The sequence below is a fragment of the Rhinatrema bivittatum genome, chromosome 6, assembly GCF_901001135.1.
Source record: "Rhinatrema bivittatum chromosome 6, aRhiBiv1.1, whole genome shotgun sequence".
Classification (NCBI taxonomy): Eukaryota; Metazoa; Chordata; class Amphibia; order Gymnophiona; family Rhinatrematidae; genus Rhinatrema; species Rhinatrema bivittatum.
Window position 1 is genome coordinate 237,097,714 of NC_042620.1, and position 71,694 is coordinate 237,169,407.

At 44.8% G+C, this 71,694-nt stretch overlaps 1 protein-coding gene across 1 annotated transcript; it reads left to right on the top strand.

The window, feature by feature from the left end:
- The first annotated feature begins 6,861 nt into the window (after positions 1 to 6,861).
- MMGT1 (membrane magnesium transporter 1) lies at positions 6,862 to 29,878 on the top strand. The gene is made up of 4 exons (XM_029606645.1): positions 6,862 to 7,015; positions 11,559 to 11,611; positions 24,978 to 25,081; positions 26,129 to 29,878. Exons 1-4 carry the CDS (start codon positions 6,937 to 6,939, stop codon positions 26,289 to 26,291), a joined length of 399 nt encoding a protein of 132 aa, XP_029462505.1. The 5' UTR covers positions 6,862 to 6,936; the 3' UTR covers positions 26,292 to 29,878.
- The last annotated feature ends 41,816 nt before the right edge of the window (positions 29,879 to 71,694 follow it).

Genomic DNA, 71,694 nt, shown 5'->3' on the forward strand with positions numbered 1-71,694 from the left:
TCTGGGTAAACAAATAAAGTATGGGTGTGGCTTGCTTGTTGTGGCGGTTACTACCCCTAACTAATCAAGCTTGATATTTCACTTGGATGCAGCTCCATCACTACTCTCTGCATTAATGGTGGGGGTGAAAGGGAAATAGAACCAAGGGTTGCTAAGAGCCAAGAGAAACAGATAAGTATGAAAGGAAAGAAGTGTGAAGCTTGCTGGGCAGACTGGATGGGCCGATTGGTCTTCTTCTGCCGTCATTTCTATGTTTCTATGTTAGCAATGCCCCTGCCATATTTCAGAAAATGATGAATGAAATCTTCAGAGACCTCCTCTATATCTGTGTCATCATATATCTCGATGAAATTCTCATCTTCTGTAAGGACCTCAACTCTCACCGCCAGGATGTTCGTCTAGTCCTCCAGAGACTGCGAGATTGCAAACTGTACGCAAAGTTGGAGAAGTGTCTTTTCGAAAAAGAAAGCCTTCCTTTCCTAGGATATATGGTATCCAGCAAGAGCTTCCACATGGATGCAAATAAGGTCAAGTGTATTTATAACTGGCTGGAACCCTCTAGTCTACGCACCCTGCAAAAATTTCTAGGCTTTGCCAACTATTACCGGCATTTCATTTCTAACTACTCCCACTTGGCAGCCTCGATCACAGCACTTACACGAAAAGGGGCCAACACTAAAGTCTGGTCCTCGGAAGCTGTCATTGTCTTCCAGGAACTGAAGGATGCATTTCTTCAAAAGCTCTGCCTCCGTCACCCTTGATCCCATAAGCCCCTTTATTCTTGAATTAAATGCTTCCACACTGGGGGTAGGAGCAGTTCCTGACTCTCCACTCCAATACAGGAGTTCTTCATCCATGCTCCTCTTTTTCATGAAAATTCTCCCCCACAGAGCGCAACTATGGGATCGTTGACAGGGAACTGCTGGCCATCAAGCTTGCATTTGAGGAATGGCACCACTGGCTCGAAGGTGTTCAAAATCGCATTACCATTTACACCAATCATAAAAACTTAGAACATCTTCATCATGCTCAAAGGCTGAACACCCGCCAGGCCCATTGGTCTCTGTTCTTTTCACATTTTGACTTTGAGCTAAGGTACCGACCAGCCATCAAGAACATAAGAGCTGATGTCCTCTCCCAGACCTTCCTGGCAGAGGACACTCTGGAACCCCCAAGGCATATTATTGATCCAGCCCAGATCCTCCTAGCCTCTACCTTGATCATCCCACCAGGGAAGATGGTTGTTCCAAGCAAACTCAACAAAAAGTGTAAAATGATCCCACCACTCCTGTGTCACAGGCCACTCTGGACAAGCCTGAACCTTAGCGATGCTCCAGCAGTACTACTGGTGGCCTCAAAGGCAGAGAGATGTTTGGGCCTACGTGGACGCCTATCCCACCTGTGCACAGCAGAAACCTTTGGTGGGATGAACCTGGACTTGTTGCCAGCCCCCAGGGAACCCTGGACCTACTTGTCCATCGACTTTGTGGTGGACCTCTCTCTCTCGAATGGCTGCACTATCATTTGGGTTATAGTCAACCGTTTCTCAAAAATGGCCCATTTCATTCCACTTCCTACAATACCCACAGCCCTGGAGCTGGCCTGACTATTCAGGCACCACATCTTTCGCTTGCACGGCCTGCCCAAGCATATAGTCTCCGACTGTGAGACCCAGTTTACAGCCAAATACTGGCGATCCCTATGCAAAAATGTTAATATTTCTATGGACTACACAACAGCATACCACCCTCAGGCAAATGGCCAGTCAGAATGGACCAACCGCACCCTGAAAAGCTTCCTCAGAGCTTATACAAATGACTATCAGGATGACTAGGCTTCTCTCCTCCTGTGGGTGGATTTTTCCCATAACTCCCACACCAGCACCGCTACAGGGTCATCACTCTTCCAGATCATATGGAAGACAGCAGTTACATCCACTACCTATCCCATTGATCGTCCCCTCACCCACAGCCCAACTGACAACTAAGGAGCTTCAAGAACTGTGGGTATGCACCACAGAGATGCTTCACAAAGCGGCTGAGAGGGCCAGGAAAACTGCCAACATGCACCGGAAGCCTGCACCACAATTTAAGCCAGGCAACAAAGTCTGGCTCAGCACCCATCACATTCGGCTCCATGCCCTCCATGCGACTGGCCCCCCAATACATCAGGCTATTCCCAATCCTAAGTCAGTTGGATCCAGTAACTTATCAGCTACAGTTACCTGCCTCTCTTGGAATCCACAATGTGTTTCATGTTTCCCTCTTGAAGCCTTTAATCCTCTCATGGCCCTCCAAGAGGCTCCCAGAACCTCAAGAAGTTTCCTCGGAACAGGGCATAACCTATCAGATAAGAGAGATTCTGAATATCAGACAACACGGCAAGAGATGGGAATATGTTAGCTCTTGGGAGGGATATGAGCTGGAGGAGAACATGTGAGAATCTGTCTCCAATATACTGGATGAGAGCTTCCTGAGAGAATTCCATTCCTCACACCCCAAGAAACCTAAACCCTCTGGGGGGGGGGTTAGAGGAGGGGGTACTGTTGCTATCGGTGACCTGTGGCTTCATCCCATGGACCACCACTCTTACCTCCAGCCCCGGGTCCGACACGATGCTTCCCTAGGCGGGGGAGGTCCCTGCTCCAGGGCACTGCAGCCCATTGGGCACCACAGACTTTTTGTCCACCCCTGCTTATGCCGACAGATCCAGAAGATGCAGGCAGTAGGCTTCACACACAGCCTTCCTCTGCTACTGCTCCCCGGGCCTCCCATAAGCATTCGTGCCTGACTAAGCTCCTCTTAAAGAGCCCACAGCAGGAAAAGCCGTGATGACATCACAGGAGAGGGATTACTTAAGGATACTTCTCTTTCTTCTCCTTGCCTCAGTAATAGGTAACTCCTTTGGAGAAGTGCTTTGTCTCTGCGCTCCTGGTTCCTGATCCTTGCTTCCTGGTTCCCGATTCCACTGTGTGTTGTTCTGGAGTTCCTGTGTCCAGTTCCTGGCTGTCTGGTTTGTCTTCTGAGTTCATGTCTTCATGGTCAGTTTTCCCTTCATCTCCCTTCAGCGTATCTCTTGCTCCTGTGGTCTCTCGTCCTCCTTTTCATTCCTTGTCTCATCAGATTGTACTTCTTGCATTAACCTTGGACCGGACTCCTGGCTTGACTTTGGATTGGACTTCTGGTTTGATCTCAGACTGGATCTTGACACTGCTTGACTTCCCACTGCCTCTGACCACTGCTTGTCACCGTTACTGACTGAAGTCTGCCTGCTCTGTCTGCTTTGAGATATCCCACCAAATATCACCAAATAAAATAGGAATACTTAGCCCAAGGAAAAGGATCTCTTATGCCATCAAGCTAGATTATTCAAAACTGCTCTCAGACATCTGAGACGCTGTAGCGCCATGTTTGAATCCTTTTAGAGACTGGTATTGCTGTCCGGGATTGGTGAATATTTTGCCTATATGAACTTAGAAAAATTCCCCTGAAGAAGACTGATGTTCAGTTGAAACATGAATCATATTGGGAGCAGTTTTGAATAATCTAGCTTGATGGCATAAGAGATCTATTTCCTTGGGCTAAGTATTCCTATTTTATTTGGTGATATTTGGTGGGATATCTTAAGTGAAGATGCGTTTACAAATATAGGTTAGAATTGTGGATAGAATAAAGCATATTTCGTTAAGTAAATAAAAACAAGTGACAATAAATGATTAGATGAAAAATGCTCTAAAGGCTGAATACGGCCTGCAGCCCATTGCGTGGCAAGAGGCTGCAGATTAAAGATTTGTAGAGCTTTTACTTATGATATTGTCATTTGTTTAAATATAAAAATTGTTTCTTTTAACTATCTGTGGATATTTGGATTAGATCCTATTTCCCTCTCGTTTCGTGCTTATTGAGTGAGTAATTTGAGAGGTGGTTGCTTCTAGTTTTTGTGATTATTTATCAAGTTAAATGTAAGACATTGATAAGACAGGCTAAGAGAGAATTTGAAAAGAAGTTGGCCGTAGAGGCAAAAACTCACAGTAAAAACTTTTAAAAATATATCAGAAGCAGAAAGCCTGTGAGGGAGTCAGTTGGATCGTTAGATGATCGAAGGGTTAAAAGGGCAATTAGAGAAGATAAGGCAATCGCGGAAAGATTAAATTATTTTTTTGCTTCAGTGTTTACTGAAGAGGATGTTGGGGAGATACCCATATCAGAGAAGGTTTTCATGGTTGATGATTCAGATGGACTAAACCAAATCACAGTGAACCTAGAAGATGTGGTAGGCCTGATTGACAAACTGAAGAGTAGTAAATCACCTGGACCGGATGGTATACACCCCAGGGTTCTGATGGAACTAAAAAATGAAATTTCAGACCTATTAGTAAAAATTTGTAACCTATCATTAAAATCATCAATTGTACCTGAAGACTGGAGGGTGGCTAATGTAACCCCAATATTTAAAAAGGGCTCCAGGGGTGATCCGGGAAACTAAAGACCAGTTAGCCTGACTTTAGTGCCAGGAAAAATAGTGGAAAGTGTTCTAAATATCAAAATCACAGAACATATAGAAAGACATGGTTTAATGGAACAAAGTCAGCATGGCTTTACTCAAGGCAGGTCTTGCCTCACAAATCTGCTTCACTTTTTTGAAGGAGTTAATAAACATGTAGATAAAGGTGAACTGGTAGATGTAGTATATTTGGATTTTCAGAAGGCGTTTGACAAAGTTCCTCATGAGAGGCTTCTAGGAAAAGTAAAAAAGCATGGGATAGGTGGTGATGTCCTTTCGTGGATTACAAACTGACTAAAAGTCAGGAAACAAGAGTAGGATTAAATGGACAATTTTCTCAGTGGAAGGGAGTGGGCAGTGGAGTGCCTCAGGGATCTGTATTGGGACCCGTACTTTTCAATATATTTATAAATGATCTGGAAAGAAATACAACGAGTGAGGTAATCAAATTTGCAAATAATACAAAATTGTTCAGAGTAGTTAAATCACAAGCAGATTGTGATAAATTGCAGGAAGACCTTCTGAGACTGGAAAATTGGGCATCCAAATGGCAGATGAAATTTAATGTGGATAAGTGCAAGGTGATGCATATAGGGAAAAATAACCCATGCTATAGTTACACAATGTTAGGTTCCATATTAGGAGCTACCACCCAAGAAAGAGATCTAGGCGTCATAGTGGATAACACATTGAAATCGTCAGTTCAGTGTGCTGCGGCAGTCAAAAAACCAAACAGAATGTTGGGAATTATTAGAAAAGGAATGGTGAATAAAACGGAAAATGCCATAATGCCTCTGTATCACTCCATGGTGAGACTGCCCCTTGAATACTGTGTACAATTCTGGTCGCCGCATCTCTAAACAGATATAGTTGCGATGGAGAAGGTACAGAGAAGGGCTACCAAAATGAAAAAGGGAATGGAACAGCTCCCCTATAAGGAAAGACTAAAAAGGTTAGGACTGTTCAGCTTGGAGAAGAGACAGCTGAGGGGGGATATGATAGAGGTGTTTAAAATCATGAGAGGTCTAGAACGGGTTAATGTGAATCAGTTATTTACTCTTTTGGATAACAGAAAGACTAGGGGCATCCTTGAAGTTAGCATGTGTCACATTTAAAACTAATCGGAGAAAATTCTTTTTTACTCAACGCACAATTAAACTCTAGAACTTGTTGCCAGAGGATGTGGTTAGTGCAGTTAGTGTAGCTCTGTTTAAAAAAGGATTGGATAAGTTCTTGGAGAAGTCCATTACCTGTTATTAAGTTGACTTAGAGAATAGCCACTGCTATTATTAGCAACAGTAGCATGGGATAGACTTACGGGCCGATACAGTAAAAGTCGTGGGAGAGCGGGCAAGCGCCCACTAACACGTCCCTAGCGCCTCTTTTTTGACAGGAGCTGCAGCTGTCAGCGCGTTTGACAGCCGACGCTCAATTTTGCCGGCGTCAGTTCTCAAACCCACTGACAGCCACGGGTTCGGAAACTGGACGCTGGCAAAACTGAGCTTCCGATTTTCAACCTGCGAGCCGCGAGCTGATTTTAAATTTTATTTTAAATTATTTTTTACTTTTGGGACCTCTGACTTAATATCGCCTACCCTTTGGGTAGGCGATAATTTCTGAAAGTAAAATGTGCGGCTTGGCTGCACATTTTACTTACTGAATCGCGCGGGAATAACTAATAGGGCCATCAACATGCATTTGCATGTTGCGGGCACTATTAGTTTCGGGGGGGTTGGCCGCGCGTTTTTGACGCGCTATTACCCCTTACTGAATAAGGGGTAAAGCTAGCATGTCCAAACGCGGGTTAACAGTGTGCTCCGCCAGAGCGCACTGTATTGTATCGACCCGTTAGCTTTTGGGTACTTGCCAGGTTCTTATGGCCTGGATTGGCCACTGTTGGAAACAGGATGCTGGGCTTGATGGACCCTTGGTCTGACCCGGTATGGCATGTTCTTATGTTCTTACTACTTATTTCTAAAGCATTACTAGATGTATTTAGAACTGTACAGATGTGCATAAGAGAAAGACCTTGCTCTGTGGAGCTTGCAATGTATTCATGAGAGAAAACATGGTTCAATAGGAATACGCCAGAACGCCTTGGCTGGAAAGATGTGTCATGAATAAAAGATGATGATGCTGGCAATATTATCAGGTCTACCGTCTCGAAGAGCTAGGGTTTAAGATTTAAAAGCAGATTTACAAAGATGCCTAAAAAAATAACTGTTTTACCATTAAAAACTTGTTCGTGGAGTTAGACCCTTCTCTACTGCGAAATTCAATCACAGTAGGGAAGTTTGACGCCCTGGCACCGAACAATTTCCAAGGCAGGCACAGACTCACGTGTCTCTTGAAGGGTACCGCCTCCTCGTCCTCTTTTTGTGACGTCAACGAGGCGCGCCGGCCGCTAATGCAGAAGGGAAGCAGTTCCTAGTTATGGCGTCTTCGGTCTGGAAAGGATTGGTTGGGCTCGGTTTGTTTGCCTTGGCACATGCGGCTTTCTCAGCGGCTCAGCGTGAGTATGAGATGTTCGTGCATTAGCGGGAGGTTCAGAGTCTGCGTCGTGCGCCCTCCTCGGTACGCTGTCAAAAAGAGCCCCCGAAGCCTTCGCCGAGGCCTAGCGTGAGAGACTCGGGACTGAGAGGCCGCAATGTGCGAGAGTTAAACGGCTGCTGGTTGCAACCCCCAAATTATTACACTCTCATGTTTAGGAGAGAGGCGCCCGTAGATGTGGCCAAAATATTTACGTGTGTTGAGTAACGTTTCTGCTTCCCCCCCCCCCCCCCCACTTAAGGTAGAGGAACAGGTTAGGTGCGGTTCGAATCCGGAGCTCTCGGTGAGAAGCTCTATCTCGGTGGCACATGTACAGTGCACTTGGCATCTGGTCCCGTTAACGATGACTATTCATTCTAAAACAGTTATTTTCCGCTTATAACACATCCACTGGACTAAGCGGAGTTTATTCTCCGCACCAAGAATACAATGTTTTTGGGGTAATAGTTAACTTTTAAAAGCTGATGTGTTTTATTTCGGTTATACTTTGAGAGCTAACATTTAGGATACTTCTTAATGTTCATTTTTTTTTTAATGTGATGTTTAGTCCTGATTTGGTTGCCGTCCAGTTCCATGGCCCCAGTGGGGTTGAATGGCATTAGAAGCAAACTTTTACGCAGATTTTGAATCTCAGCCAAAAGTCTCCAATAAGAGACTGTTCATATTCTATGACTTAGATTTTTAAATCTGATCTTAACTAAAAATAAAAAATTAAGCATCATATAAATTTCAGTTCTGCAAAATTTCTGATTCACATAGCTAAATATTTAAGGATGGCCAATGCCATCCATCTGCACATGAAGGGGTAGATTTTCCACTTTGGGCGTGCAATTTTCTACGATGCGTGCGCATGGCGGAAAATCCATGGGCCGCGTGCATATGTGCGGTCGGTACACGCAATGGGGGGGCGTGGGGCCTGTGTGCAATTTCCGTGCAGCAACGCATTCTGACCTTCCCCAGTTCCCTACCTAACCTCCCTTGCCCATCCCTAAACCCTACCTTTTTCTTTTTTTTCTTCTTTGTTACACAACTTACTTCAGCTCCTGAGCTGAAGTAAGTTGCGCATGCTGGCAGCCGGGTCTTCAGGACAGTGAACAATGGTGCGTGGCCGGGCATTTCGCCTAGCATGTGCAAGGCCTGGCCACATGCGTAAACGCTGGGATTTATGCTCGCAGGTGGCGGAAAATCTACCGTATAGTGAAAATCTCCCTACCCTGTAGAAATTTACTCCTTCATAATGTTTTAGCATGCCTCCCAAATTCTGCAAAATTTAGGCCATATGGTTTATGGATTGTTACCTGACTAGGGTTTATTCTTTAAAAGTGAAATTCCTCTGGGTATTTTGTTTGTTAGCATAATTTAATAGTTTGCTGTTTTCTATTAACATAATATTGGAAGTTATGGAGACATATATCTGAGTATAAATACAAAAAAGAGGCATTGGCCTAGATAATATTTAGCTAAAACGTCAGCACTGATCCATAGAAACGACGGCAGAAGAAGACCAAATGGCCCATCCAGTCTGCCCAGCAAGCTTCCCTCATTTCTTCTCCCATACTTATCTGTTTCTCTTAGCTCTTGGTTCTAATTCCCTTCCACCCCCGCCATTAATGTAGAGAGCGGTGATGGAGCTGCATCCAAGTGAAATATCTAGCTTGATTAGTTAGAGGTAGTAGGGGTAGTAACCGCCGCAATAAGCAAGCTACACCCATGCTTATTTGTTTTTACCCAGATTGTTATACAGCCCTTATTGGTTGTTTATCTTCTCCCCTGCCGTTGAAGCAGGGAGCTATGCTGGATATGCGTGAGGTATCAGTTTTTTTCTTCTCCCCTGCCGTTGAAGCAGAGAGCTATGCTGGATATGCATCGAAAGTGAAGTATCAGGCACATTTGGTTTGGGGGTAGTAACCGCCGTAACAAGCCAGCTACTCCCCGCTTTGTGAGTGTGAATCCTTTTTTCTTCTCCCCTGCCGTTGAAGTTATGCTGGATATGCGTGAAGTATCAGTTTTTCTTTTCCCCTGCCGTTGAAGCAGAGAGCTATGCTGGAAATTCGTGATGTATCAGTCTTTCTCCCATGCCGTTGAAGCAGAGAGCCATGCTGGATATGCGTCGAGAGTGAAGTATCAGGTACATTTGGTTTGGGGTAGTAACCGCCGTAACAAGCCAGCTACTCCCCGCTTTGTGAGTGCGAACCCTTTTTTCTTCTCCCCTGCCGTTTAAGCAGAGAGCTCTGCTGGATGTGTGAAGTAACAGCTTTTCTTTTCCCCTGCTGTTGAAGCAGAGAACTATGCTGGATATGCATTGAAAGTGAAGTATAAGAATGGAGTGATCAAGCTAGTTGAAAGGCATCAGGAATAGAGGAAGGTGGAGGTAGTAATTTGGATATTTGGTTTGGGGTAGTAACCGCCGTAACAAGCCAGCTACTCCCGTCTTTGTGAGTGCAAATCCTTTTTTCCACATTTCCTCTTGCTGTTGAAGCTTAGAGTGATGTTGGAGACACAGTAACCATGTGTATGTTTATTGACTAAGGGTATTGTCTCCAGGCAGTAGCCATCATTCTGGCGAGTCACCCACTCTTCATTGGCGGCCTCTTGACTTTATGGATCCACAGTGTTTATCCCACGCCCCTTTGAAGTCCTTAGATTTGAAATCCATTTGATTTCCTTAGAATTTGAAATCCATTAGATTTCCTTAGAATTCTGCATGGTTTGAAAGTCTGGCCATTTTTTTATGTTTTGGGATACACCTATCACAATTTTTTTACAATTTGTTTTCTTTCAACAAAAACTCATCAGGCTCGTTTCTGGCAGCTCTTTATGTGTACATAGTTTTGCTGTGTGTGTGGAGTTAAATCATTTAATTTCCAGCAAAGAAATTAAATTACATTATTTAGCTTTTTTCTACAGATAACATTTCTGCTGATTTGCAGTGAGTGTGTTGTGCCCTTGAAAGTAGTTTGAGCCACTGTATTTTTAAAATAGTCCAGTGTCTCCCCTATTAGGAAAGGATAATACTACCAATAAATGAACCAACTGTAGCAATTTCTCCATATACCTTTCTTATAGTGTCATAATGGATCATGCTTTAACTAGTACTCTGTGCACTAGAAAGCAAAGTTTAAAGATTAAAGTTCTCTCTTAAAAAAAAAAAAAGTACCTCAATACCTGCTACATATAATAATCAAATAAAAACTATGAAACTCCTACCCCACTCCCTCCAATCCTCCATCCAACCCTCTCCCCAGTGCAACTCTTATCCCTCTGCATCTAAACTGAACTCTTTAAGCTCCTATAATCCACAAGATCTCCCACTTTACAGGTTACTCAGAAATTTGCTTTGAGCCAGGTCTTCAGCTTCTTACAAAACATTACATAATTTAATTTTAACTGAATATTCAGTGGAACGGTGTTCCACAATACTGAGAAAAGCATAAAAATGCACATTTCCTCATACATATCAATTGCACCAGTGGGAAATGGGGCGACTGCAGTTTCACTGTGAAAATGTTTAAGGTTTATAGTTTGTGTTAATAGTTAAGTGAAAATTAAGCTGTTTGAACTATTATCTGATTATCTCCTTGCTTTATCTTAAAGTAGCAGTAGCTCCTATAGTCTGAGACACTTCAAAACACTTTTTAAAATGTCTTTCTGTTTATCTTCATCTGCTTATTGTCTTTGAAAGTTCATGCCTCAATAAATTTATTAGTCTATAAGGTGCCACTGGCTTCTTATTCATTTTTCTGCAGCAGACTAACAGCAGAAATGTTCATCCCCAGAAGTTGTCTTTATTTTGTCATCTAATTAAAAAAAAAAGCACAGTTTTCTTTTCCTGGTTGCTTCCACTAAGGTTTGTAGCTGCCATAATTTTCTCTTTCTTGATAGCGCATCTGCAGTATCTCCACGCATCTTTCCCTGTTTTCTCAGTTTAGCCAGCAGTAATTCTCAGTTTATAATGCAGAAGGATGGCTACAAACTGGAAAAAGTGTGGGCTGGAGTCTATATATTTAAATTGATCCTCAAAAATGTTGCTAGTTTATGCATCATGTAATAAGCAAGTTTGGAAGACAGTTTGGAAAACTTGAGCACCAGCCCAGATTTTTAGAACCAAGAATAAAACATGTCTTTAGTTTTTAAATTTTTTCCTTTTTTAATACTACTTATTTGGTTTTGGTGAGGGGTTTTTTTTTTTTGCTTATTTTGATATAGTACCTAAATGTTATCCAGTTTGCAGTTGCTGACCAGTCATGATAGGCGGAATATATAGCAGAAATTAAATTTATTTCCAGCTTTTCTCTTCTACAGTGGCCAGACTGAGACAGTTTCTTTCCTCCCCACCGATGTAACTTTTTGATTGCCTGGGCCTTCTCTCCCAGGTGCAGGCACCTGTAAGTTTTTCAGCCCTGGTACTAAGTGTAATTCCAGATTAATACTGGATGATTTTGCATTAGAAACTCTGTGACCAAATATGTGGTGGTATTTCTTGGTTTTGTTTTTTTTTTTGGTAGATCGTTCTTATATGCGATTAACAGAAAAAGAAGATGAAACATTGCCAATAGATGTAAGTATTGAGTGATTTATGTCTAATTTATGAAAGCTATTCAAAGATTTTTAATAGTTATAAAATTTGCTTCCTGATTTCATGTTCATTATTTTACTATTTTGTTTTTACATATTTTTCCCCCAGTTTTAGCCATGAATATGCTCTTTCAAGATATTTCTCCATTCATTTTCCTCCTGCTAGACCAGTCCATTACACTTGGGATTACCCCATTCCTCAGCTGCTGGAGACAAAGCATGCCCCTTTTTCCATAACCTCACTTTGGCCTTAAAAGGAGAGTGGTCATAGGTCAGACAAGTGCAGATGGACTGTTTGAGTTCTCTCAGAGTCAAGATGCATCCCCGACCTGGTAGAGTCTTCAAGGGCCCTTTGGGTAGCTTTCCCCAGTTCAGCCACTTCCCAGGTGAATTTCTCCTGGTTGCTGGCACTAGGGGTTGATCACTGCTCTTGAGGAACTAAGGAACTCTCCACACCCTAAGGAGTAAAGGATCTGGGTAAACCTGGCCCTGAAAAGGGAAAAAAAGTCTTTATTGCAAGGGCTTGAGATCCTTTTTTTCCTCCCTCCTTCGCTCTCTGTCTCTCTCCAGCCCTTATCTCATGGATGCTGGCACTTGATTAGCAGTTCTGGTGAGTACAGCTTTAAAAAAAAAAAACAAACCAGCACTGGAGAGAGTGCATCCAGAGAGCCATGGCAGTCTGGCAGCCCATATGCTAATTCCCCAGAAGTAGTGAATAGTAAAAAGGGAAACTGGGAGAGAGAGGGAACCACATCGAGAAGGGGCATGGGTACAGCAGCACGCTTCAAAAAAAAAAAAAAAAAAGGTGAGCATTTTAAGGGCAGCGATACTCCCAAGTCCACAGGTGCCCCAGCAAGGGTCAAGAAGGTAGCTTGTGTGGCTGGCTCCTCATGCCTACCTGTGATGGCCTAGGCCTGGCCTCCTCCGAAGGACTCGGCCGGAACCTTTCTTGAGAGGGTGACAGGCCATGGGAGGACCCTAGGTCCTTGGTGGATAATGTTCCCCTTACTCTAGGGAAGGAGAAAGGCCTTCCTCCAGGATACCCAGTCCTGATGGCCTCCTTACTGGAAGGGGGATCCAGGGAAGGCCTGGGGAGTAGGATAATTGGCTCAGATCCTGGTAAGGGCAACCTGATTGGGTTTTCCCCAGATTTTGTACTAATAATACAGCAGGCTTCCTGCATTATGCAGAAGCCTGTCCCATGGTAGATTCGAGATCCCTCGACCTCAGGTCCTTGGAGGGTACAAGCAGGGTCCATAAAAGGTTTATGGGAAACACTAAGATTGAAAGTCTCTCTCACCATAACTTCCACCTCGGACTCCGGGGAACAGGCATAGTTGGAGGACAATTCAGGACCGAGCGCACGCCAGAGCTCATAGGAGGAGGGCAATGTTTGTTGGAGGAGAGTGCCTCAGTGGTTAGGCTGTTTTGAAAAGAGGAGCTTGCAGCCCCCATTGCCAGTGTGCAGGTGGCCTTGAAAATCTCAAACACCAAGGCGGACGACATGGCGAATGGTGACTCCATCTTACACGGTATAATGAAGCAGTTGAAGACCTTTTCTTCGCACAAAGCTTTGAGACATTTGGGAGTCCCCTCAGGGAGGGACTCGGAGGAGGCAGGGTTATGGGGAAGATGTATTCCTCTCTGAAGAGGAAAAGAGTAAGTTAAGATCGTGAAGGTGGATGCAGTGGTATCAGCAATGGCCTGCAGAGAACTACCATCCCTGTAGGGAAGTACAGTATTAAAAGACTCTCAGGACAGGGAGATAGAAGCAGTCCTTCTCTGCAGGGGCCACAACGATCCAGGTCTCAATCTGCAGGGGGGTGTTGCTTGGGCAGCTTTATATTGGATTCAGCAGCTGCCTGCGAATCAGGAAACTGACACCTAGAGCCAGCAGTTGCCTTTTTGGCAGACACAATGTATAAGCTGATTAGATTAGTCTCCTCCAGGAGACTGCTTTGGTTTGCATTTGAGCGGCAGACTCTGCATCCAAATCATACAAATGCAAGCTCACTTTTAAGGGGAGGCTCCTGTTCCTGGAAGATTTGGAGAAATTGGTAAGAGACCGGGATTAAACCCAAGCCCCGCAGACTTCCAGAGGAGAAAGGAAGCTGCTTGAATGTTGGGTTGGGGGGTTGGGGGGGGGGCAGCAGCAGCATTTTAGGTATGACTGCAAAAATAATCAGGGTCAGCAGCTGTATACACACAAAGAGGTACTTTTCAGTCCTTTCACTGAGCCAAGAAGCCAGATCCAGCAGGTAGCAGGTGTCCCCCACGGTGATATCCACTAGGCCCTTCCACTGGTAATAGCAGTAAGGAGATGTCTGTCACGGTGTTACGTGGCATGGGCCCAGATAACAGAGGACCAATGGATTCTGGACATAATTTCAAGGGGGTATGCATTAGAGTGCATTGCCCTAATGCCAAGTGTATTTATGATTTCCCGCTGAAGGTTGACTGGGTTATGCTAACCACAGATAGCAGCATGGTCAGGTGGGGGGGACACATTGTCAGGGCCTGTTGGCCCAAGGGAATTGATCAAAGAGAGGAAATTCTCTGGCCAACAAACAGGTTAGAGCTAAGGGCCATCAGTTGTGCATTTCAGGTCTTCCTACCAATAGGTGGAAAAGGCAATAAGAGTCCTCTGGAACAGTGCCACAGCAAGTGAGCACAGGCAGCCTCATGGTGGCGGAGGAAGCAAGCAGGATCCTCTGCAAAGAGAAGCCTGCTCCATTTATCAGCATCTCACATCGCAGGAAGAGAAAAATACATAAGCATCCGGAATAAGCTGGACCTAGGAGAATGGGAGCTCAGCCACGAAGTATGCCAGGGGATAGTGGAGTGATGGAGGTCACCCGCAGTAGACTTAATGATGACACAAGTCAACATCAAGGTGGAAAAATTCTTCACACGATGAAAAGAGGCAGGTTCTAGTAGGATACATGACTTAATCTGGCCTTAGCCGAGAGGCAGGCTACTCTACATATTCCCACTTTGGCCTTTGATGGGTAAGGTTATAGAAAGGATAGACATTAACCCTTTGGGTGATATTGTTAACCCTGGATTGGCCAAGGAGGCTGCTGTATACAGACCTGATAAAGCTCCTAGTGGGGATGCCCTCTGCAGCTCTCCAGGGGCAAAAACCAATGGAAGACATATCTTCATTCTGTCTTACAACCAGGCCCTTGAAAGGGCAAGGCTGCAAAATAGAGGGTACTCCAGGGACTGACCCGTTCGGAAGGAGGTGTTTCCTTGCCGAGGACACTTTTCCCTGCAGAAAAGAGTTAAAAGACCTGACTCATTGATCCCGGGTGGAGGTGGAGGCGTCGTGATGTCACATCCACCCGACATTGGGAACTTGCCTACAAAATCTGGACTGCAGCAGCGCACGGCTTTGACATGAAAAGTTGTCCTGAAAAGGTCGTGTTGAAAAGTTTGAAAGTTTTTCTTCAAAGAAGATATCTTGGTCCCCTTCAGCGCTCAGTCCCCACAAGTGAAGGTAATTTAAGTAATCAAGTAAAGAGGTATAATATCTGTGAAGCTGTTGACGTTACTTCCTGGATTTTTTTTTGTATTGTATATTGCTAAGAACATGCCTCATAAAAGGAAGGGAAAAGTGAGGATTTTTCCTTCTGAATCCTCACTTCCTCCAGATCAACGAGCCATCACAGATTTTGCAATATGTACCCCAGATCCACCGAGATTGGCGGTATAGGTAGAGGAGTACCTTTCTCACCTGAGGATGTCTCACTTACACCGCCTGAACCTAGAACACCACTTTTAAAATTCCCGGAGGATGAATCCTCGACTTGTGAGACAGCTAATAAATATGCTGTCTCATTGATAGAAGGAAGCGTAGCACCAAACCAAGTTGGAATATCTGATGGAAATAGTCCAACGTTAACATCCTTATTGGACAAAGGAGCAGCAGCGAGTATACAGCTCCCATCCCCTTTGGGAGATATTGGTCAACTTTCAGGAACTGTAATACCAGCTGTAGCAATGGTCCCAGATATTCCTAAGATCATGATGAGACCAGCTGTGGTGACATTAGAAACACTCTGGGACTTGTCTGCAGATCTTATGCGAGTTGTCAGACCTATCACAGTGTCTGGAAAAGGTTTCAAATTGGATTTCGTAGTGACTGATCATCAGGAAATCTTAATAGATCATACTCTCACTATGCAAATTATGGGGACAGATATAAAAAAATTACGGGACGCAAATGCTTCAATGATTAGAGAACGTTTTAATACAATTAGAAGAATTGAATCCTTAGAGAATCATTCACGTCGTTTAAATTTAAGAATGACTAATTTTCCTAAAGTAACTGGTGCACCAATATTAGTAATAGTGAGAGAATATTTCTTAGAAAACTTAAAAATTCCTGTTGAGAAAATATCCATTTTAAGTAAAACTGTATTTCTACCAATTCAGAAGAAACACAAGCTACAACTGTGAATCCTATAAGTTCAAAAGAACTTGGAGATCTGACAGCCTTCCTGGAGTCCTCATCAGAAGAGGTTCTAGAGAGGGCCACTCTCCTGATTACTTTTTCCTCTTTTCAAGATCTCAATATGGAATTGAGACACTGTATTTCAAGAACCTAAATACTTCCTTTTATGGTGGACAAGTTCGTGTCTATCATGATTTTAAATCCGCACAGGATCGCCGTAGTCTAAAACTGTGAACGACTTCAAAGGGGCGTGGGATAAACACTGTGGATCCATCAAGTCTAGAGGGCGTGAATAAAGAGGAGGCATTCAAACACTGCACGGAGCGGCAGTAGCCACAGAGGCATTCAAACACTGCACGGAGCGGCAGTAGCCACAGAGGCATTCACGGAGCGGGATGCCAGTGGCCAGTAGTTGGTGTTCCACCTTCACGGAGCGGAAGGATGGAGGGCTGCTATCTCCAAAAAAAAAAAAAAAAAACAAACAAAAAAATAAAAACAGGGGTGGGTAAGAGTATGGGGTAAGGGTGTGGCCTGCTTGTTACAGCGGTTGCTACCCCTAATTGAGCTGGACGTTCACTTGGATGCAGATACGGCGCTGCTCTCTAAATTGGTGGTGGGGTGGAGGGGAATTAGGGCTGGAGGGTACTGGAAGCCAATAGTAACAGGTGGGAGAGAAAAAAAGGGGAAAAAAATGGATAAAGTGCGTAGCTTGCTGGACAGACTAGATGGGCCGTTTGGTCTTCTTCTGCCTTCATTTCTATGTTTCTATGTAAAGCTTTCCTAAATTTGAAAAAAGAGGTATTGGATAGTGGAGCGTCATTCCTATTGAGATATCCATGCAGATGTCTTTATAAAAAAAAAAAGGAAACAATACTTGTGTGTTCTTTAGTCTAGAGCAACTGAATAGTTTTCTGAAAAACTCAGTCTGCAGCTTGAAGATACCCCTTAATAATCTAGGTAATATGTAAATTAGGGTGAGATATACCACTTTTCTTATTTGTTTGATTTGGAAAATATTTTCTGTTTAGAAGCTCCAATATTTACATTCCCTTGTTTTTGGATGTGTAACCAGATTGAGATGGTAGAGTTTATACTCTTGTAAATTTTTCTTGCCTGTTTGTAATTTCCTTGTTTAAAATGATTGCTTGGTGAAGATCTCATTTAATTGCTTTACAAAAGATAAATTCACTTTGTATTTTGTTGAAAAATAATAAAGAAATTAAAATAAGTAGAGGGTACTCCAAAGCAGTGGTGGCAATCAAGCTAAAAGTTTATAAGAACTCCACTTTGTTAAGCTTACATTAGAGTCTGGAGGCTATTCAAAGCTGACTGCTGGGAGAATGGGCTTTGTGCATGGAAGGTGGACATCTCTTGAATACTAGATTTCTTGCAGAAAGGTGTAGACAAGGATTTAACTTTCAGTTCATTGAGAATTCAGGTGGCAGCCATATCCTGCTATAGGGTCCTCATTAAGGGGGTCCAGGCAGTTGCACACTCAGATGTGGTCCCCTTTCTGCAAGGGGTTTAGCGTATTTGACCACCTTTCAGACCAATTCTTCCTCTGTGAGATCTGAATCTTGTTCTTAAAGCATTAGTAAGAGAACCTTGTGAACCCTTGAAGCAAGCTTCCATTAAGAATCTGACATTAAAAACTACCTTCCTGGTAGTGATCTGTTTCGCCAGATGCATTTCAGAGTAGCAGGCGCTCATATTCAGGGAACCCTATTTAGTGATCTTGCCTCACTTAGTCATCTTGAAACCAGTGCCCTCATTCCATCCGAAGGTGGTATCTCTACCAGCATTCAGGAGGAAGGAATGTAGTGGTAAGGACGACAGCCTGAACCTATGGATGTGCGCCGTGTGATTTTAAGATACTAAATAGCGAATCTTCTAGGGTATTTTTGCTGTTCAGGGGCCCACAAAAAGAAGTAGCCACCAAGGCTACAATAGTAAGGTGGATCAAAGAAGCCATCTCTTTGGCATATATAATCAATGACAGACAAGCAGCAGTGCCACTTCAGGCACATTTTGAGAGTGCAGTCGTCTTCCTGAGCAGAAGCATTATCTGGCTCTACAGGAGAAATTTGCAGGGCTACCACATGGTCATCCCTGCACTTGTTTTCCACATGCTGTAGGCCGGAAGTACAGGTAAAGGAAGAAACTGCCTTTAGGCCTAGTCTTCCAACCCAGCCTGGGGGTAGTTTTTGTATCTCACAAGTATAATTAGCTGGTCTAGCAAGATGAAAAGAGGTAAAAATATTTACCTGATAATTTTCTTTCCTTGAATTTCGCTAGACTAGTCCGGACCCCACCCAGGAATGCAGAGGGCCATAAGCAGAGATATCCAAGGGAATGAACTCAAGGATAATTAAAAAAAAAAAAAAAATAATACATGAAATAGAGAGTAAAAAGAAAGGTCCTTGTCAAATTGCTTTGGCAAAGGCCTACATCTACTCCTCTTTATGGCCAAAGCGAGATCATGGAAAAAGGGATGTGCTGTCTCTGGTATCTGAAGAAAAAAGGGGTAATTCCAAGTGTAGTCTAACAGGACTCAAGGAAAGAAAATTATCAAGTAAGAACAATTTCCTGAACATACCCAGATCAGTCCAGACCAGCAGATGGAGGCAGAGAACAAACTTTGAGGCACTGCTACTTAACCGAGAGTGCCACCTGCAGTCCCTCAGTATTTCTCTATCTCCAGCAGATGGTAGAAGTGCATCCCTGCAGTCCTGACTGGTTTGGATTTGGAGATTGGAAAGGGCGCCCCAAGGTGGCAGGTTCCATTCTTCAGGCCATCCCTCAAGTCGAGCCAGGAGAACAGGGGGTTGGATGCCCGTGAGTCCTGAGGCCCCTGATAGCCAAGGGACCTGCTCCCTCTCAGTGCCCTGAGATCCCTTCCTAGCTGCTACTGACTCGCTCAGGAATGTATCCCCCAGGTGGGGCTCTTTCTGTATATCTTTGGGTACTATAAAGTTTCTAAAAAAAAAAAAATGTTTTCTCCCTTTCAGAAGCAATGAGGCTCAGCTGGATAGTCAGCCTGCATGGCAGTGCCACAAGCAGGCGGGCCCAGTGATCCAGAGCCATGTCGGGGGGGGGGGGGGGAACTAGGGAGGCCTGCCGGCGGAAGACAGTGGCTTTTTCCCCCCCGGGGGTGGATAGGCCCATTTTCAACGTGCCGGTTTGAGCTGCTATGTTTGGCGTGAACGTGCGGCCTTTCTCTTCTCTGCCACTTCTTCTGCGTGCCTTCAGATTTCAGCACGACAGCGCCTTCGGCAACCTTCAGACCACGTGGAGCAGCCATTTTGGCCCGGATTCTTCCTGTGGGGCTGTGTGATGGTGGACAAGCCGCTGCTGGCGCCTTGTAAAGCCTGTGGAGTGTGATTGGCCTATCTAAACTCCCTCTCCTTTCGCACTACTTGTGCTTGGGGAGGAGAGAGATCCTCCTCTAGGACTCAGAAGTCCAGGAAAGCTTCTTGATCCTCAGGTGCTGGGGCAGGACCCAAAGTGAGGGCCTCTCTCCCTGAGACCTCTGAAGGGGGCGGTAGACCACAATGCTCCCTCTGAAGGGGCTGCTGCTGATGGGCCCCCCCCCCCCTGCAGTCCAGGGTAGCGAGCAGGGGGATAATGTGGGCTCTAGCTCGGCTTCCGGTGATTGAGGGTGTACCTCTGGGCCCCGGGGGAGGGGGGGGTTCTCGCCTGAATTTGTTCTCTTGTTGCTTGAGGCTTTCTTGGCTAAGAAGGCAGCCAAGCGTAGACCCAGGGAGACAGGCTTGGATTCCTCTAGGTGGTTTAGATGCGCCTCGGGGGGTCTCCTCGAAGAGGCAGGGACCTTGCCCTGGCCATCCAGAGGTGGACAGAGAGGATGGGATGGACTAGAAGGTCCGCAGGGAGAGTGAGACTTCTCTCCGGTAGTGGACTTGGATGAGCCAGACGGGGATCTCCCCCTGGTCTGGATGCCACTAAAGACGATCAGACCCTCCTTGAAGGGGCTGGACCTGATGGAGACGACCCCTGGGTGGTTTGCCTGTTTAAGAGGGAGGAACTGAGACCTCTTATTCCTCAGGTTTTGGAGGAATTGGGAGTGAAACTGGCTCAGGAAGAGTCTGATAGCGAAGGAGTTAATCTGGTCCTGGATGGTCTCAGATGTCCACTGCGCGCTTTCCCTATTCCAAAGAAGATTCAAAAGCTGATTAGCCAGGAGTGGGATACCCTGGAGGTGGGCTTAAAGGTGGGGAGAGAAATGATGAAGCTCTACCCCCTGTTGGAAGAACATTTGGATCTCCTTAAGACTCCTAAGGTGGCTGCAGCAATCTCAGCGATTACCAAGAAGGCCACGATTCCGGTGGCAGGTGCTGCCGCTCTGAAAGATGCGCAGGATCGCAAGATGGAGATTCAACTCAAACAAATGTTAGAGATCTCTGCGTTGGGTCTCCATGCTGCAGTTTGTGCTAATATGATGCAGTGTTCCTCTCTGTTGAATTCAGAAGCCCCAGGAGCCGGCGGCTTCGGGAGTACTCTCTCCTGCTCAAGTGGGCTCGTCTGGAGGCAGGGGTGGCCTATGTGGCAGATGCTTTGTATGATATAGTATGCACAGCAGTTCGCAGTATGAGTTTTGGCGGTGGCTGTACAGCGTCTTTTGTGGCTGCGTAACTGGTCGGCGGACATGTGGTCCAAGTCCCAGCTATGTCACCTGCTTTTTAAGGGGAAGCTCCTCTTCGGAGAGAATCTAGATCTGATGAAGTCCTTGGGAGAGACTAAGGGCAATAGATTGCCAGAAGACAGGAAGAATGTTAAGAGGGCTTTCTCTGGTTGCTCTTGTTTTCGGGAGTCAACGCATTTTTGCTCCAGAAGAGGAGCGGCTTCCTCAGGATCTAAGCAGCTGGCTGGCCGCCAGCAGTCCTTTCGACCCTCCAGATGACCCTCCAGGGGCTGCTCCGGCCAGGGGGCCGGAGGCAGTAACACATCAGAATGAGATCCGGCCCACCCACTCCTCTCCACTAGCGGTCGGGGGGCCGCTTGTCCCGTTTTTACAAAGAGTGGGTGAAGATTATGTCCGATCAGTGGGTGCTCGAGTTGATCAGGGACTGCTACACCTTAGTTTTCTCGTCCGCTCAAAGATGCCTTTCTGGAGTCGTGCTGTTTCCAGCAGCAAGTGGGAAGCCGTGGAAGGAACCCTGCAGAGATTAAGCCTGGAGGCTATTCTCCCGGTGCCAGAAAACAAGCAAGGTCAAGGACGGTACTCCGTCTACTTTGTGGTTCCGAAAAAGGAGGGCACCTTCCATCCCATCTTGGATCTCCAGAAGGTGAACAGGTGCTTGAAGGTTCCATGTTTCCGGATGGAGACGCTTCGCACGGTGATCGTGGCAATCCACAAGGGGGAATTTATGGCATTGTTGGATCTCACCGAGGCCTACTTGCACATCCCCATACATCAGGGTCATCAGAAGTTTCTGCAGTTCAAGGTGCTGGGACAGCACTACCAGTTCCGGGCTCTCCCATTCGGACTCTCCACTGCTCTGCAAACCTTTACCAAGGTATGATGGTGGTGATAGCGGTGGCCTTAAGGAAGGGAGGGGTGCTGGTGCATCCTTACATCGATGATTGGCTCATCTGGGGCAAGACACAGGAGGAGTGTGTTCGAGTAGTGGACCGCGTTCTCCAGACTTTACGCTCTCAGGGGTGGGTGATAAACTTGGCGAAGAGTCAGCTGACACAGTCTAAATCCCTGGAGTACCTGGGAACCCGGTTCGATACCCGGTCTGGCCGGATGTTTCTGACAGCAAACAGGTTGGCCAAGTTGTAGCGGCAGGTCGAATGGCTGCCACATCTACAAGTTCTGAAGGTCTGGGGTTACTTACAGGTCCTAGGCTCCATGGCCTCGATGTTGGAACTGGTCCCGTGGGCCTTTGCCCACATGCGTCCGCTGCAGAGATTCCTATTGTCCCACTGGAATCCAGTGTCTGAGCAATACCATCTCCTGCTGTCACTAGGGAAGTAAGCCAGAGCCAGCCTGTTGTGGTGGCTATCCCGGCCCCATTTGGAGAAGGGAGTGAGTTTTGAGACCCCGGATTGAGTGGCAGTGACCATGAATGCAAGTCTCAGGGGCTGGGGAGCGGTGTGCCTGGATCGTTCGGCTCAGGGACTTTGGTCTCTGGAGGAGAACACATGGACCATCAGCCGACTAGACAAGGGCCATGCACAGAGCCCTGGAAGAATTTCTACCGCAAGTGCAAGGTCACATAGTTCGGGTTTTCTTTGACAATGCAACAAGAATGGCATACATCAACCGTCAAGGCGGCACCAGGAGTCAAGCGGTGGCTCGGGAAGTGCATTTGCTGTTTGCGTGAGCGGAACTACACCTAGAAAGGATTGCAGCATCCCACATTGCTGGAGTAGACAATGTGCAGGTGGATTTCCTCATCCATCAGCAGTTGGATCCGAGGGAGTGGGAGCTGTCCCTGGAAGCCTGGAATCTCATTTGTGCTCTGTGGGGGGTTCCTCAACTGGGACCTCATGGCGACACAACTCAATGCAAAAATGACTCTGTACTTCAGTTGCAGACAGGACATTGGTTCAGTGGGACTAGATGCTCTGGTGTGCCCGTGGCCGAGGGGATCCTCCTTTGTTTTCCCTCCGTGGCCTCTCCTAGGGTGCGTGTTGCAGCGCATAGAGGCTTATCCTGGCTCTGTCGTTCTGGGGCTCCCGAGTGGGCGCGGCGTCCATGGTTCGCGGATCTGGTTCATCTGGCTGTGGACGGCCCCCTTTGACTAACTCATCTGCAGGGGTTATTGTCAGGGCCCCATCTTTTCAGATCGGGAGGATCACTTTTGTCTCACGGCCTGGCTTTTGAGAGGCAACAGTTATGACTGAAGGGTTATTTTTGGGTACTTGCCAGGTTCTTATGGCCTGGATTGGCCACTATTGGAGACAGGATGCTGGGCTTGCTGGACCCTTGGTCTGACCCCAGTATGGCATGTTCTTATTCTGAATCGGTCATTACTACCCTTCTTCAGGCCAGGTGCCCGGCGACCTCCATGGCGTATGTCTGAGTTTGGAAGGTGTTTGAGACCTGGTTTGTTCAACAGGTAGATCCTCTGGTGGCCTCTGTTCCACATATTGTCTCTTCTTCAGCAGGGCTTGTCGAAGGGTTTGGCTTATAGTTCGCTGAGAGTTCGTGTCGTCCCTTGGTTGCCTTAGGGGAAAGGTTCAGGGCAGGCCATTAGCCTTTCATCCCGATGTCGGCCGTTTTCTGAAAGGAGTAAAGCATTTGAAGCCTCCGGTCCGGAAGGTGTGTCCTAACTGGAATCATAATCTGGTATTGTGAGGCCTCCTTTGAGCCTTTTGAATCGTGCCTCTTTAAAGGTTCTTCCCTTAAAGACTGCATTTTTGGTTGCCATTTGCTTGACCAGACGGATTTCCGAATTACAAGCTCTTTCTTGCCACGATCCCTTTCTGCAAATCTCCTCCGACAAGGTTTCTCTGCGGTTGGTACCTTCGTTCCTTCCTAAGGTGGTCTCTGCCTTTCATGTGAATCAGATGATAGAGTTGCTGGGGTTTCTGGACTGGGACAGAGATCCCTCTATGGGTAGAGATCTCCATTTATTGGATGTCTGGCGCTCCCTGTTGCGTTACTTGAAGTTCTATTCTTTCCGATGATTGGATCATCTCTTTGTGGTGTTCGGTGGAGCTAAGAAAGGAGAGAAAGTATCTAAAGCTTCCTTAGCTCACTGGTTGACGGAAACTATTTCCTCAGCCTATGTTTCTAAGGGCCTCGCAGTGCCAGCCGGTATAAATCTCATTCTATGCGTGCACAGGCAGCGGCGTGGGCCGAGTGTCAGTTGGTCTCTCCTCAGGAGATTTATATGGCTGTGGTTTGGTCCTCGCTTCCATACTTTCTCTAAGCATTACCATTTGGATGTGCGTGCGCCAGAGGCGACCTCCTTTGGTGAGAGTATGTTGAGAGCGGGTCTTTCGGGTTCCTGCCCAGTATAGGGGTGTTTGGGTACATTCCACTTGTCTGGACTGATCTGGGTATGTTCAAGAAAGGGAAATTGGTTCTTACCTGCTAATTTCCATTCCTGTAATACCACAGATCAGTCCAGAGGCCTGCCCTGTGTTATTTCCAATAGACTGACTGTCCTAGTGTTCGCTGGAGAGTTTTCCGAAGAGTTCTTTCAATAGAACGTATTTGTCTTTTCGAGCTCAGCAGTTACTAAGAGTTGGTTTTCCGGGGTTTCCAACCCAAGGGTTTTCGTTCGCCCCGTTTTTAGGGGAATGTTGTTTTTTGTTGGTTCAAATCTTGGCTTGGGTACCGGTCAATACTGAGGGGAATGCAGGTGGCACTCTTGGTTAAGTAGCAGTGCCTCAAAGTTTGTTCTCCGCCTCCATCTTCTGGTGGGAATGCATAAACCCACTTGTCTGGACTGCTCTGGTATTACAGGAACAGAAATTAGCAGGTAAGAACCAATTTCCCTTTTACCTTGTGGTACTGTGTTGTGATGGGTTCTGGCCATGTCTGCCAGCTACCAAAGTTGAACTGTACCTCTATTCATAAAATTATGGTTGTCATGCAGTGTGCCTATAGATCGAGAACTGTTATTGACAAAACTTCTTGGCTTGTATAGATAGGTGGAGAAAGTCGTTACAAATTATCTTGGACACTGCTGTATTTCAAGATAATGAATGTAAGCTCCTCTAATGATTTAAGTTTGTGCCAGACGCACACTTATTGTTGTAGCTTTTTTGGATGCCATAGAATAAGTAAGGCAGCTTGGAAACAACTTGTGATGTGGTGGGAGCTGTCACCTAGAGACAGAACTGTAAGAGGGTTTGGTTTACAGTCATTTTCTTGTATTACCTAGTAATCAGTTGCTGTTTTTATTTGCTGTTACAGATAGTTCTTCAAACGCTTTTGGCTTTTGTAATTACCTGTTATGGAATTGTTCATATCGCAGGAGAATTTAAAGACATGGATGCCACTTCGGAACTAAAAAATAAGTACGTGTTCTCTGTTTCTTACAGTTATATAAATATAACGGTGGAAAGTGGTACTGGTGGTGAGGTTTTTTGTTTAAGAGTATCCTTCATGTAACAATACAAAACTCTGTTCACATGACACATGCAGAAGATGTAAAAGAAAGCAGAGGAATGTACAGTTAAATAGTTACTTATTGTATTTTAATCACTATTTATCATTGCTGAGTATTGTGGTCAGAACTGTTTGTTTCAGGTGCCTTAAGTATTGTATTTACAGGCTGAGAAGTACTAAGCATTTTTTTCCATTGTATACACAGCCTATTTTCTAAATCTCTCTCTTTTCCATAATTGATGTGTATCAGGCTCATTTCATCTTTTTGCAGTAAATCAGCTTCTTAGCTGAAGTTTTCTAGATTGAAGCTCCTGAACTAAACGCTCTGCCTCTGAAAAACCTGGCTGCTTATGTCCCTCTTTATTATTTCTCCCACTCCACAATTTACCAAGAACTCAATGGAATATTGGCTTTTCCTATTTAAAGGGCCCATTAAAAGTTCTTCCTGTGTCTTCTGTTAAACACTTGTCAGGATGAAGTGTATAAGAACAATGTGGCGGGTTCATCAGTTGGGTACTGTAAGATTGATGCAGTTTCTGTGCTTTTGTAATTTTTTTTTTTTTTTTTTTTGCAACTTGGAATATTATAAGAATGTGGTATTGTGTCCAATTGAGAAAGTACCACAAGTTTACAATGAAAAAAGCAAGCCTAACTTCAGATAAAAATCTTTTCCCTTGAATACCTGTGCAAATTAGCTCATCACTAAATTGGTATGTTAATGTGCCCACACTATTAAGAACCACAGTCACACAAGTTTTTCTTCTGAGGAGGTGACCTTTTGTCTTCTCTGGCTACATGGTTTGTTCATAACAGAATTTATCAAAGTTTTTTTGTTTTTTTTTTAATGTAGACTTGTGCAGGGGGGAGGGAGTAGTTGATTTGGGTAGAGTAGGGCTCTGCTTTGTGATGGATTTCTTTTTAATTGGTAATTTTACATTTATTTTACTTTTTCAAAGGACATTTGACACCCTAAGGAACCATCCATCGTTTTATGTATTTAATCATCGTGGTAGGGTATTATTCCAGTCCTTAAATACAGAGGATTCCTTGCCAAGCCATGCCACTTCCACATCCAACGCATCTCTGAAGTTAAGAAAACTCGAACCTCTGCGCCGCTAAGATTTTTACAGATGCTAATAGAACAGGACACTGGGATGTAATATTGCAGTTTGAGATGTAAACTTTTTTTATTTTCTGGAGCAGTATTTATATTGATCTTCCAGACTTTCTAAACTAAATATAACTAAGGACATTCTTTGTACACTGTTAAATGAATGAATTGTGAATTAGCAATGCAACGTAACTTATTGCCACAATTATGCTGTGAAAATGTTGGACCTTTCATACATTAAACAATGTTACGGTTGATTTTTTTTTTTTTTTAGTTTAGCAATTTCGCTTAAAAGTACAAACTAGAATGGGTTGTATTGAATCTGGGTTTTTCTTTTTTTTTTTTTTTTTTTTGAGAGCTGAAGGTCACTTTTTTTATTATATTTCCCTTTGCTGGCCTACAGTTCCATCTACTTTGGTACAAGAAGCACTGCATGCATTGGTTCATTCACAGCTACTGGCCAGCATAGCTGAAATAGTTTTTGGACTATGTTAAACTCCATCATAGCTTGTATAACACTGTTCCCAAAGGGATGGAAAATCACATACAGGGTAAATAAATGTCCTGCTATCACTCAGCTGTACCATATTCCAACTACTGAGGGTCTCTTCCAGCTGCGCTTCTAGTAAGGTGCACCCTTTTCACACAGTTATATAACTTAAACCAGAGAAAGGCCTGTCTTCAACAGTTTAGTTTTGAAAAAGGAATTGTGTGTTAGAAAGATGTTTTGTTACTTTCTTAGTTTTCCCCTTTTGCATGAAAGTTGATTTCTCTCCTCTGTTGAATGATTTTAATTGACGATCTGCTTCTCAGCATGGTTTGGGAATCTGTGTAACAGTTTGATTGCTTAGCTGCACATAGGTGGGAGAAGTGAATTCTTAAGATTAAGGCAATCTACCTTATTTAACAGTTGCTTTGGTATTGCATATCTACAGAAACTTGCTTCTAGTGACTAAGTTCTGTTACACATCCTTAAACTGGACAACTAAAGTAATGCCATGTTAGTGCACTTGTGGAGTTGTTTAATGCAGTATTCAGGAAAATAGTGCTGAACCAAAGTAAATTTGTTTAGTAACCGGGGGGGGCTCATCGTTCTGCGATGATGACAGGGGGATGATGACATGCGAAACAAAAAGGGGCGGGGGGGTGAGTGATAATGTGCAGCCGGCCATATCTAAGGCAGGCCACGCCGCACGCTATTGCCCCCATAGTGCCATGGCAAACGGTGGTGTTATTACCCGCGCTACTGCCGGCGCTAGTGTCCAAAACATCGCCCGCAGCAGTGCCTTAACCCGACCCAAACTCCACCCTACCTCCACTTCTTCCCCTAATTTACATTTTACCACGTGCGATAACGCTCTAATGCACACGATAAGCCCACATTACGTTTTCATAAATGACCCCCATAGTGCTCTATTGTATATAGCTAAAGGAGTAAGAGAATGCAATATAATTTCTCATTTCTCCCCTTCCCTGCTTAGTTTGTGCTGTGGTTTCCTCCTCCTTATTTAAGCTTCCAGCATAATGGAAAATAGCCCCTAGTGAGGCAATGTCCTCACAAGCTTTCTGTGGCAGCTGCAGAGGGTGGAATTTATTTTCATTTTGTTGTATCCCCATTTTCTTTACTTTCTACCTTCGACAGTATGTCTCGGTGACTTGGGACCTCTGGCTTGGAGGCTGGTTACCTCTGGAATTACCCTTTTAGTGCTGCTCAGTGGATAGCAGGGTTGTCAGAGTACAAGCAGCTGTCTTTCTTCCCTCCCCAGGCCTTTTTCATAATAGCCACACCCTGGTCACCCTGTTGAACAGCATACATAAAACAAATCTGTGGCAGTTCTATGCCCTATGAACAAGTCTGCTTGCTGGCCTAATAGCATGCACAAACGTTTGTGCCCAATCTCTTATCCATCTTTCCAGTTTTGATTTGGCCATTTAACAAGTGTAGGTGATATCTCCTGTCGATGATATGATATGAGTTTTCAGCAACTCCCAGTCCCTCGGCGTAGCCTTGCATCTGAGAGGGTTACAGTGGGGAGAGGTTTGTGTAGTCCTAGTCTCACTCTAGTCCACATACAATATGTGCTGACTAGTGCACAAGTTGCTACAAGTTCAGTAATGCAGGTTTTACATGGGAGTAGCCACTTTCTAGGTAGTTCATTTGCTCGTACTGTTTGAGCCATGGTGGGGGGGGGGGGAATGGTTGACAAAATAGCAGGGTGTGCCTCTAGGGGTCTATGCAGCTTTGAGATCCTGAGCAGTTTAGCCTGGAGCTAGCTACACCATCCTGGTTGCCTGTGTGTTGCCATGAAGAGACACTGCAGGAGCCTTGGAGTGGGAGGGCACTTAACTTGCAGGGAAGACTTTCTGCCCTCTGCTTCCCTTTATGCCTCACAGCATGCATCCCACTCACCCTATGGCAGTTGTCATCAACAGAAAATTTGTAGGGAAAGATGGAGTTACCTGTTTTCTGAATTATTAAAACAATTACTATTCATTTGTTTTTGTAATTCCTGTCGGTCACTTTTCTTTGGGGCTGTGGCATCTGTAAACCACCTTCTGTTATCTGTTTAATATTTGAACCAGGCACAGTGGCACTTGTAGGATATCACTGTCCCTCTGAGGCCAGGAACATTCCTATACTAAAATGCAACTGGGAGACTTTTATCAGATTTTTCAACCATATGCCTTTCACATTTATATTTACAATGGAAAAGGTTAGTAATGTTCTGAAAGTTATGTTTTATGTTAATAGAATCAGATTTTAAACACAGCAAGTATAGGGATAGGCAAGTCTGATTTTATTTAGGGCAGAAAGACCACATTTGCTTTTCCACCCCACTAACTGTCAAACTTGACAAGGCTGTAAAAAAACCCAGATATTTCACTTCATTCCCAACGCTGACCTGATTCAGCAGACTGGGTGGGATTTTACAAGGGGAACGTGAGCAGCTTCACATGCGACTTACCCATCTCTACTGCAGATGTTGTGGCATCTTTGTGCAGTCCTCTTCCACCTCTGGAGGGCTACATTGCAGGTTCAGATTCATCTTATATGCTAGGTAGAAGAAATTTGAACATCACAATTGTAGGTCTTTGATCTCTATCTCATAACCACTAATCCACTTTGCTTTAATTTTGAGTGAGGATCAGGCTGGCGCACTTAGCCTGTGAGGATACCATGAAAGCACTTTCTTGGCAGAGTATAGTTCAAAGGTCATGAATCAAGAAGCTCTGAGTTTTTTCAGCTGGGGTCAATTCAAGTATAGAGGGAGGTAAAAAGGTTTCCATGTTTCCCACTTATTGACCTGAAAACAATGAACAGTGACCCCCCATAAAATGTAATTTGATTTGCTAAAGAAGCAGGAGGTTCTCTTTTTCTGGATTGTTCAATAGGATACAGTGTCATTGTGCTATGAAACTGTGTCTTTGAAGGTGAATGTTGTGTTGAAATGTTAATGGTTATAATTCAGCAGTTTGCTTTTAAAAAGTTGAGAGTATTGCTCCAGGGCAATAGCTACATCACAAAGCTGAACAAAATTATCTTTTTTATTGAAATTGCTATGACAAATAAAAATAAACTTGATATCCTTCTTTGGCTTTTGGGTATGTTTCTGGTTTTTTTCCCAGCCATATGCTTTGGCTTTTCCACAGCTGCAGTAAAGTTTGCAGGTGACCTCAGCACTGTTATACATTAGAGCTCTTACAGAAGAAGCAGCCTAGTGGTTAGAGCAGCAGGCTATGAGTCGGGGGATCAAATCATGCTGCCACTCATTGGGACTTTGGGCAAGTCTTGTCACCCTCCATTGCTTCAGGTACATGCTTAAGGCTTCCTTTACTAAGATACAGCATGGGAGAAAAGCCTTAGTAAATCAGACCCTGAGATTGTAAGGCCTCTAGGGTCAGGGAAATACTTTTAATACCTGAACATAATTTGCTTTTGAAGTGTTGCAAAAGGAACAATATACATTAAAAAAAAAAAAAAAAGTACTGTACTTGAATGTAATCAGCGTTGCAATGGCTGACCAATTATGAAAGGCAGAGTAAAAATAAAAAATTAAGCACTCTGTACTTGTGTTGGAGAAATGGAGCATGGAAGCAGTAGGGTATATATGAAACTCAAATATAAGGAATGCTTGAAGCTCTTCCGCTGAAGCTCTTACAGGCATCCCTTTTGGCTCGAATTTTATTCTTAAAATTGCATGTTTTTAAAAGTACAGTGTTTCTTCTTTATAGCAAGTAAGCTGATGAAGCATCTTGATGAAGAACTGAAGTATTACAGAGATGTAAGTTACAAGCTATAATGTGGTTGATGTTTTTAGCATGGCTGGTTGTAAATATGAATTTTGGCCTGTTTGGTTTCTGCACTAGGCTGAAGTGTACCTACTCTAATACAGGGGTTGTCAACTCTGGTCCTCAAGAGCCACAAATGGAGAAAGTACTACTTACCTGATAATTTCCTTTTCTTTAGTAAAGGTAGATGGATCCACACCAGTGGATTATGCATCTCTACCAGAAGATGGAAGTGGAGTAAATCTGACATCACGGTATATATATATAAACCTGCACTGACATTAATTTAGCCTGTCTGTATTCTCTGCAAAAGCCAACTGTGGACAAACTAACAAAAACTTTATTATTAACAGACAACCACTCCAGCATTCAGCTAAGAGGAAAACCACTGAACTCAGACAGTGATTGTAATATCACTAGTCTAGGGACTGGATTGACACTAACCAGTAACTCCTGGAACATGCAGCCTTGCAGGAGTACAATAGCACAACCATCAGGCACCCAAGGGCAGGAAGGAAGGAAATTATCAGGTAAGTAGTAATTTCTTCGTTCTTAGCATTCAGATAGGTGGATCCACACCAGTGGGATGTATGAAAGCTACTCCCAAATAGGGTGGGAAGCTGCCTGCGGTCCGATCCAATACTTGAACGTGTAAAGGCTGCATCCTCCTGGGCCCGCACATCCAGGCGGTAATGCCTGGAAATATGTAAGAAGGATTATGTTGCAGCTTGAGAGACAGCAATCTAATCTCTGCCCATGACACTACATGAGCCCTAACCTGACTAGGGAAAGGCTGCTCAGCATCCATATACGCAGCCATGACTACCTCCTTAATCCAGCAGGCTATTGTAGTCCGTGACACTGCCTCACCCTGTTTACTTCCCATTATATGTAAACAGCCAGTCTGTCTTCCTGAGAGGTTCAGAAACCTTTAAATACCTCAAGATGTGCCTCTTGCCATCCAAGGACCTTAACAGGTGATATTCATCCACATCTCTCTCCCTGACCAGAGTCACCAGGGAAACTGATTCAAATGAAAATCCAAGACCACCTTTGGCAAAAAGGACAGAACAGTACACAACTATTGCCCCCAGAGTCACGTGCAGAAATGGTTCCCAGCAAGATAAGGCCTCAAGGAAAGGCTACGCAACAAAGAGTGGGACCCACCAGAAAATCCAAAAACAGATTGACTCCAGAAGGGCATCAGCAACCACAAGGGAGGCCAAAGATGCTTCACCCCTTTTAAGAAATGAACCACATCTGGATGAGCTAACAAGGATACTCCATCCACTTGACATCAGAAACAGGCAAAAGCTGCCACTTGTACCTTCAATGACTTAAGGGCCAACCCTTTACTCAATCCATCCTGCAAAAATTCCAAAATGAGTGGGATCTTAATAGAACAAGAATGAACCCCCTTGATCCTCACACCATGCCTCGAACCCTTGCCAAACCAGCACATAGGCTAAGAAAGTGGAGAACTTTCTTGCCCATAGCAAGGTGGTAATCACCAGAGCCCCCCCTCAAGAGCCATACTATAAGACAAAATCAAGTTGGATCTTCATGAAGAACAGGCCCCTGCCATAGCAAATCCCTGTGAACTGGTAATCTGATAGTCCATTGGGAGCCTTTGCAAATCTGCATACCACAGCCACTTTGGGCCTATCTAGTGTCACCAGAAGCACCATCCCTGTGTGACTTGATCCTCCGAATCATTCTGCCCAATATGGGCCACAGGGGAAAGGCATATAGAGCTTGCCTTCCAGCCACTCCTGCACAAGGGCATTGATGCCTAAGGACTTTCGATGTCTCCTATGACTGAAGAAGCAAGGAACCTTCATGTTGTGAGATTTTGCCACCAGGTTTAGAAAGGGGAGCCCCCAGCTGTCCACTATGAGCTGGAATACCTTGTTTGACAAGTCCCATTCTCCTGGATATAGACTCTGTCTGCTGAGAACGTCCACTCTTATATTCTTTTCCTGCAGTGTAGGAGGCTGAGATCTCCTGAAGATGTACCTCTGTCCATTCCATGAGTTGGGCTATTTCCTGCGACACTTGCTGGCTCTTGGTTCCTCCCTGGCGATTGATGTAAGCCACTGTCATTGCATTGTCTTATATTATCCGGACTGCTAGACCCAGCAATCGGTCAATGAATTGTAAGCATGAAAATCAGACAGCTCGTGCTTCTAGCTGATTGATACTCCAGAGAGACTCTTCTGTTTGCCAGCGGCCTTGGGCTGTCTACTCCTGACCGTTGAAACACCCCCCCCCCCCTCCCCAAATCCTGGAGGCTTTCATCCGTCATGAGTACTCAGCCACTCCAGTGAATGTAAGGAAACCCCCTTCCTTAGATGGTCCACTTGCAACCACCACTGCAGTTATATGCTGATCTTCACCGGTAGGTAAAGCCATATTGAATAGTTTTGAGACTGGACTCCGAGCCACCAGACTGTGCTGAAGAGAGCACATATGTGCCCTTGCCCATGGAACCACCTCTACAGTGGCTGCAATCCTGATCTGTTAAGATTGGCCAGGGCCAACAACTGCGCCTGAAGAAAGGACTGTAGCCCTTGAAAAAATTCCACCAAAGAAAAGGCAGAGGGGTCCAAGCCAAAACCAGGGGTGTCAGCTCTACACCCTCTGAACTATCATCTCCCGCTGCTGAACCAGTTACGGGAGCCCCAAATTCAGTCAAAACAGCTGGCAGCTCTTTTTCTATTCCCGCGTCATGCTGGGAAGGAGTGGGCTTAGTAAAATAAGATGGAGACAATTCTCCCTGAGCCTTGAAACACTGCTGACACAAGTTAGAGAGGATGCCAGGCTGAGATGCCCAAATATGGCAAGCAGCACAAAGGGTAAGGCGCTTAGGCTTCTTTGCTATCAGCGCCATAGAGGTGTCAGTACACTCCAACAGGCATCTGAGAACCGTGCGGCCAGGGAGCTCACAACAGGTGCTTGAAAAAAAAATTAGGCACTCAAAAATTAGGTGCCTAATACATTATTCAAGTAGACGCACAACTGAGTACCCACCATCTGTATGCAACTTTAGTGCCCTTCTAGGTGCCCCTACGCGCCCAACTGGGCGCCCAGCTAGGTGCACAGCTAGACACAACCACGTATGTATGCACTAACCGAAGTACCTGAAGAGAGAAAGCGTGCACACACTGCTATGGCCTGCTATGTGGCAACCAATCTACGGCTGAAAGCATGGCCTTTCCCAGAAGGCTGTTCAAGCTGCCAGAGTCCCCACGATCCCCCGGAGGTGGAAATGGCCATTGAATCAGTGCACAGAGACCAGAGGGGAGAGGAATCCCTAAAATCAACTTCCCCTTACCTTACCTTATTTTATTTATTTATTTTTTTAAATTACTCTTTACCTGAGCACTGACTATCTTGGCAGAGTACAAAATCGGTCTCTGGCTGCAGCGGAGAGGACATAGACCTTCACCGCCGCACTCTGCTTCCTGCACCCATTTGCCTTTCAGCTGTTTTTTATTTATTTATTTATTTAGCGCCAAAATCCACGCTGGCAGAAACCAGCTACCAGACCAAGGTACTCACCTGAGGGAGGAAGCCAAAGATATCACCTCGGGCAACAGGACTGCAGGAGGGACCATAATAAACCTTTCTCCTTCCACACACAACTTTTAACACAATCCCCAGTAGAGAGAGGCACATCCAACATCTGCTACAGACAGAGAATATTGGTGCGCTGATGTCTGTGCAGGGGTATATATACGGTGGTGTCAGCTTTCCTTCATCTGCTGGTAGAGGTGCATAACCCACTAAGAAAGGCCTGGTTTTTAGGATATCTGGAATGCATGGACATGAGAGAGATTTGCATGCACTGTCTCCATTTTATGCAAATCTATTTCAAGTCCTCCCCCCCCCCCCCCCCCCTTCTCCAAACAGCCTGCGTGGGCCAAAGCAGACTTCCATCACCCTCTTGAACCCTTTCCTACCCAGTAGAGAATACTCCATAGGACCAATTCCCCTTTCAAATTCTGAAACGAGAGCATTCTCAAAAAGGAATGGACCTTTCACTGACAGTGGAAGACCAATGGGCAAACAGTGAAAGAATTAAGTGCCTGATGATTCATTCTGTCACTGCCCATTGGTCCTCCATTTTCAGCTGTCAATGATAGGACCAAGCACCTTTTGAGAAGGCTATCCTTTCAGAATTCTGAAAGGGGATTGGTCCTTTCACTTACACTTGACAGTAGAAGGACCAATCAGCTGCTTATAGAAGGTGCTACCCTGCCTGAGGTAGTTAAGTTCTTGGATAAGGATTGCCTGGGGGTGAGGAAATTTGGAGGGTTTATGTGGTTTAGATGGGTAAGGGGATTTGTGAGGGTGGGGGGTGTTCTGTCACAGCCCAGGCTGTTTGGAGTGTTTTCTACTGGGTAGGTGGGAATTTGGTTGGGTGGGGAGAATTTGTCCTGTCTGTTTTTTTTTTTTGGTGGGGGGGAGGACTCACTCTGATGCTGTAGCCCAGCCCAGTGCAACCGAGTGGGGTTTGGGTGACCTTATCTCAGGAAGTTTAACTGCTTCAAACCGTAAAAGAAGGCATGCTACCCCTGCCTCTTTGCAGTGCAGAGTAATAGCTAAGCAAGCTTATTACCCTGCAATTAGCATGAGACGCACCAACCCTGCTGTGGGTTTTAACTCCTGACTTAGCCTGGGTTTTTCCTTCACTAAAACCCCTATTACATACTGGGGTTGGGTCAGGTTAGCACTGAAAACCCCATTCTAAAAGGAGTTAAACCCTGCAGTGGGGTCAGTGTGGCTTACTACATCAGCCCCTCTGTATTGCTCAGCATTCCTCTGATCCTACTCCCTGCTTTTCTTTCAATTCCATGAGTCAATTAGCAGGTATGAAAGTGTAGCAAACCAGTGAGGGGATAATGTGATGCAAAGAGTGGGGAGTGATGCTGCAGATCTCCTCCTCCCCATAACAGCGATGAAATGTTGTTTTTATTTAAGTCCTATCTTTTACCATTACCCATTATTCAAAGTTTTAATTTGTGGAGTTTTTTTTGTTTATGCATTTTAATCTTAACAAAGCAAGTACAAGCGTTGTAGGAAAAAAAAAAATTTAAGGCCAATCTGAGAGTAAACAGAACAAAGCTAAAGCAAAAGAGAACCTCATATAAGATACGTCGTCTTTAAATATGCTTATGTTTAAACAATAAGAAATCTTTTTAGGGAGGCAGAGGGGAATAAAGGGAGTAATAAAGTAAACATAATAGGAAAAGCATTAACAAGAGGCAAAAAAGAGCCTGTTGCAAATACAATTCAGGATTATTACTGAGCCATCATGGGGCTGGAGAAGATGTTACTATTCTCCTTGCTTTTAAAAAAAGATTTGAGCTGCTCTGCAGAAAAGAAAACAAAGAAATCAGAGTGAAATTTAACAAAACATTTATATGGGTATCTTAAGTTAAATGAAGCTCCCAAGTCTAAGGTATCTTTCCTCAGGGCCAGAAACCACCTTCTTGTTTCCTAGGTAACTCTAGAAATGTCAGGAATAATTCTTACAATCTGCCCTTGATAAGAGGAATTCAAATTTTTAAAGTAAGAAGACATCACTAAACTAATGTCAGAGTCAGAAACAAAAGAAGGCAAGAGGGTTGCTCTTTCAACACTTTTTCAGATCCTGAAGTCTCAAGAAATTGTCAAATTGGTTACATCTGGATATAATTGGGTCATCTGCCCAGAGGAGCGAACTGAAGTTGGCAAAAAAGGTGACCTTATTTGATTAAAGGAGACTTTTCAGAAGAAATTTTTAGTATGTCAGAAAAATATCTTCTCAGTCACCCTTGGCCATGCTCCAATAATTTTTGGAAGTTTAATAAATGAAGATTGAGTCTATGTGAAGAATTTTCAAGCGATTCCAATCCTAGAGAAAGTATGGTTCTGTCCTGGAGCAAAGTCGGTTGTACTGTTTGAATCTTAGTTACCTCTTCTTGAAATCTGGCAAGCTGCTTCCCATGCTCCTGAAGCAAGGAATCATGTCTGGATGCCTGAGGGTCCATTCTACCAAGGACAGAATCTAGTTTGGCAACAGTCACAGCCAAAACCTTATTAAAATGTTCCATGCACTCTCCCATGGCATCCAACGTAACCACAGCCGGCTTTACAATACTTCCTGGCAATTCACCCAAACCAGCTGCAGTAGATGAGTCCATCCCAAGAACCAGCCCAGAAACAGCACCGGCTTGGGACTCTGATGGTAAAGGACTCATCTCTCTTCAAATGACAATTGCGCCGGGAGATGCAGCTTCCTCCTTTGCCTCCCCCCCCCCTGCCCAAATCGAAGCAGGAATGAAGTCATCAACTTGCACCAATTGCGCATTATAGGGAGAGCCAGGCCTCTGCGGCAGTGGAAAATCTTGTGCACAGGGTCTGAGGGAAACCTCCATAGACAGGGTTGCTGCTCCCTCAGCAAACCCAGTAATGGGGACCTATGACCCCAACTCTGGAGACATGAAGGACCAGATGATCTGCTGACTGGGTAAGAAAATAGGCTCCACGGGGAAAACCCATATCTTTTCCTGCCTCTTAGGTAGCATTATAGTTTCAAGGAAAATAAATCCAAAGGGAGGTATGAGGTCTGCATCCTCCGTCTATACTCTTGTGGCCATCTTGCTCCACCCACCCCCCACTAATTTGTGATGTTTTATGAATGTACTAGTGTAAATCATTTAGTAATGTTGATAAGCAGCCTAGACATTTTTAAATAAATAAAATGGCTTTGCTACCTAAAAATCATCTGACACTATGGACCCTATGTCTGCCTTAATAGTCTGTGCGCAGCAGTGTCCATCATGTACAGTTTCTTTGGCTTTCTACACCTCAAATGCATAATTTTACACCAAATCTTAACTGCCAAATATTTGACCACTCTTTAAATCATTTCTCATCCTGCCAATGTAAAGCAGTTCCATTTGTATAGTCATATTGCATATCCTGAAAACCAGACCTGGCTCTTAAGGGCAGAGATTGACCACTCATGATAAATTTTATCTTGTCAAACATATGGCTTTCGTTTGACTGGTATAATAAACGTATCTCCCCAATGCCACTACTTGAGCTTTACCCTTTCATTAGAAGGCAGGGTCTTGCTTCACAGAAACTAAGACACAAAGCTTGTTGGGAATTCTATATTTCAGTCCATCTTTCTCATGTTACTTTCATCAAAATTACCAGCTTTTCTATAGCCTACAATCATAATCCGCCCCTGTAGTGGTGTTACTCCAATACAACTATTGGAAATTGAAAGACATGACATCCTTGGCAAGGAGGTGCACTAATTATAAGCTTGAAGCAAATATTAAGCAGTTACTTTGCTAGAAGATTGCAGAACACTTTATAACTTGCTAGAGGCACGAGGCAACCAAGTGCAAGTTGTGTCACGATGCCTGCTGGGAGTGCACATTTTACATTTTCATTCAATTAGACACATTTTATGCAGAGCAGTTGAAATGCCAACTTTAGTTTGAAAAAGTTGTGAAATTATGGGGATATTCAACATTTAATGTACATGTTGCTGCTCCCCATCCCTAATTTGTACCAAAATAATTTCTTTAAACTGCAGTGTAATCTTGCTGCAATGGCATTTTTGCACTGATTTATATGAGAATATATAAAATGCAACACCTATGTACTCAAATGGTTGGTTTGTACCTTGTAATTTGATGGGGAGTCTATCCCAGAATGCTTTGTCTAGGGTCCAATCATTTTCTAAGTATTTGCTATTTTATTTTGGTACTTTTTATTTCTTCATTTATGAAGAAATCCTGATCTGCAAGGAGCTACAATCAAGTTCCTTACATTTAGAACTTTACAAACAGAATGCACATTGCAAATTAAAAATGCACAGGTGTAAAACCAGAAGGAACATTTCTGTGACCAACATGGAACATAGAGTGCATTGTATCTTTAAAAGGTTTCCACTCTGTCATCCATCCAATGGCGGTAAAAACAAGTGGAGAGAGTTCACTGTTTAAGGATCATTCTGAAACACCATGGTTATCTTTTTAATAATCTTGCAACTGTTTGAAGCCAATTTAATTGACATTCTAAGAGCAAGTGCCACTATCATTCCTCAATATCTGTGGTTCATAAAACATCTGAAAGATTTAGTGCCCCTTAGTTAGTATGCTGGCTGTTGACTTATTTGAGCTATGAGTTGCAGTACTTTGGATTTCATTAGATTTAGTGAACTCTATTGGAGTGATGTTTGATAAAGTAAAAGTCCCCTCTCATTGTATTCAGTAAAATGCTTTATTATTGTGAAAAATAATTGAGCCATCTTGATTATATAGGAGCAGATGTAATAAGGTGTGCTAAAGCTGCCGCAGGTTTGTGCATACCTCTACGCACATTTTCCTGCACAGAGACCTAAATGGGTATGTAAAGGGTATTGTGCACAGGAAAAAAGCACATAAAACGCGCTTACAGACCTGCGGTTTTTCTGCGCAAATGCATGCTAATGGCATGCAAAGGAGGCGATTATTCATGGGCAATGCATGGAGCTGTGCTAGCAGGAAGATCGGGTTAGGGCCTGAGTCAGGGCAGGAGGTGAGTGAAAGCACCCAGGTGGAGATCTGGGTTTTTTTGATGCTTTTGCAGGTCAGCCAAGCAGCGGATGGTACAGGTAGAGAGAAGGCAGCTTCTTGATGAGGTAGAATCGCTGATCTGCATTTCACACTCTTGCGGGTAGTCAGACTCCGATCAGGAAGGGGTTAGATATTGCTCTACCCACCTTCTCATCACCTTCTAGACCACTAATTTATTAATTTTTTTTGAAAAAGTCTTTCGCCCTGAAAATCAATCTTAAGTGTTCACATGCCAGTGGGTGTCCACACGGGTTTCTGCGTGAATGTCTGTGCCTTTTACTACATAAGGCCATTAGCACGCATTACTGTATGCATTATGGCATGTATGTTTGTGTGTGGATTTTATGCACATATCTAATTAGCATATGCAGCCATTAATACATCCTGCGCTGCCACTGGCCTTTGCCATGTGCGCCAAAAATCCGCACAGAAAAATCAGCATGGGTCTTATTGCATCAGCCCCATAGCTTGTATCTTTTGTCAGCCTAATACACAGTCTTATTACAGTTGTTTGTTCGGAGAAAGCTGTAGAGCTAGGGATCATGATAAAGGAGTAGACTTAGGAACAATACCAGGAAATATTTCTTCAGGGAAAGGGTGGTGGATGCATCAAATGAATCCTGCCAGAGGTGGTGAAGACAAGAACAGTAATGGAATTCAAAAGGATGCGAGATAAACACAAGAGGATCCCTAATGGCTAGAGAATAAAAATATAAGTAGGCCTGTGCCTGGAGCCCACTATGTAACAGCACAACATGCATGGTGGCCCGGTTGCGTCTGGCCAGTAGGACTCCAGCGTTATGGCGAGCCGAGCCGCGGCTTCCCTTCTTCCTCAGCCCGGCTCGACTTTGACGCGGCTGGGTAAGGGGATGGGGGAGGAGCGGTTGCAGGCTGAAGTTGCGGCCCGTTTAAAGGGCTGCGACCGAGGTGTATCCGGCCTCTTTGCTCCCAGCCAGCATTTTTGTCGGGGGAGGGCTTTCTGGATAACTGAAGGAAAGCGGCTGCGTGGCGCCCATGAAACGCGGCTCACTTGGAGACCGGCGGTGGGTTCGCAGCGCAGTAGGATCGGGCAAGGAGATTAATCGGTCAGCTGTTTGAGAGGTTAGCACAAGAAGGGGAGTCCGGACTGGCAGTAAGCAGGGGGGGGAGAACACATGGCCAGGTCACAGCCGTGGAAAGGGAGGACAGAACTCGCATGCAGCAGAGGACATGGCATTGGGGTTATCTCGGTGGCAGGTTCAAACTCCATGAGGCAAAAAAATATATATAAAATAATTTTTAAAACATTGTGGCTGTTGCCATTTGAGGTGCCGGAGACCATGTAGGAGTCGACCTTGAGCTCGGCCACCGACCTGAGGAGTGGACAATCTATGGTGCCAAGTGCAGCCAAAGTTGTGTGTGGGGGGGGGGGGGGACGCAACTGGGGTCACACGGCTGAAACAACTCGTGGGAACTCGGAGAGCATTGGGCATTGGCCACCACCCACCCTGGCAGGAGCGGTCATGGCGGAGCCCATGCAGTAGCACAATTTGCGTTCAGGGGCTACCTACGAAACAGCTCCCGTTGCAGTGGAGCTGGGTGGCTGCCAGGGAGGCCATGCTTCTCCATTTTGAAGGGGAGAGGACCTTTTGGTTTTTTCTGGGAGATGTTTGGGTTTTGGCCCCTTCCAGGATGGGTTTCTGCTTCTCATGGTCTGGTGGTCTTTTTGCAGTGGCCTGTAACACCTGCAGATTGTGGGTAGGTTCATTTTGCTTTGCTGTGCTGATGGCATGTGGGAATGCGTGTTTTCATTTTGGGTTGCCGGGAGCGTTTGATTGCTGCAGCATGTGAATGTTCAGATGTGGTTGTGAGGCCTGCGGTGGGGTGGGGGGATCTCACAGACCTTTGCTGGTTTGTCGATAAGACCCTCCCGGCCAGCTTTGTTTGGCCGAGACCAGCAGCGGAGGACCTTATTGCGCGGTGCTCCACCTCCCCTCCTTCCACAGCTGGCATATGAACTGGCTCAGGAGCTTGCTTGCTGCAAGCAGGGTTGGGGGCACGGCTCTGGGCCTTCCTTGATCATGAGCACCAGGGAGAAGGGGGTGGCGCATCCCTCCTTGCACAGCTGGCAGATGAACTGGCCCAGGAGAGCTTGTGGTTGCTGCTGTCACCGATGGAAGGAGGCTGGGGTTTGGGTGGATCCACAGAGCCCCCTTTATATTGAGCCCTGGGGGGGTTTGTGCTGCTTGCTCTCGGAATCTCTTGCAGGGGTTCCTGAGGACAGTGTCGGCTTGGAACTGGGCTAGGCCACCGGCACAGCTGTTGGCAGCGAGATATTGCTGGTTGTGGCTGTTGCCGTTTGAGGTCCCGGAGGCCGTGTAGGAGTCTACCTTGAGCTCGGCCACCGACGTGAGGAGTGGACAATCGATGGTGCCAAGTGCAGCCAAAGGGGAGGGGGGGGGGGGGGGGGGCGCAACTGACATGGGCATGCCCAGGGTTGAGGCTTCGACTGTTGAGCAGCTTCTAGTCATGCTCTCCGCTGGACAGCCTGGTGGGGTTGTTTAGCACCAGGTGAACCGACTTCAGTTTGCCAAACTGGATCAGGGACCGGGTATCATGCAGCTGACGGAGCTGGAGAGTCCCATGACCAGTCGCCCTACCCACAATCCGAGTTGGCGGAGGCAGGGAGAGGCCAGACCGCTGGCCACTAGTCCTCATCCTCCACACAGAGAACTTTCATTCCTTTTCACCGGAGACTCCCTGGGCTCGTACGGCCAGGGAGGGGTCAGTTCAGGGGAAGAGAGCATGTAGCAGATTCTCTTTAATGGCAGGGTTCATGATGGGGCTGGGGGGGGGGACACAGAGGAAATGCATCTTCGCTGTTCAGCATGACTTCTCAAGAGTGCTGAGATGGCTGTGCAGTCTGGGAGGGAGTGGCCAGCCTTGGTCCTCCAGGCTGGCCTGAGGTGGATGGAGGGCCCATGGATGTGGGGGTTCTGGGCAGGGAGCTGGGGCTGTCTGCTGCTTGAGCCAGGGGGTGCCACATGGGTGGATGTTGGTTGATGCTCCTCCAGTATCCATGGTCTGTAGTGGACAGTTATTCACAGAGACTGGTAGTGTCTCAGCTGTGATCGGAGTGAGGTATACATTGTTCTGCCATACATGGTTTGGCAGGGGGCCCTTTGGTTTCATACCAAATATTCAATGTAATATTTCTTTGTTCAATTTCTCCCCCTTTCCAGATCCTAGTTAATTTTCCCTGTTTTATTGTAACTTTCTCACTTCCATATTATTGTTTTACTGTATTTGAAGTTTGAATTGGGAATATTGTTTACTATGTTACTCTCTGCCTTACACACATTGTTAATTGTAAACCGGGTTGATGTGATGCTAGTCATGAAACTCGGTATAACAAAAATAAATAAATAAAGCCTGATTTTGCAGTGCTTTCCCCATTAGTATTGTATTTGGAGTTGATCCACGGCTGGCAGGGAAGATGTAGTAGAGTCATTCAAATACCTAGAGGATGGTAGTGATGCACAATAAATGAACCGTTCGAATGAAGGTAAAGTTCTGGAACTGGAGGATGAGATGTGATTCAGGAATATTATCAGAAAATATTTTTTCAAGGAAAAAGGTGTTGCATTTATGAAATGCTCTCCTGGAGCAAGTGGTAAAGGCTAAAACAGCAACTGACCTCAAGAGGACATAAGATAAACACAAAATATTCTTAGTTGTAATAAAGTGGAGATACACGAGAAGTCAGGTTGGCATCAAGCAAGGCTGCCAGGAGAGTATATGATCACCCTTAAAGACCACACTTAGGATTGGCACCTCATGGACTGGTCATTACATGGATGGGCAAGCCAGGTATGGGTTGGGACCATTTCTTGCCCCTTCTTCGGTGCTTGAGGGAGTCGATGGCAGCTCCATATGCCATCATAATATATTTAGGGGACAACGACCTTGGTGAATTATCAAGCAAGTCGAGTTATCTGCTGATTCCCGCATTCAATACTCTGAAGGAGGGACGCAAGAAGGTCAACCGTCAGATCGGTGTATGAACCTGCAAGCTGGGTGGCCACCAGGTAAGGCACGAAATGGCATATGTCCAATGTCAATGTTTGTTTAGGTCAGACATTATCTATGATATATTCAATAAAGCCCTGCAGGAGGCTCTGGAGGGATAGTTGCTGGGGATTGATGTCGGCCACAACTAGATGCTGATAGGGGGCATGAGGCAAGTGCACGCCCTACCTCCTACCTATGGTGGTTACTCAGGCCAGTAAGGACATTTCAGATGTGGTGCAGGTAGGCATCACTGTCCAGGTCAGCAGTGGACTGGTGCTTTGGGCAGGGTGGGGCATTCCATACACCACAAGTTGAGGGGGCCCCTTGCTTGGTAACAAGGTGGGGGGTCCAGGTTCAATGCTGCCTTGCTTGGTTATTACAGCAGACAGCAGCAGTGATGGTGGTGGAGCCTGGTCTTTGGCAACTGCCTTTCCCTGCACAGGTACCAGTTTGTCTATATAGAAAAAGCTGCAGCCTTTTTATCCATGATCTGTTTGTTGTTATTAATTTGTATTAAAGAATAGGGTAATGGGGGCAGTAGGAGATTGGGAGTGGGAGGAACGTAGACAGGATGAGATTAGTCACAGCTCCTAGAGTTAAAAGAATTTGGAGACCCTGTCTTAACTTTAGATAGAACTTTTCTGCATGGCACTTACCTGCTGAAGCAGCAATTACTACCCTTAACAGAAGACCTGAAGGTAACCAACATAGAGTGGCAGTTACTACTCTAAACAGCTTGCTGAGCAGACTGGAGGGCCCATTTGAGTCTTTATCTGCTTTCTTTTACTTTGTTACTATGATTTTGTATTACTTCAGCAGCCCCACACTTGGCCTTTGTGTATGAAAAATGGGTGAATGTACCACTTCCAGCAAATAGACATAGAGTAGAAACAGAGCTGTGAAATCACATGGCTCAAATTCACCCAAAACATTTTTTTTGGCCTTTGGAGGCTAAATAACGAGGGAAAAAACTTAACCAAAATATTCTTCAAACAAACGAGAAAGAGCTGGCGTCATAAGAACAGAAGAAGTGCCATACTGCGTCACACCATAATCCATCAAGCCCAAAACCTGACAGTAGCCATTTCAGGTCACAAATAGTATCCCAAACAGTTGATCTATTCACCCCCAGCTTTCCCAGTGTACCTGGCTAATAACTGTTTATTGACTTTATGATCAGCTCTACCTTGTCGAAGCTTTAGGGCAGGGGGTAGTAGTGATTGAGGGATGCCAGGATATGCTGGAGGTTTTGCCTTCTCTAGGCATTGACCCTCTCTTTCAAGTGCAGCTTAGCATCCCATTAGACCTGCTCCCTTACGGGCCAGTGGCAATTCTACAGTAGGCAAAATGCAGCTAGCTCACTTCTGCACCTTTAAGGAAACAGATTTGATAGGTCACTACCAAGGCTCAGCAGCATTTAAAAGACAGGGTCTACCCCCTTAAGCTTTAGCACGAAGACTACTGCCCATTCTAGTAGTCACCCTCTGGCCAGACTCTATCCTGCTTATATCCTTTTGAAAATGGGGTTTCCAGAATTGTACACAGTATATTATGTCTTATGGGAGCAATTTTGATACCTTTAAAATATGATTCCACTTTGACAAAAACAAGAAAATTACCTTATACAGTCATCTTTTACACTGTCAGGTATTAGCCCCTAAAACCTTGTAATAACCTTCCTCTCTCTAAAGGAAGGCATGCAGAAAACTGCTTTTCTTGCCCTGGTGTTTGCCTTTAAAAAAAAATAATTTTATCCTCCCCAAATAACTACATTACTCTACCCTAACACATAGAAAGCCCACTGTAAAACAGAATGTGGTAAAACTGTGCTGAAATTCAGCATACAGGTTTTTTTTTAACTGTATGCTATTGGAAGCAAATAGAATGCTAATGCATCAAAGCATGCAAATTAGAATTAAAATATGCACTCAGCTTTTTTCATAAGATGAGCACACATTTTGAGTTGGAAAAAAATCTCTCAGGTTAATGCACACAAAATACAAACATTTTTATGCATAGAAAATGTGATTGGTGCACACAAAAAAGCTTTCAGCACAGAAAGCTTTTTTTTGTGCCCATAAATTATATTTTATGTGCAAACCAAGTTTTCTGAGCATGTACACAAATGGACTCCGGACCAGTGGGTTATGCTCCCCTGCCAGCAGATGGATACTGAGCAAGCTGATGTCACAGTATATATATATACTCCTGCAGTGACCCCAGCCTGCCAGTATTCTCCGTCTCCAGCAGATGGTGGATGTGCATCTCTCTAGTGCTGTGAATTTTGGAAGGAGAATTTTACATTGAGGAACGAAAGTCCTGCTGTCCTGTGGTGATAACTAAAAGTCCCTTCCCTAGTTGAGAATTCCTGAGGTGATTTTCGTGGTCCCTCAGAGGTGTGTCATAGTCCAGTAGCTGGTTCCTGGCATGGACTTAGCAGCTTGTACAACTGAAAGGCAGTGGGTGCAGGAGGTCGAGTGCGGCGGTGACAGCAGATACCCTCTCCCCCAGCAGCTGGAGACCGTCTCTATGCTCAGTCGGTAATCGCTGGGCTCCGGTAAGATTTTCGGAAAAAAAAAAAGACAGGACGGAAGAAGTTTTTACCTTCTGAAACAGAGAGAGGGGTTTTGGACTTCCTCCGGTCTCGGTGCGCCGTTCAGAAGGCATTCCCGCTCCTGGTGGGGTTAGGGGAACTGGGCAGCCTGGCGGGTTAAGCAGCCCCTGGTGGGCTAGGCTCTACAGTTAGGCTTTTTTGCCTGTGCGCTGCGTGGTTGGCCACGGTGGCGTTTTTCACGTGCTTCTGTATGTTTCTGCCCTCTACAGGACATCAGTGTGCATGGTGCATCAGCTCTATGCATGAGCTGCGTTTGCAGTTTGGGCGCATCTTTTGTGTGCACAACTTTTTAATGCTGCTGATACATGCAAGAACACACACAGTGTGGTTATGAATTGAGTGGCACTTATTTTTTGGAGGGCACCTAATTTTTGTGCGCGAGCCATTTGGATGCACATTAATTGCCACGATGGCACTGGTGAATAGGAAGCCTAAGCGCCTTTCTGTGTTGTCTGTCATATCCAGGTTTCTCAGCCTAACGTGGCTTCTAACCTGTGTCAGCGCTGTTTGAACGCTCAGGGAGAGTTGTCCTCTGATTTTGCTACTCCACGGTCCTCCCATCCTGATGGGAGGACCGTGGCGGCTTTGTCCGGAGATTTGCCAAACCTTGGTACTCTCTTGACTGGCTCTTCCGCAGGAGATGGCAGTTCGGTGGGCCCTGCTCCTGTTCCTTCTGGGTATGGCCTGGATCCGGCTGTGTTTTCTTGGGAGGAGTTTTTTTTCTCAGTTTACAAGCCTTTCTTCAGGCGCAGTCCTCCACTTTACCCAATCTGGTCAGGTCAGATCCTCAGCCGGTGGTCCCTCCTTCCACCCAGGAAAAGACAATGTAAGAGCAGAATTTCTCAGCAGGGAGAATCTAGACCCAGGAAAATGGGTGTCATACGCTGGGACGTTTCAGCTGATAGTAGATTGCTGGGACCTTCCATTCCTCGACCTGCTGGCGTCTTCTCGCACTGCGAGAGTTCCTCAAGTCTTCAGGAGAGATCTGTATTCCCTGGGCATAGATGCTCTCGTACAGATCTGGCTGGAAGATAGGTTGCTTTATGCCTTTCCTCTGTGGCCCTTGTTGGGCAGGATAATTCTCAAGATTGAAGGCTAAAGGGGGCTGGTACTTCTGGTGGCACCAGACTGGTCCAGATGTCTGTGGTCTGCAGATTTGTAAAGACTCCTGGGGAAGACCCCCTTCATCTTCTGTCGCACATGGATCTGTTGCAGCAGTGACCGGTTCTCCACGAGGATCCAAATCGGTACCATCTTAAGGTTTGGCCCTTGAGAGGGCTTGCCTGTTAAAGCGTGGATATTCTTCTGCGGTGATTGCCACCTTACTCCGCGCTTGAAAGGTCTTCACTTCCTTACCCTATGTGCGGGTTTGGAAAGTGTTTGAGGCCTGGTGCGAGAAGCGCAATATTCTTCCTCATTTGGTTAAGATCCCACTCATTCTGGACTTTTTGCAGAATGGGTTGAATAAAGGATTGGCCCTTAATTCCTTGAAGGTACAGGTTGCAGCTCTTGCCTGTTTTCAGAGGCCCGGTACATGTTGATTCCTTATAGTCTCATCCTGATGTGGCCCATTTTTTGAAGGGAGTGAAGCTTTTTCGGCCTCCCTTACGGTTGCTGGTTCCATTGTGGAGTCTTGATTTGGTGCTGGATTTTTTGGAGGTCCCTACGTTCTGGCGCTGCGAGGCCTTTCCTTGCAATTATTGATCTTGAAAACAGTGTTTCTGATGGCAATATGATCTGCTCGTTGAATTTCCAAGCTGCAGGGCTTGTCTTGTCAGGAGCCGTTCCTTCGGGTGACTCCAGGAGAATTACAGCCGTGTAATGTTCCATCCTTCTTGCCTAGGGCGGTCTCGGAATTTCATTTGAATCAGTCCATTTCCTTGCCATCCCTGGATGAAGGCAGGGATGCAGAGGAGTATAGACTCTTGCGTCCCTTGTATGTCAAGAGACTTGTTGTGTGGTATCTGGGTGTTTCTGAACCTTTCCAAAAGATGGATCGCCTGTTTGTCCTTCATGGTGGTTGGAAGTAGGGCGAACCAGTTTCGCGGGCTATATTAGCTTGCTGGATTAAGGTGGTGGTCACGGCTGCATATGTGGATGCTGATAAGCCGTTGCATACTGTGTACAATTCTGGTCGCAGCATCTCAAAAAAGATATAATTGCGATGGAGAAGGTACAGAGAAGGGCTACCAAAATGATAAGGGGAATGGAACAGCTCCCCTATGAGGAAAGACTAAAGAGGTTAGGACTTTTCAGCTTGGAGAAGAGACAGCTGAGAGGGGATATGATAGAGATGTTTAAAATCATGAGAGGTCTAGAACGGGTAGATGTGAATCGGTTATTTACTCCTTCGAATAGAAAGACTAGGGGGCACTCCATGAAGTTAGCATGGGGCACATTTAAAACTAATAGGAGAAAGTTCTTTTTTAATCAACGCACAATTAAACTCTGGAATTTGTTGCCAGAGGATGTGGTTAGTGCAGTTAGTATAGCTGTGTTTAAAAAAGGATTGGATAAGTTCTTGGAGGAGAAGTCCATTACCTGCTATTAAGTTCACTTAGAGAATAGCCACTGCCATTAGCAATGGTAACATGGAATAGACTTTTGGGTACTTGCCAGGTTCTTATGGCCTGGATTGGCCACTGTTGGAAACAGGATGCTGGGCTTGATGGACCCTTGGTCTAACCCAGTATGGCATTTTCTTATGTTCTTAAGATAGGGTTCATTCCGCTCGGGCAGTGTCAAGGCCGGAAGTTATTGATTCTTGTTTATACCTGCCGAACTGCGACGTGATCCTCCTTACATATTTTTTCCAGGTTTTATCATCTGGATATGCAGGCCCGGGAGGACGCAGCCTTTTACATACGTGGTGTTGACTGGACGATGGGCAGCCTTCCACCCTGTTTCGGGAGCTTTTGTCCATCCCACTGGTTCTGAGTCCATCTGTCTACACGCTAGGAAATGGAGAAATTACTTACCTGATAATTTCATTTTTCTTAGTGTAGACAGATGGACTCAGCTTCCTGCCCTCGGCAACCAAATGATTGTATCAATGGTCCTCCTGAGGGGCTATGTGTTCCCATGGATTCCTGGTAAGTGCTCATCCAGTCCCTAGTTTGGGGTACCTATGTTCTTACTTGAGTTCACCGTTTATTGATGGTTGAGACAGTTATGGTTGACTGTTTTTAATCATGTTTTTTGCTAGTCTGTCCACAGTTGCTTTTTGAAGAGAATACTGGCAGGCTGGGCTCACTGCAGGAGAATGTATATACTGTAATGTCAGCTTGCTCCGTCTCCATCTGTCTACACTAAGGAAAACAAAATTATCAGGTAAGTAATTTCTCCATTTCTGCACATAAAAACCAGTTTATGGGACCCAGCACCAGAACTCCAGCTTCCACCCACAGACTAACATTAGCTCTGGAAACTTTTTATTCAACTTCTATCTAGAAGTGAAGTTTTCAGTGCTAAGAAAACATGTTAAGCCAGTGCACCTCTCTGCATTGGGGATAACTGTTAATGCCATTATGAGTATAGGATTTGCATGAGACAGCACTAACCTGCACACATATTGTTGCGTACATGTTTTTTTGTGTGTGCGCAAAATTCCTTGCTATATCAGCAGTGACGTTTGAACATAAAAAGTGTGCACACAACTGCAGGTGAAACTGCGCTTTGCAGAGTGCACCTTTTTACATCATCCCCATAATGTCCTTCTGAGTCTAGGTCAGCTTTTCTGCCTTTCTTATACTTATATGGATCTCTACGACTGTAGGAATACAAAAAGCACACAGTACTAACTTACTGCTCTAATATACAGGTAAGCAGGATTCATTCATTCTGGTGCCAGATAACTATATAGTGATGCTAGTTCATGCTATTTGTCAATCATCTAAGCTAATATATACATCTATAATTCATAACCCTTCTTCATTCTACCCAAAAACAGATGTGGTGGTGAAGTTTCCAGCTCACTTCCATATATTATGGCAAGCCCTCTGCATGAGTAGAGATGGCGTGGTCCTTGGGATAAAGTTCTGCTGCATAGGTATAGAAGAGTCCATGTGTGTGTAGAATTGTGAGAAAAGTGCGATGTGAACATTCTGCATTTGTAGTTGATAATCGGTATCCTCTCTTGCTCTGACTATTACCTCCATTCCTAACACCCAGCTGCTAGCTCCGAAGAGTGCTATAAATAGTGGCAGTGATCCACCAGAGCCATTATTCACTGCCAGTTCAGCCTCTTGGAAAATCGACTTTCAGTGTGAGCTATACTGTTGCCTCCTGCCAAGGCATATAATGTACATGAGATCCTTTTTCATTTCAACAGCTATGGGATTTCTCTAAGTTCTATGACATTTATAAAGCTTTTTCATAATTAGAAATCTTATTTTATTTTTTCTCATTTTTTCCTATAGAGTTGGTCCACATTTGTATTAGAGTCTTGAGTAGGAAGTGACAGTATAAATTAATACCTGCAAAAGCATATTCATTCTAAGACTAATTTGCACATTTTGGTTACTCTGAAAACCAGATTTATTTGCAGCCCTAAAGGCCCATCTTTCCACACCCCTTATAACTACTCTACCATCGTTTAAAAAAAAAGAAAAAAGAAAAGAAAAAGGGTTCTGTGTAGTTGGCAATACCTTTTATTGAAGCCACATTCAAAATTATATAGAGATGATGTCCTGGTGCTTTGAGACCACATGGATCCTTCCTTAAGCTGCCACTAACTCTGTGCTGCCCTGACCATCTAAGGGGATTTATGCCAGCAAAATCTAGCACACACATGCCCTCCCAGCATCGTAGGCTGAGATAACAAAAGGGTAAAAGAGTTCCATTGATTCTGGGAGAAGAGATGTACTAGCAGTCTTCTCCCCTCCACCTGCTTCTAATCCTTTTAAGACACGCGCTTTGAAAATACCTTCAGTATCCATCTTGTGGAAGAGAGTTCCCCCGAGTGCACACAGTGGAATTTCTTCTTCAAAATTCACTGCCACAAAGTAAGTGCGGCAGGTTGAGATTTATATTAAAAAATAAATAGCTAAATCCAGTTTGAAGTTTGTAAGAACAGTGGAAAATTCATATTGAGGATTGCTACAATTCCTTTTCTTTTTCATTTTAATACCATACTGTTTGTATTGCCCAGTTCCTATAATTTCTTGTATTATCTGACATTCCATCACATCTTTCTTGCATAATTTAGTGATTTACCTTTCTTTTATATCATGTGGCATTATATGGGATTTTAACATTTGTTTTAATATATTGCCACATTAAACTTGGGCCCTGTGCGGTGTACAGCATATGATATAGTACAAATAAACAGGCCAATTCAGTGAGAAACGCGGGAGAACAGGCGCACCACGTTGAGCACCCACCCAGCTACCTCTCCTGGGTGCACGATCCTGTATTTAATATCACTAGGATATTAAGTTGGAGGGTATACAGAAAAGCAGTATTTTCTGCTTTTCTGTACACTTTTTCGGGCTGCTCATAAATTAATGCCTGCTCTTGAGTTTCCCAGGTGACTAACTAATAGCCTCATCAACATGCATTTGCATGTGATGAGAGCTATTAGTTTCCAGGGGGGGTTGGCTGCACGTTTGACACGCTAAACCCCTTACAGTATAAGGGTTAATAGACGCGCATCAAAAACACGTGGCCAACCACGTGTTAAACTGTGTTCATCCAAGCGCACTTTACCGAATCGGCTTGATGGTGATTGGGGTACACTTTAGGTTTGGTCAGGTGGGGAGAAACAAAGCATCAAGAGAACAGAGCATCATAGTTGAGGAGTTGGATTATAGTCAGGTTAGAAGACAAATAGGGGAGAAAAGGAAAATAAAATATCCTTTTCTAAATCCCATTCACCTTCAGCTTTTTGTCAATTAACCCCATCATCTCTCCATCTTTATTAGGTCCATAAACACTAAATCAGGGCTTCCAAAAACTGTCCTGGGGACCCCCACAGCCAGTTGGGTTGTCAGGATATCCACAATGAATATGCATGAGAAAAATTTGCATACTGTGGAAACTCAGTATATGCAAATTTCTCATACATATTCATTGTGGATAACCTGATTGGCTGTGGGGTCCCCAGGACAGGTTTGGGAAGCCCTACACTAAACTTATGTACATTTTCTCCATTGCACCTGCAACTCATCCTGCTCCAGCCCAAGTCACTCCCACTATACTCAAAAAGCAGGTTGCTGAGAAGCACCATTAGGAAAATTTGCAGTTAAAATATTTAACTATAGATTGCTTTTAACTCCATTTTTTATGGAAATTCATCAAGCTGAATGGTATTAAAACATCTGTTCCAACTCTAATAATGAAATCTACTACTATATTTTCCATCCTGTTTCCCCCAAATAATATCCCCAAGAACACTTTGCTCCATTTTTCTTAACAAAATTTATAATCCTTACCTTCCTTTTCCAGCCCTCAGTTTAAATTTTATCCTACCGCCATTTAAAAACTCTATTTTTAGCCTCCGTTCCTGAAGGAAAAGGGGCTTGTCAGCAAAGTACATCCATAAGTCTGTCACACCTTTCAATTTCTAAACAGCTAGATCAAGCTTAACCAAATTCTGTGTACAGGTGAGCGCTGTGTGTGTGTGGGGGGGGGGGGGGGGTGTGCAGGGAAGATGTCTGACTTTAATATGTTTCCAAGTTGGTCAGTTATTGGGAGGGAGGAAGAGGACAAAGTTGACAATTTGGCTATAAGAAATGCATGGGAGACAAACTTCAGTCCATTGTATGTGGAGAATTCCAGGATCAGTTCTTATAAAAGCCCAATATGGGATGTAATAAGGGTTTTGTGGGAGGGGGGGGGAGCGCATACAACCGCGCTTACTGACCCGTGTTTTTTTTTCTGCGCAAATGCATGCTAATGGCATGCAAAGGAGGTGATTACCCAATCATAGGCAATGCAGGGAGCTATGCTAATGGTAGTGTGACTTTTTTAATGCGGGGTTTTTGTTTTTTTTACCAAATATTAAATTCAGCGATGTACAAGGGTACTCTTGTTGAGGAATCTTACGACCATCATACAATGCCTCTAGAAGCTTTTGGCTTATATGTGAAGCCTATGAAGTTCTGGGCTTGACTAATCATAGGTCGCAAGAAGTTCTGGTATTCTCCATCCGGAGCTATAACACGAGCTAAGGCACTAGATGTATAACTACTAATACGTGCACTTAGCTTGAATCCACTGTCAGCGTGTATAATCCTGAAGACTATCCTCCGACACAGCAGTGTTTCGGAGTGTAATACTCCTCCTTCAGGGAGCTTCAGGAACCGCAGGTCTATTGGTGTGTCTGTGTGGAAAAATCAAATAACAGGGCCCTTAAAAAATGCCTACCGGCTAAACAAACATGGCTTACGACATGAAAATCTTAAACTTACAGAAAAACGCTTTCGTGGTCAGTTCTGGGCTGATAGAAGCGAAAAGAAGCGCTATGAAAACCAAATTTAAAACGGTTTAGATTTCACATAGTATCTCCTAAAGGACAAAAAATTATACTGCAAAAAATAGACTTACATGCGTGGCAACGCGCTGCTTGCTAGCGTTTCATCCCGCGGCTGACAGCTCGACTGTGGTGGGAGACGCTGTATTTAAGGGGAATTTCACCGACTGCTAGAACTAACAAGGGGAAGTGACATATATTTGAAACGCCAAATATGGAGAGGTCCAAATATGGAAAGTGACATCTAGGGGAGGGGGGGGTGCACCATATTGGATGATCCTTTTATGGATAATGACGTCAATATGATAGCAGCCATTTTGAAAAAACTCTGCAGGGGAAATCCCTAACACTTACTGTGTAAACCATTTATAGAAAATGACGTGAAAAAGGAAGCACAGTCACAGCTGCAAAATCGCTCAAACCAAAGAAAACCACTCTATTTTTTCATTCAAACCTTGTGGCTCCATCGATTGCAAACGAAAAATCCAAAAATTTTCTTTATAATTGAGCAATGCGGCTCTTTTTCCTCCTCTCCAATGTAGAGGAATATGTTCAAGTATAATCCACTTGAGATCTTCAAAATTGTGTGTATGTGTAACACAATGTTGCACTGTAGGGGCTTTGATGTCACGATTATTAATCCTACTTAGGTGTTCCGTGAGGTGAGTACGGATTTTTCGCTTAGTGCGTCCCACATATACCTTATCACATGGACATTGTAACGCATACACCACATGATCAGTGTTACAATCTACCGTGTGTTTAATCGTGACCAGAATGCCAGAATAAGGATCTTGCCATGATGTGCCTTTATGTGCTGTAGGACAGAATGTGCAATGACCACATGGTACCTGTCCTATTGATGTGTGCCAGGTAAGTTGCTCTCAGTAGCATGGAATGACACAGAGCTAGAGCCCAGATCTGTGCTGCCTCCTGACAGAGTAGGTATGAGCCAGTTCTACCCTGCTTGTTGATATACCACATCGCTACTTGATTGTCCGTTTGGATTAGGATTGCCTTGTTGGATAAGCAATCTTTGAAGGCTAGAAGGGCATATCTGATCGTCCTGAGCTCCAGAAAATTTATCTGATGTCGTGCTTCTGCTGCAGACCAGGTTCCCTGAGTCTGTAGGTTGTGGACATGTGCTCCCCAACCCAGGGTGGAAGCATCTGTAGACAGAATAATCTGAGGTTCTGGAGCTTGGAAGGATAATCCCATGAGCAGGTTGGATTCCTGGACCCACCAAGCTAGTGAGAGACAAAGCTGCCTGGTGGCATGGACAATGTTACACATTGGATGGTGGGCCTGAGACCAGTGAAATTTTAAAGTCCACTATGTTACTCATATGGCGAGTCGAACCATCGGTGTAACATGGACCGAGGATGCCATGTGGCCCAGCAAGACGAGAACACAACGAGCAGTCGTGGTTCGGTGAAACTGTATAGTGTGCGCAAGCACTGCAAGCATATGAGCTCAGTCCCTGGGAAGAAAAGCCTTTGCTTGGATAGTGTCGAGATCCGCTCCAATGAAGGAGAGGGATTGGGATGGAGTCAGACTGTATTTTTGATAATTCACTAGAAATCCCAAGGACAGTAGTAGTCGCAAGGTTAGATGGAGGGATTGAAGAACCACCTCCGCAGACTGAGCCCTCAGTAACCAGTCGTCTAGATAAGGATAGACTTGAGTGCCCAGTCGCCTTAAGTATACGGCTACTACTGCCAGGCTTTTCGTGAAGACACAAGGGGCCAATGCCAGGCCGAACGGAAGCATTCGGTACTGGAAGTGCTTGTTTCCGATGAGGAACCGGAGGTATTTCCTGTGGGACGGGGTAATTGCTATGTGCATATACGTGTCTTTTAGATCCAGAGAGCAAGGCCAATCTCCCTGTTGAATCAGAGGGAATAGAGAGCCCAATGTTAGAATCCTGAACTTTTCCTTCCGTAAATACTTGTTCAAGGCCCGAAGATCTAATATCGGACGAATGCTTCTGGACTATTTTGGTATCAAGAAGTACTGGGAGTAGAAGCCTTTTCCCGTTTGCGGAGAAGGAACTTGTTCTATGGCATTGGCTTGAAGAAGGGATCTTATTTCCTCCTCTAGAAGTGGAGAGTGGTCAGCGGAACTCCACATCGGATGAGGCAGGGAGTGCGGAGGAATGGACAGAAAGTTGAGATGGTAACCTTGAGCTATTACCAATAGGACCCACTGGTCTGTGGTGACCATGTGCCAGATGTTGATGAAGTGGCAGAGACGGCCGCCCACTGGTAATTGCGGCAGTGGCAGAGGTGGACATTTGCTCTCTATTGGGCAGTCAAAAACCAGAGGAAGGACCAGGCTGTGGAGGAGTCTGTGTCTTCTGAGGCTTAGGCTGGCGAGATTGAGACTTCTGATATGGTCTAGACGGACAAGACCGAGTCTGAGGTGAGTAGTATCTGCGTGCCTTAAAGGTGGTTCGCTTAGCCTCCTTACGGAATGGGCTTTTAGAAGAAGTGGAGGAACTCCATGTGCCCAGCTGAAAGTTGCCGTAGCATCTCGTTATGGTCTTTAAGCTGAGCAACCGTCTCCTGAATTTTCTCACCGAAGAGGTTATCTCCTGTACAGGGGAGGTCAGCTAACCTCTCTTGAACCTCTGAACGCAGATCCGAAGACTTGAGCCAGGTCCATCTCAGAGCACTTATCCCAGCTGCTGTCACTCTGGTGGCTGTGTCAAAGATGAGGTGCACTTCGCTTATGACATGTGCACCAGCAACCAGACCTTTCTTAAGAATGGCATTGAGCTGGTCCTGGAACTGGTCAGGAAGAGTATCAGAAAGATCCTGGAGCTGTTTGAACAGGTTCCTGTTGTACTGCGAGATGTAAAGCTGGTAAGCTGCAATATGGGAGATTAGCATGGCTCCATAGAAGACCCTACGCCCAAAAGTGTCAGGGAATTTCTGCTCTTTTCCTGGAGGTGTGGATGAATGAGGTCTTGACCTTCTGGCTTTTTTCTGGGTGGACTCGACCACCACTGAACGGTGGGAAAGTTGAGCCTTCTGGAATCCAGGTGCTGCTTGGACCAAATATGTAGCATCAGTCTTACGGTTTACCAGGGGGCTGTTCCTGGATGTTCCCAATTGCGTTGAAGGAGGTCAAGGAGGACCTCATGGACAAGTATGGACATTACCTCCTTCTGTGCATCAACAAACTGAAAGACCTCTAACATTTTATGTGTGGTGTCTTCTTCAGTCTGGAGAGTGAATGGAATAGACTCAGACATCTCTTTGATGAAACTTATAAAAGAGAGGTCCTCTGGCGGAGACTTTCTTCTCTCATCAGGAGGAGAAGGCTCTGATGGACTATCCCCCGTGTCTTGGGAATCCGAAGTCATCAGACCAAGGATGATAGTGCTGATCCCCAGCACCCAACGATTCTCCAGAGGGCAAAAATGGACCTCCCCTGGCCGGAGGAGGTTGGGGCATCGAAGGCCCCGGTGGCTGTATCGGTAGCACCGGTGTCGGCATCGGTAGAGGTCGATGGGGCATCGGTGGCAAAAGCGGTGCTGAAGGACTCGATGACATCGGTGGCCTCGGTGGTAACACTCCAGAAGGGCCTGGCATCGGCAATTCACCCTCATCTGAAGAGAGGGGAATGGGCATCGGACTCTGAGGTAACTGTTTTCCTCGGTGCTGAATGCACAGCACTGATGAGGGCATAGATCCTGTTCAGCAACAGTGCAAGCATTGGTGGCATCAGATCCGGCATCGGAATCAGAACTGGTATCGGTGCTGATGGAATCAGGTGTCCATGGAGAGCTTGCACCACCGCCTCCTGAACCATCCGTTTCAGTTCCTCATGGAATGCTGGTGTTGTTAAGACCAGGTCCGGAGTGGGAGGCTGGATGGGCACCGCCGGAACAACCACCGGTATAGGTGGAGCATCGGTCGGTGCCTCTCCGAAGGCGAGGGACGCCTCGGTGAACCCAGCAATGAGGAGGTTTGGGGCTCCTCGGCACAGGCCTTCTTCCTCGGTGGCTCCTTGGAAATGGAAATGGAGGCCACCGGTGCGCTTGGGTCAGATGGTAAGGGTTTGCTATGCCGATACTTTTCCCTGTGGTTGCCCTTACTGGTGTCCGGCGCCGAAGAAGCAGAAGCCGAAGTTCTCGATGCGGGTCGAGAGACATCGGTATCCGACCAGTGACGGGACTTGGCTGGCGATGGTATCTATAACTTCGAAGCTTTTGATGAAGAAACCTGTTTGGATTGGAACAATAAAGCCATCTTTTCCAAATGAGTCCGACGCCCTTTAGGGGCCATTTGGGCACAGTTGGTACACGAATCTACATCATGGGTAAGGCCCAAGCACAGCACACAAACCTGGTGAGGGTCAGTGATGGACATTGTTCTCGGACAGTCCGGGCACCTACAAAAACCCGTCGCCATCGTCGTCGAAAATTTAGGCTGCGGTGCGGTCGGTGACCTCCAGGCCTAAAAGTTGGAACCGCCGGTAACCGACCGAAAAGGTAGTAAAACTTACCGAACGGACATGGGTATCGATGGTAAATAAGGGGGATCCCAGCCGATGTGAAAATTTTTGAAAAACTTGAACTTTTTCCTGAAGAATATTTTCCTGTCAGGAAACCATGGAAGAGCTAACTCCGCGTGGCAAAAGCTGTGAGGAAAAAAAAAGAGACTGAAGGGGGACTGCTGCTGGATGCAGGATTGGTACCATGCTGGGCATGCTCAGTGGTGCCAGTCAAAGTTCTAGAAACTTTGACAAAAGTGTTCTGTGATTGGGCTCCATCCTGATGATATCACCCATATGTGAGGACTACCATCCTTCTTGTCCTGTGAGAACATTTGATCACCTCAAGAGTCATTTCCACTGCCTGGATCACTCAGAAGGGGCATGACAGTACTCTCCTGAGAAGGTAGCAGACATTGTGGTGGTCTGCTGCATGCTTCACAACCTCACTCTGCAGCATGGTCTTCCACAGGAAATCCTGAACTGGAGGGAGAGCTGGATGTGAACTCTGTAGATCCTGTAGAGAACTCAGCCAGAGGAAATGAAGTCAGGAGGCGTGTCATTCAAGACTTATTTGTGTCTGCAAATCGGCGACATGGGCTCTCCAGCTGAGGTTGGAAGCATCGGTGGTGAGAATTATCTGAGGTTCTGGAGCCTGGAAGGGCAGGCCTCGGAGGAGATTGATCTGATTTTGCCACCAGGCTAGAGATTGACGAAGTGAGTTGGTGATGTGGACAGTGGTCGATAGAGGTTGGACGGACTGAGGCCATTGTGACCTTAGAGTCCACTGCATGACTCATGGCCAAGCAGGCCATTGGGGTAACCTGTACTGAGGACGTCATGTGTTCTAGAGGAAGTGGCGTGCAGTCGTGCGGTGCTGAGACTGTAGCTGGTGTGCAAGAGAGATGAGAGTGAGAGCTCACTGTCGAGGCAGAAATGCCTTTGCCTGCAAGGTGTCCAAGTCTGCCCCAATGAATGATAGTTTGAGATGGGACTAAGCAGGATTTTGCATAGACGAGAAATCCTAGCGAAGTCAGAGTGTGTAAAGTAAGACGTAGGGACGACAGAGCAGCCTGGTGAGTGGAAGCCCTGATCAACCAATCGTCTAGATAGAGGTAGACATGAACACCTTGAGTCCCGAGGAAGGCTGCTACTACTACGAGGCACTTGGTGAAGACTCGTGGTGCAGATGCCAGGCCGAATGGTAGCACTCAGTACTGATAGTGCTTGGGGCCTACTAGAAATCTCAGGAACCTGCAATGAGATGGAGTTATCGCAATGAGTGTATATGCGTCTTGGAGATCGAGAGAGCAGAGCCAGTCTCCTTTTTGCAGAAGAGGAAGGAGGGAACCCAAGGTTACCGTCTTGAACTTTTCTCGGTGGAGGTACTTGTTGAGGGCACGTAGGTCCAGAATTGGACGAACGCCGCCTGATTTTTTGGGGATTAGAAAGTACAGGGAATAGAATCCTAGGCCTTGTTGGGAGTAGGGCACTGGCTCTATTGCTCTGGACTAGAGGAGGAGGGAGACCTCCTGCTCCAGGAGAAGTGAGTAGGTGGATGTTCTCCATGTCAGTAGAGGTGGGGAGTCCAGTGGGATGGAGAGAAAGTTCAGGTGATAACCTTGAGAGATTATGGCAAGGACCCACTGGTCTGTGGTGATTGTGTGCCACCTGTTGTTGAAATGGCACAATCGACCTCCCACTGGTATCTGAGGCAGTGGAAACTGGCTGCTGCTCTCTATGCAGGAGTCAAAAGCCAGAAGCAGGGCCCGGCTGAGGAGCTACCTGCGGCTTTTGTTTCCGCGGTTGACGAGACTGAGCCTTTTGGAAAGGTCTCGTGGAACGAGTCCTAGACTGTGGTGGATAGGACTTCTTTGGGCGGAAGAATGACTTTTTAGTATCCTTTCTGAAATGCTGTTTGGAGGAATACTCAGAGGGCATCAGAGAGAGCTGGCGAAGGGTCTCATGATGGTCCTTGAGTTCCGCCACCGTCCACTGAATCTGTTCGCCAAACAGATTGTCACCTATGCAGGGCACATCAGATAATCTGTCTTGTACGTCAGGGCACAAAGTCCGAAGACTTAAGCCAGGCCCATCTTCTTGACGAAATAGCAGTTGCAGATACCCTGGAAGCAGTGTCGAAGATATCATAAGAGGATCTGATTCATGCTTCCCTGCCTCGAAGCCCTTGTGTACCAGGGCTTGAAGCTGTTCCTGGAATTGCTGAGGCAGGGCCTCTGCAAAGTCCTATATCTGCTTGAATAAGACCCTGTTGTACTGGGTCATATACAGCTGGTAGGAGGCGATCCGAGAGATGAGCATTGATCCCTGGAAGACACGCCGGACAATGGCTTCCAGGAATTTCTGTTCCTTACCTGGGGGAAAGGAAGAGTGGGGTTTGGATCTTTTTGCCCTCTTTTGGGCAGATTCTGCAACCACAGATTGGTGATCCAGCTGAGATTTCTGGAATCCTGGGGCTGACTGGACCAAATAAGTGGTATCAGCTTTTCTGTTGACTGGAGCAACAGAACCAGGGTGTTCCCAGTTCTTTTTGAGGAGATCCAAAAGAACCTGGTGAATAGGGATGGAGGTTATTTCCTTGGGAGCATCCAAGAATTGTAACAACTCCATCATTTGATGCCTGTCATCTTGTTCAGTCTGCAATTGGAAGGGAACCAATTCAGACATTTCCTTCACAAAATTTATGAAGGATAGGTCCTCTGGAGGAGAATGCTTCCTGCTTTCAATAGGAGAAGGTGGCGATGGCAAGTCATCGGTGTCTTGAGAAGAATCGTCGGTCCAGGTGTCATAGGGATCAGCACCTGCCCCTCTAGGAACCTGAAAAGGACGGGACGATGGTGTTCCTGAAGGTCCCGGTCTAGGCTCCGAAGGCTTCGAGGGAAGTACTGGAGGCACCGATGAAGGCATCGAGGGCACCGGTGCAGGCATCGAGGGCATTGATGGATGGATCGGTGGCGTCTATGGGCGCATCGGCATTGATGGTTGAGGCAGACGACGTCGATGCAATGGACGACGTCGTGGTTTGAGAATGGAAGAGAAGTTTAATTTTCTCCATTCTGGCCTTGCGACCTTTTGGTGTCATTAAGGCACATTTGGTGCAGGTCAAGACATCATGCTCGCACCCAAGACACATTACACAGACTTTATGAGGGTCTGTTATGGATATGGTGTGAGTACAGTCTGGGCACCGACAGAACCCAGACGCCATGGCCTCTGAAAAAAATTGAGCCACGGTACGGTCGACGGCCAGTAGGCCGCAAGGGCCAAACTAGACAGGAATCGACCGAAAACGGGTAAAAACTTACTGGAGTACCGCCGAGTCAAAAATTCGAAGGAGGGACCCCTGTGGGGTATGAAAGTTTTTAGTAATTCCGTGAGGAAAATTCCTGTCAGGAATCTCTGTGGAGCTCCTTAACCCACGTGGCTACTGCTGCGTGGAAAAAAAGAAGACTGAAGGGGGACCCCTGCTGGCTGCAGGTTTAGTGCCATGCTGGGCATGTCCAGTAGGTGCCAGTCAAAGTTCTAGAAACTTTGACAAAAGTGTTCCGTGATTGGGCTCCATCCTGTGATGTCACCCATATGTGAGGACTAACATCCTGCTTGTCCTGTGAGAATCTGTGTTTCCTCGCTTCACTTTGGGCATTCTAGACTGCACTCTTGGGTGTCTTCCATTCATTCTGACTATATGTTCCATGTATCCTGGAGTCAATCTAGCTTTCCTTTCTACTCTGCTAGAAAAGCCCAGCATTCAGTGGTTCACTTTTGCCCCATGCTGATACAATGTCAGCACTATCCTCACCAGCTTTGGTCTCCATTAGCATCTTTGCGCTAAGAAACAGTCCACCTCTTTTTCTCTTTACCCTTGCCCCTCTTTCTGCCATGTCCAGTTGGCCTCAATTTATTTTCTTGCTGCTTCTATTTAACTGAAAGTGATGGTAGAGAAGTGCAAGGGGCATTCAGTCCACTCATTTCTGATGCAAGGTAAGGCCTGAGATTGGGTAGCCTCTATCTTCACATACTCCCATTTAAGGATCTTCTGTGCTTACCCCAGGCTTTCTTGAATTCTGTTACTGTTTTGGCCTCTACTGGCTCCACCACCCTCTCATGAAAAATTAGTTTCTTATGAATCTACCTTCTGAGCCATAGATCCTGAGACCTTGTAAGAAACATTTTTGCTTTCCACTGATCTTTGAGGTGAAAACAAGAAGGCAGCTGATTGAGCAGTGGTGAAAGTTTGTGTACTCTCCTTCTAAATTCTCTCTTCTTGGGGCTTATCAGTTAAACCTTGATCATGGGCAAATGAAAGGGTAAATCCAAAACTTACCCTTTGGAAGATCCTGCTCACCTGGTAGACAGATTCGTTATCACTTCTTTGCTGGAAATGTCTGCAATAGCCGGGGAATTTCAGTGTGTTGCTCTGCATTAAACCAAACACCCAACAGGAAAGACAGCCAGTAAAAGCTGCCCAAGTGGCTAATTCTGACCTGACCAGGTAGAATCACTTCCCTAGAGAATACAGCCTAAGGCATGATCTTGCCCCTGTTGGATGAATCCTAGAGTTACGATAGTTTTCTAACAAAAAGCAAACCACAGAAAGTAGGATTCTGGCAAAGCAAGAGGCGGTTGTGTCAGCAGTTCAAACCTTGGTACAGCAGCAGTTTCAGGCCCCTTATCCTTTTACAGTACTTCTCACCCTTCTGCATTTCATAGTATATTCACATTTGTTCAATTCTCAAAGCACACCAAACAAAACTTTACAATGTCATTGTAATTTTGTTACAAATCATAACCAGCATAGTAATGGGCCCCTTCCCCTAAAAATCCTCACATACCCACATCCCCCTCTCTCCACTCTATTCCTCTTTCATTCCTGCCTGCGCAACCCATGTTTTTATAATTTTATGACTGTGAGATCGTTAACAGTCTAGAACAGGTGTTAGTGAAGGATACCAGTTTTTAAAATAAATAACTCTTTCTCCTACTTATCCTCCCCCCTATTTCCCGCCAGCCAGCTAAAGGAGAGCAATGCTTACCTGTGTCTGACTCCTCTGCTGGCTGTCTTCATAACGAGATTTGAAAACGTAGTGCCGGCAGATCCCATGAGACTACTGGACCCCATACATTCCAATTTTAGAGTGAAGTCACCTGGTGGATGCAGACACGGGCAAAAACGCCGCTCTCCTGCCAGCTGGAGGGAAAGGGAACAGGATCGCGCAGCACAGATTGCAAAGTAGTTTTACATATATATTAAAGGTCCACATGTCAAATTTCATAGGATTAGAAATGAACTTTTATGTTGCAGGGCAATGTACCTTTTTATGATAAGATTTGGAGCCTGCATTGGAAATTTTATCATTCACTTTAAAGTTTCCTGTGTACTATGGGGAGGTTACCTGTGACCCTGTCCCCTTTTGCTTATTTTGCTTACTTTGTGCTTATTAACAATGCTACGTGTATGTTCTGACTCTGTCTTCTAAATAAAGAGTTAAAAAAAAAATTTGTAGGATTTATGGTGCACTTTCTTCTCTACATCCTTGGTATTCCCCTCACTACCAGAGCTGGTGCTAGGTTTTTTTTGCTGCCCTGTGCGAACAATTACTGTGCTCCCCCACCCCCCGATTCATTCAGTCTCTCTCTTGGCCCATCAAATAAAGCCCAGCTCCCGCCTGCAATCTATATTTTTAAAAACTGACACGCCCCCACCCCCCTTACTTCTGTCACATATGCAGAAAACAGACAGACCCTCACAAATACAGAATGAAGAGATCAGAAAGTATAAACAGAAATGTGCTGAGAACTGAACTGGAACCTACAACAAGCCAGCTTCTATATGCAGAGCAGCAATGGAAAAGCAGGAGCACTACCATTCTTCATAAAACATTAAATAATAAAATCAAGAAATATAAAAATCATACTAGTAAAATCGTATTCATAAAAGGAATACATATTTCAAACCAGTTAATGAATGAGTATTCAAAATTTCCCAGACACCAATAAAATATTTCAAATCATCTGATGAATAAAAAATCCAATAAATAAAAAATGCTCTATTTCCCCCCCCCCCCCCCCCAAAATGTAATATTTTAAAAGAGCAGAAACATCAAATTACATCCAATAATTAAAACTAATAAGGATTTAAAAATCTCCTGTTCTCCATACCTGTGATCTTTTGATTTCAGGTCACCCTGAGATCATCATGGATTGGGGAAGGTAGGGATGTACAAATTTTATCTCCCCTCTCACACACACGCACAATAACACATTCATTCTCTCACAGGCACACAAACATTCAGAAACACACACACAAGCTCTCAGACATTCACAGGCACATAGGCTCTCATTACAGACACACACACACATGCTCTCACATATACATACAGGGCCTCCTATTGTCATCGGGCCGTGGTGGGATGAGCTCCACCACAGCCCAACAGCCTTACTGCTGGGGGTGGGGGAGCAAAAGATGCGTGCGTGCACGCACACACAAAAACACAGGCCTCTCCTTCGGCCACCGGCGGGTTGAACTTTGCCAGAGGCCCCATGGCCTACCTTGCTACCACTGGCCTGCCACCCCCCTGCGTGTCGCCCTGTGCAAATGCAAGGTATGCACACCCAGTCATGTCGGGCCTGCTCACTAACCTATTTTTCCCAATGCTTTCAATTATTTTTGATTAAATGAATCCTACATAAGAACATAAGAAAATGCCATACTGGGTCAGACCAAGGGTCCATCAAGCCCAGCATCCTGTTTCCAACAGTGGCCAATCCAGGCCATAAGAACCTGGCCAAGTACCCAAAAGCTAAGTCTATTCCATGTTACCATTGCTAATGTCAGTGGCTATTCTCTAAGTGAACTTAATAGCAGGTAATGGACTTCTCCTCCAAGAACTTATCCAATCCTTTTTTAAACACAGCTATATTAACTGCACTAACCACATCCTCTGGCAACAAATTCCAGAGTTTAACTGTGCGTTGAGTAAAAAAGAACTTTCTCCGATTAGTTTTAAATGTGCCCCATGCTAACTTCATGGAGTGCCCCCTAGTCTTTCTACTATCCGAAAGAGTAAATAACCGATTCACATCTACCCGTTCTAGACCTCTCATGATTTTAAACACCTCTATCATATCCCCCCTCAGTCGTCTCTTCTCCAAGCTGAAAAGTCCTAACCTCTTTAGTCTTTCCTCATAGGGGAGCTGTTCCATTCCCCTTATCATTTTGGTCACCCTTCTCTGTACCTTCTCCATCGCAATTATATCTTTTTTGAGATGCGGCGACCAGAATTGTACACAGTATTCAAGGTGAGGTCTCACCATGGAGCGATACAGAGGCATTATGACATTTTCCGTTTTATTCACCATTCCCTTTCTAATAATTCCCAACATTCTGTTTGCTTTTTTGACTGCCACAGCACACTGTACCGACGATTTCAATGTGTTATCCACTATGACACGTAGATCTCTTTCTTGGGTTGTAGCACCTAATATGGAACCCAACATTGTGTAATTATAGCATGGGTTGTTTTTCCCTATATGCATCACCTTGCACTTATCCACATTAAATTTCATCTGCCATTTGGATGCCCAATTTTCCAGTCTCACAAGGTCTTCCTGCAATTTATCACAATCTGCTTGTGATTTAACTACTCTGAACAATTTTGTGTCATCTGCAAATTTGATTATCTCACTCGTTGTATTTCTTTCCAGATCATTTATAAATATATTGAAAAGTAAGGGTCCCAATACAGATCCCTGAGGCACTCCACTGTCCACTCCCTTCCACTGAGAAAATTGCCCATTTAATCCTACTCTCTGTTTCCTGTCTTTTAGCCAGTTTGCAATCCACAAAAGGACATCGCCACCTATCCCATGACTTTTTACTTTTCCTAGAAGCCTCTCATGAGGAACTTTGTCAAACGCCTTCTGAAAATCCAAGTATACTATATCTACCGGTTCACCTTTATCCACATGTTTATTAACTCCTTCAGATTTCATTAGTGACCAAACAGCATGACAGATCCAATCCTCCATATTGTACAGAACACTCTTGTGCATGCTCAGTGAACTAGATTTGCAATTCTCTTTTTATTGGCTAACACTAGCCCTCCAATATATTCAAATTCCATAGACAAAACACTTGCCAAGATTTACTCTGACTTTCTACTGAATTGTGGATCCTCTAGAAAATATTAATCAGCCTTTGTGGTTTTGTACAGACAGCTTTTTGCCCCACTGATCTCCTCTCTCAAAGCATTTATTCTCCTGCCTAAGGGTCAAACAGGGCTGGTTTTCATGGTTATTAAGCTATGCAAAATAGCCTTGATCTTAGATCATATGTATGCAAATACATCTGCTGAATATTGTGAATAATTTTAAAACCAGACCCATTTGCCTCCTTGAGGAATTAAGTAGAGAACCCTTGCTCTGTGGCCACAAATTATTCATGCCTTTCTTCATTAGTCTGCTCATTTCAGTATTCTGTATCTTACCACCCTATGCTTGGAATGCATGGCTGCCTACTATCAATGATCCTCTTACCACCTTCTGAAGTGGCATCTTTTTATCAACACATTATTACACTAACTCTTAAGCTGTGGTTTTACAGGCTATTGCCACCAATTAACAGATATTATTTTGATGTATTGTGCACCTTATTTTTCTGTACCTGGCCATAGATATGTAAAAAGCCTTGACTAATGGAGCTAGACAAATCCAATAATCACATTTTAATGGTAGCCTTGCTTTCCCATTTCCAACAATTTCTATCTTACACCTGTAAAAATATTTAATGCAAATGGAATAAAAAATAATCATCTTCAGACAGAGGCAAAGCAAACCTCTTGTAGTACAAAAAGGATTTTCACACTGGCTACAGCTTTCGTTCTGGGAAAGAGTTTTGGACAAGCTCAAAGTTCAAATATCACAGTTTCATTCATGACAAAAATATTCAAATTAAATTGCTATGTTGCATTTGAAGATAAAATGACTGACAGCAAAGTTATTATATTGTATGGTTTGTCTGCTTAACTCTAAGCAAATATTTATAAAAATGGCCACTAACTTTTTTTGACTTAGATTCCTACAGGGAAATTGACCTTTATAAAATGACTGACCTTGTAAAAAAATTGACTACAGCCATATCCACTTAAGACTGACCTTGAAAGGAGCAACTCTACCCTTCTGCCACCAAGTCCATAGCCTGGGTTTCATATTAAACTCCAAATTCACTACTGAAACCCAACTACCATCTATAACAAAATCTGCCTTCTTCCATCTATGCCAATTCAGTCCAATTTTGATGGCCCTGCCTTTGCAACAGTAGTCCAGGTTTACATAATCTGCCTGGATACCTGCAACTCCCTCTACATTGGCCTACCAAACAATGTTAAACCATTGCCTAAATTTCATACAAAACACTGCAGCGCAAACTATGCTAGATGTCAGTAAATTCAAATGATCACCATACTCCTAAAAACCCTACACTGGCTCTCAGCACCCTACCACATCACTTTCAAAATCCTGGTCCTGGCACCACTCTTCCTTAGCAGACTCACCCTATACATACCCTCCAAGCCCACTGCACTCTCAAGCCTGCCTAGTGGTGCCAGCCCCCAAGGAAATGTGGCGCACCAACACTAGGAAGAGGACCTTCACAGAATCGATTCCCACCCTCTGGAGCTCCCTAGCTCTAGACATCAGGCTTGTGCCAGATCTCCTCATCTTTAAGAAGCAATTAAAAACTTGGCTATTTGTAGAAACCTTTGGCCCACAGCCTAAACTCTGAATTCTCAACTGAGACCACCACAACAAACTTCAAACGTAATTTACACCTCTTAGATTATATTTATTACCTCTTTTGTATGCATATTTGTTTCTGAATCTAATCTATTATAAAACCCAGATTCTAACTCGCTTTGAACTTTTCTGGAAAAGCTGCAATAAACAAAGGAGATCATCATGCTTGTGTGTCTCTCTCTCTCAAGTGTTCCCCGCCTAATAACTTTTGAATCATTTATCCACCTATATTCATATTTCTGGTACACATTCATAGGAAAGCATTCTGACTCCTCCCCACCCTTTTCATGTGCCCTGACACTTTGCTTTCCTATACTTGGGCCAATGCAAAAAGCTGAGCATTAAAACTGCGTCCTGAAGTTCAGGGCACAGTTTAACACAAAAGCTCTTTTTAAAAAAAGACAAATAAATTCCCAATGCAGTAAACTAATGGTATGCTAATGCATCGGGAGTTAAAATTGTGTACAAATCAGAAAATGTGTACAAATCAGAAAATGTGCAGAAAGGAAAGACTAACACCTGAATTTTAAAAAGGCCGCGTGCGTAAAATCCAGGGGATATGTGCATGGCTGGGCTTTGTGCGCGTCGAGCGCATTTTACAAATGGCCCAAAGTGCCAGGCTATGCTAAAGGGGTGAGCCGGGGGGGGGGGGGGGGGGGGGGCAGAGGCCGATCAGGACAGCGGCCATTAGGCCCTGTGCCGGGGAAGCGCATGCCAGCAGTGGCCAGCACACGGAAGTTACTTCTGCTCCCAAGGAGCAGTAAGTATTAAAACAAAAAAATTTTAAATAGCCAGGTAGGGGTTAGGGGTCAGGGAAGAGAGGGGAAAAGGTATGAAGGGTAGTTAGGGGGGACAGGAAGTTTCCTCCCAGTCCATTCCTTAATTGAAAAGGACTGGGAGGGACCTGGGGAAGGCCTATTCGCATCATCGCACGTTGGTTGTTAAAATTCCCCCCCCCCCCCCTCGCGCACGACTCCCAACCTGCCTGCACATGCGGGTGCGGATATTAAAATTCAGCGCGCATGTTATAAAATTTGTCACATCCGTGTGCGCGCGCCGGGAACCGTGCGCACATGGGCACCCACGCGCTTGTTTTAAAATCGATCCCTTAAAGTGTACTACAAAACACGATTTATGCACAAAACTCATAGTTTAAGTGCAGAAAACATGGTTCATGTGCACAATTCATGTTTTCCGCTTATGAAGTATGATTTATGCGCATAAAAATTGTGAAACAGGTCAATTCTAGAGACTAGAGACTAGAGCACCTCTAGGTTAAAGCACTCTTAAGCTTTAACCCGTATCCTCCATTGTATTTCTTAATTATTTCCACCTTTACTTCCTTCCAGCTATATAAGCTTCCAAGTTCCTTACCCTTGTTGAATGTAACTTGCCTTATTCATTTCCTTTTGTTTAACTTTCTTAAGTTATGCTACAGTTATACCCTTGTTAAATGTAAACCGATCCGATATGGTTATTACTATGAAGGTCGGTATAAAAAAGTGTTAAATAAATAAATAAATAAATTCAGCTCAGTTGTAATTCTAGGGAGGTCAGAGCATTTTGAAATAATCATGTGCAAATTTATGCACTGAAGTTTTTCACTAGGTATCATGAACTTTCACATTTCTCCCATTTTCCTCAAAACATAAATGCAATAAGCAGTGTCTCAAAGCACAACCAAGTGGCATGGCAAACCTTATTCTACTGTACATCCAAAATAATTTTGCTTTCATTTAACGTACTTCATTTTTCCTTATTTATTCAGGTAACCAAGGTATTGGCTAACCAACCTTTCAGTTTTAAGAAAAAAAATATATCTGAAGAAAGGATTTATATAGTCTCAAAAATTGACCTGTAGCACTATTTCTGGATGATTATGTTCGTCCAGTGCTGGATTTAAGATGACCGCACCCATAGGCAGAGGATTTAAGGCATGGGGTTCCCCTTTTCTCCTCCCCTTGGAAAGCAGAGAGCAGCTGAAAGGGGTCCCAAGTTTTGAGCAACTTCATAATTTGGCACCCAAGGCACGTGCCTATGTTTCTCATTCCTAAATCCAGCCGTTTGTCCACCTAAAAAAGTTATCAAATTTTGCATAAAATCCATACAGCTACTGGAACTCTATACTACAGGATTAAACAATTAGAACACATTTCAAAAACATAGTTCTTATTTTATGATGCATATTAAAAAAAAAAAAAAAACAAACCCCACCATTCTAGCCCCATAAGACAGTCGTCCCCCCCCCATTTATTCCAAGATGTAGTCAACCAAAATAGCTATCCTTATCCTGATATCCACGAAGCAGAAAAGAGATGTCAGCGATTATATCAGATGATTTCAAGGTAGTGAAACGATGCAACAAAATGGTGGCAAGAGCCAGAGGGATGCTAGTATGCTTACGGAGAAGTAAAAGAAGAGATGACTATTCCCTGCTATAGGTTGGTAGTGAAACCTCTCCTGAAATAGAGTTCAGTTCTGGAAGCCTTACCTCCGGAAGGACACAAACACAGTGCAGGCCATCCAGAGAAAGGCTGCCAAATGCTGCAGGATCTGCCTCAGAAGCCCTATGAGACGAGGCTTAGAAATCTAAACATGTATGGAGAATGAAGAAAAGTGGATCTATATCCAGACAACAACCAACAAGGACTGAATTACATAGTCTGAGTAAACAAAAGCATGGTGTAGTTTGCTTATTGCGGCGGTTACTACCCCTAACTAAGCTAGATATTCATTTAGATGCAGTTCCAACACTGTTCTCTTCATTAATGGTGGGGGTGGAAGGGAAATAGAACCAAAAGGTTACTAAGAGCCAAGACTAACAGAAGTATGAGAAAAAAAAAAGTGCAAAGCTTACTGGGCAGACTGGATGGGTCGTTTGGTCTTCTGCTGTCATTTCTATGTTTCTATGTATGCCTTACAGCAGGGGTCAGGAACCTTTTTGGCTGAGAGAGCCATAAACGCCACATATTTTAAAATGTAATTCCATGAGAGCCATACAATATGTTTAAAACTAAATACAAGTAAATGTGTGCATTTTATGTAAGATCACACTTTTAAAGTACAATAAGTCTCTGAAAATATTACACCAGGCCTTAAGACACCAATACATCTCCTATTAGGAAAACGGACCAAGTCAGGCTGCTATAGAGTCCTACACAGAAACTACACGCCAGCAGAAAACCTCACCTGAATCACGTGCTGACCCTAACCTAACATAGAATAAAGAGACCAAAATGCATAACTAGAAGCATGCAGAAAAAAACTGAATTGGAAACTGCAACAAGCCAGAGTCCCTGTATGCAGTGTAACAAAGGAAAAAAGAAACATCACCCATCCTTATAAAACAAATCAAGAAATATAAAATCATCAGCAGTAAAACTGTACTAACAAAAAGAACATATTTCGAAACAGCTGATGAGTGGAATATCCAATAATTAAAAACTCATATAAAACATTTCCAGATACCAACAAAATATTTCAAAATAGCAGACACAAAGACCCAGTAATGAAAAATAATAAGGATACAAACATTTTTTTTGCTCTGCATACCTGGGAACGTTTGATATCCAGGTGTCCTGAGATTGTTCTGAATTAGCAGGAGGTGGGGTGGTTTGCTTGGAACTTTCTCCTCTCAGTCACATACCAGCGCTCTCTCTCACACTGGCTCTCAATGACACACCTATACACACATGCTCTCAGTACTCACATATACACATGTTTTTTCTCTCTCACTTATATAGGCTCTTAATTACACATTTACACACATGCTGTCTATCTTTTCACGCTTACACACACACACAGGCTTTCAATCACATAAATACATGCTGTCTTTTTCTCTCACACACAGACTCTCATTCACATGCTTACAAACATGTCCTCTCTTTCTCTCATTTACACACAGGCTCTCAATCACATACTCACATGCTCCCTCACCTAAACCAGCTCTCAATCACACACAGACACACATGGTCTCTCTCTCTCTCATTTAAACACAGGCTCTCAATCACATACTCACATGCTCCATCACCTAAACCAGCTCTCAATCACAC

What these genes read in the sequence shown, in the direction of transcription:
- MMGT1 (XM_029606645.1), top strand. Translation starts at nt 6,937, where the DNA reads ATGGCGTCTTCGGTCTGGAAAGGATTGGTTGGGCTCGGTTTGTTTGCC. An exon ending in GGCTTTCTCAGCGGCTCAGC is followed by an intron (nt 7,016 to 11,558) that starts GTGAGTATGAGA and finishes TTTTTTTGGTAG; the next exon opens with ATCGTTCTTATATGCGATTA. An exon ending in ACTTCGGAACTAAAAAATAA is followed by an intron (nt 25,082 to 26,128) that starts GTACGTGTTCTC and finishes ACTTTTTCAAAG; the next exon opens with GACATTTGACACCCTAAGGA.